The following is a 72,089-nucleotide window of genomic DNA, read 5'->3' as shown; positions in this document are numbered from 1 at the left end:
AAGCCCCGCGTGGATTGGTCTCTCGACTTTTCTCCGGATCAATCCTTCATTCACGCGAAGCGTGCTTTCCCTCAAGCGGAGCGTGCCCAAATCCAAGCCCCGCGTGGATTGGTCTCTGAACTTTTCTTCGGATCAAACCTTCCTCCATGCGGAGCGTGCTTTCATTCACGCGGAGCGTGCCTGAGCTGCTGAGTTGCTGACCTGCTGTGTGGTACTGTGTTGCTCGTGCTTAATTCTTCCTCCGATTTCCTTCGTCCGGACCCGATCCTCCAAGGAGATGCCCCGCATCACTATCACTGGGTAAATAAGCTTGCAATGTCTATGATAGAGTAAAACAACCATATATAGCTATAGAAAATTGAAAATTATTGCAGCAGTTCACAAAATAAAGAGATAAGTTTTTAGGTATTTGGAACCTAGAAGGAAGGAAAAAACAATGTGTTTAAAGGAATTTCAATATCTGTTAATCAATGTTGTTGAAAGCTATTATTTTGTTTATATAGATAAGATTTGGAAACTAGAAAGAAAGAAAGAAAGACGATGTGTGAAATGAGTCTGTTAATTATTTTTACTGAGAGTTGTTACTTTTTTAACTTTTAAGATCAAGGACTAATTAACTATTTAATTTTAATATTAGCCATCCAAATTCAACCAATGGCTTAGATTATAGGAACAAGATCTCTCATGTTTTGACTAAATATGAGAGGATCTGAATTCGTGTGAAATACATTTATTAAGTGGATTGCTATTTACCGTTCCCTTTTCCTACTTATTGCCTTCATTTGGACTTTTTTGCCATTTTTCGTAGTTTTGATAAAAAAACTATAAATTCTCTCTCCAAAATCACGAACCCGAACAACAATAATTAAAATTATAAAAATAATTGATATGTGACAACCCGAACCCCGAAAATAGATGACTATGAGTCAGAAACATTAAAATTTACATTTTTTTTTCAAAAAATCATGAACATAATGCATATTTTCCGTGACGATTTTATATTTTTCGTCACAAAAAATTAGAGAATTTTATATTTTTCGTCACAAAAAATTAAACGATTTAACATTTTCCGTCACTAAAAATATTAAATTTGTGCCTAGGCCCAATTTTGGCCTAGGCGGGTGGCTGAACCGCCACGCCAATGGTTTGGGAGGGTGAAACACCCACCCCGTCAATGGCTTGGGCGGATCCGCCCAAGCCATTGACGGCCAAGCCATTGGATGGGCGGGTGTTTCACCCTCCCAAACCATTGGCGTAGCGGGTTAGGGATCCGCCCAGACTATGGCATGAGCGGGTGAAACACCCGCCTAGGCCAAAATTGGTTTTTTTTTTAAAAAATCCAAATTTTTTATTATTAAAAGAGTAAAATTGTCCAAATGAGAGTGGTAAAAGCAAAAAAAAAAAAAACGGTAAATAGCAACATCCACAAGGAAAACAATATTCTCTTTTAATTTGTCACAGAAAAGAAAGTTCCCTCTTCTACCTTATTAAATGTTTGAAGACATTCGCTTGATATAGTTCCAACCAATGGAATATTATAGTTCCTGAACAATCCACACGAGGAAAGGAAAACATCAACATTATAAATTCAATATTATAATGTCAACAACTGTGTTAATGTATTAATATATTAAGGGTAGAATAGTAAATCAACATTGTAATTAGTAGTATAAATACTTGTACCTTAATATTATAAATAAGAGAGTTTATTATATTTTTACTTTTGTGTCTTATTCCATATGGTATCAGAGCAAAAGTTTCTTTCTCTCTCACTCTTATAATAAAATCAAACAACTTACAGGATTTATTTTGAAATTTTCCTTCATTGCACAAGGATCATTTCGGCAACTCTCCTCTTTCTCCTTTATTTTGCTAATACGACAAACGACTTCAAGCCGTTAGCGTCGTGCATCGATTGTGGATTTCTCCCTACCTCGGGAAATCGTTTTCTTCCCGAATTCCTGCAGATCGCTTTCTCTCAGTTTTCCTGCAAATCGACTTGTCCCTGTCAACAGTAGAAGATCGGGTTTCTTCCTGTCTATATTCTCGCGATTTGCTCCTTACTTCCTGCGATTTACGCTGGTTTTATCGAACTTCAGATCATTTTTTTTCTTTGCTATTAGCACTGGTCTTCTTTCAGTTCTTGTGGTTTCTGATTATCGATCATCTTCTTATTTCATCTGTTAATCGATTTGCGAGTTCTGTTCTTATTTCATCTGTTTTCGGTGATTACGGTTTGACGGCTTCTGTTTTCATCTGTTTCTGCGATTATCTGCAGTTCTTCATCTTGTTCTGGTTTTTTTTTTCTCTGGCAACGTGTTTTGGATATCTCTGTTGTTTCTTCTGTGGTTAATTACTTGAAGCTCCTTCTACTCTACATTTGTTTCAATTCCTGCAATGGCTGAACCAGGCTTTGTAGATTTTGAAGTTGATTCTGTCTCATCTGATTCTTCTCCAACTCCATCAATGCTTGCTAAATCACCAGTGAATCCACCACAGTTATTTCTACCTGAGCCAGTATCTAATGCTCCTGCTAATATGAAGTCTAAACGGCATGTAACTTTTGGTCAGGCACAAATGCTTGATGTCAACTCCAAAATGCCTCGTTTAACTCCACCGGTCAGTAGAACACCGGCGTCTCCATCTTATTCTCAGGTACACCATTCTGCTTACATGATCATTTTCCGTCTCCTACACCGATTCATAACATGAATACTGAGCATTTTCGCCATGTCAATACTCATACTCATCGTTCTTCGAATGTTCAAGACGATTATGCTTTGTCTTTACAGCTAACTACAGCTGATAATCCTGGTACTATTCTTGTTACCATGCCATTGAATGGCAATAACTATGTTACATGGCAAAGAGCTATGATATTAGCCCTATCTACTAAAGAGAAACTGAATTTTGTGCTATGTGATGAATTTACCCCACCCCAAACTTCACCTGATTATCATTAGTGGCAGAGGGCTGATTGTATGGTTATGTCATGGATTCTGAATTCTATTACTAAGGACCTAGCAGATGCTTTCGTTTTTTCTTCATCTGCAAGAGCATTGTGGAAAGAACTTGAGCAACGTTTTGGAGGTTCCAATGGTTCGCTGATTTACAAATTAAAACGTGAGATTAATGCTTTTCGTCAGGGTACTTTATCAATTGCTCTCTACTTTACTCAGCTCAAAAGACTTTGGGACGAGTTAGCTTACTTATGCCCTGTATTTGTCTGTTCTTGTGAAGCATCACATATTTGCACTTGTTTTGCTACACAAAAGGCACATGAATCTCACAATACTGATCAGCTTGTACAATTCCTTATGGGATTACGTTCTGAATATTCTCATATCAAGCATCAAATGTTGTTGATGGATCCTTTACCCAATTTGCATAAAGCTTACTCTATGTTACAAAATGTGGAAAAACAAAAAGAGGTTACCTCTGAACATGCCTCGTTGGAGATTGTTGCTCTTGCTTCTAAGACATCCATTCCTACTACTTCTACTCATACTCAGGGTCAGAAACGTGATCCTAGTACCAAAGATGATCGGTTTTGTACTCATTGTAACAAATCTGGTCATGAGAAGGAATCATGTTTTAAATTGCATGGTTATCCTGAGTGGTTTCAGGAATTCAAAAAGAAGAAGAATAAGAATACCAAGCCTCGTGCTCATTGTGCTTCGGCCGATACACCTCTTGATGGATCTGATTTTGAGAACACAGAAACTGGTGCTTCCAACTATCCTATGCCTCATGGCTTTGCTCAAATGGTTCAATCTGAAGTTCAAAGAGTGATGAAGAACAATAATTCCAAACAATATGGAGATGACCAACCATCCACTTCTCATATGCCTTTGGCCAATTTTTCTGGCTTCGCATGTACATCCTCTACATCACAATCTAACTATCCTACTGTTTTTTCTACAAACTCTTCTCCTACTACTCCATTATCTGTTTGGATAATTGATACTGGTGCTACATCTCATATGAGTAATAAGCTTAGTCTTTTTACTCACATTAATTCTACTAACACAAATAATTGGGTTCATTTACCGGATGGATCCAAAAATAAGATTACACATATTGGTTCTATTATAATTCGTCCTAAATTCATACTAAAGGACGTTTTACACATACCTACTTTCACTCATAACTTGTTGTCTGTTGGACGCTTAACACATGATTCAGATATTGTCCTTCGTTTTTTTTCCCAATTTTTGCTTATTTCAGGCCCATCATTCTGATACTGTTATTGCTGTTGGTTTTTTCCAAGGAGGCCTATATTACCTTACATCTCAATCTTTTGATCCCGCCATAATAGCTAGCTATGTTTGTAATAAAGAGTACATTGTTCCATCTATTTCATCGCCATTGCCTCTTACTAATGTTGTTACTAACAATGATTCTGTGTTTTTGTGGCATCATCGCTTAGGACATGCTTCGGCATCCAAATTAGCTCATATTTCTGTTATTTCTTATGTTTCCAACAATATATCATGTAATGTTTGTCCTATGGCAAAACAACATCGCTTATCCTTTTCTCGCACAGATATCTCTACTACTTTTCCTTTTCAATTACTTCATATGGATCTTTGGGGCCCTTATAAACTTGCCACCCTTACGGGAGCCAAGTATTTTTTATCCATTGTGGATAACTATACCCGTGCTACTTGGACCATACTGCTATGTGATAAAACTAGTGTTTTTTCTGCCATTGAATCATTCATTTTGTTAATTGAGAATCAATTTAACACAAAAATTAAACAAATTCGAACTGATCATGGCACTGAATTTCTTAATCACACTTGTCAAGTTTTTTTTCAAAATAGGGGCATTTTTCATCAAAAATCATCTGTATATACACCTCAACAAAATGGTATTGTTGAACGTAAACACAAACATTTGCTCGAAATCACACGAGCACTACTATTTCATGCATCGCTTCCTAAGGTTTTTTGGGGCGAAGCACTTCTAACTGCCACACATATTCATTAATATACTTCCAACTCCTTTATTGGATTGGAAATCACCTTATGAAAAATTACATGGCAAATCTCCCAATTACTCCTTTCTGAAAGTTTTTGGTTGTCATTGTTTCTTTTCTAATTTACATCCTTCTCGTGATAAGTTGGATCCTCGGGCGTTTCCCGGTATTTTTGTTGGTTATGCTTCTGATCATAAAGCATATAAGATTTAAAATCTTAATACCAATCAAATCATCATTTCTCGTGATGTAGTGTTTAATGAAACTCATTTTCCATACACTTCTCACGCTTCTGATTCTACACCTACGACTTCATCATCCAATCCCATATTTCCCATACCAAATATACTTCATTCCACAACACCTATTGTTTCTTCTTCCCCAACAATTCCTGTTCCACGTACTTCATCTCCTCTTCTCTCTATTGAGGCTCCTATTTCTACCTCATTTGATCATACTCAATCTCACTCATCTCCTTTGCATTCCCCTATTTCGAGTTCATCTCCCACCACTCAACCCCTTGCGGAATCCTCCTTACCTATTCCCGTAAGCACCTCCATTACCCCCATTTCAGTTTCTAACAATCATATTTCCACTCCTTCTGATCCAATTACACTTCCACCTCCTCAATGTAATTCTCGTTTTGGATGACCTCTTAAAACTCCATCTTGGCTTCAAGACTTTACTACACACTCTCCTACTTCTTCGTGTCATGTATCTTCTACCCCCATTCCCGTTTTACCCCCATTTAGTTCTTTGCATTTTGCCTTTATTTCTACTATTAATACATGCACTGAACCTACCAATTATAAACAGGCAACCTCTTCTCATCAATGGCTTCAGGCCATGGATGTTGAATTAAAAGCATTAGAAGGCAATGATACATGGGACATTACTTCTTTACCTCCTGGTAAGAAGGCTATTTCTACTCGATGGATTTTTCATATTAAACATAAACCTGATGGTTCCGTTGACCGATACAAAGCTCGTTTAGTGGCCCGTGGCTATAATCAAATCCAAGGTATCGATTATTTGGAGAGTTTTTCTCCGGTTGCTAAAGTAGTCACCGTTCGCTTCATGATTGCCATTGCGGCTGCCAAAGCTTGGCCCATTCATCAAATTGACATAAATAATGCTTATCTTCATGGTTTTGTGGATGAAGACATCTATCTCCAACCTCCGGAGGGTTATCAAAAGACTAAACCCGGTCAGGTTTGTAAACTACGTAAATCTCTTTACGGTCTTAAACAAGCGGGTCGCCAATGGAATAAAGAATTCACATCTAAAATTCTTACATTTGGCTTTACTCAAGCATCTTGTGATCATTGCTTATTCACGTATACCAAGACTGACATTTTTATCATCCTCATCATTTACGTTGATGATATACTCATTTCGGGTAATTCCGAGGATGTTATTTGTCATGTCAAAGATCATTTACACTCTCTTTTTACTATTAAAGACCTAGGCCCTGCTAAATACTTCCTAGGCATTGAACTTGCTCGTAACAAAATGGGAATTTTTCTGTCCCAACAAAAATATATTTCTGACTTGCTTTCTGATACAGGGTTAGCTTCCGCTCATTCCTCTCCTTGTCCAATGCAATCTTGTACTAATTTGGACCCTGCTCTTGGCACTCCCATTCCCGCTCCCGATCAGTATCGCAAGCTTGTTGGAAGATTACTTTATTTAAATTTCACTCGCCCCGACATTGGTTTTGCTGTTCAACAGCTTAGTCAGTTTATGCACCAACCTTGTTCTAATCACCTTGAGGCCTTGTTCTATCTTTTGCGATATCTCAAAGGCACGCTGCATTATGGTTTATTTTATGGAGTTAATTCAGATTTTTGCCTCACGGCTTATTGTGACGCTGATTGGGGTCGGTGTAAAGAAACACGAAGATCCATTGGTGGTTATTGTATTTTTTTTGGGAATGCTCTTATCTCTTGGAAGGCAAAGAAACAACCTACTGTCAGTAAATCTTCCGCTGAAGCTGAATATCGCAGTATGGCAACCACCAGTTGTGAACTCAAGTGGATCTCATATTTATTTCGTGAATTTCAAATTTCGCTTCCCTTACCTATCCAGCTACATTGTGACAGTCAAGTTGCCATTCATATTGCATCTAATCCAGTGTTTCATGAACGCACTAAACACTTAGATATCGATTGTCATCTTGTTCGTGATCATATTACTTCCGGATTTCTGTCCACTCCACATATTTCTACTAAACTCCAACTCGCTGATCTACTCACTAAACCTTTATCTGCAGCAACGCTTCATTTCTTTCTTCCCAAACCGGGTCTCGTTTCCTCACAGCCTCCAGTTTGAGGATGGGGTGTTAATGTATTAATATATTAAGGGTAGAATAGTAAATCAACATTGTAATTAGTAGTATAAATACTTGTACCTTAATATCATAAATAAGAGAGTTTATTATATTTTTACTTTTGTGTCTTATTCCATATTATAATGTCAACAACTGTCCTGAACATTAACAAAAAAGCCACAACTTTAGTCCCAGATAGATGGTGCCCATACTACCTCATAATATGATCCGAAGTGTGAGGTCACCTATAAATTCGTACATATTAGTAAGACAAATTGAAGGTTGTACATCAAAGTGTGAAATAGAATAAAAGTTGTACACCGTTGATGAAATTTACCCGAAATTTTAGACATATATCACTAAATAAAGGAATCAAAGAGAATAAAAATATGATCTTTATGTATCACCAACAACTGTAACAAAAATTACATACCTATGAATTGAAACAAACACATCATATATCTATTTAATAAATAATAACAAATCAAACCAAAGTTTCATACTCTTAACTAACATTAACTCCATTAATCAGCAACTTATTTTCATAAAACAAAAGAGTATTGCTAGTGGAATCCCTTCTTGAATGAAATGGGAAAAGTAAGCTTGTCGGAGAGTTTAGAGACTTCGACTAAACCCTTAGTAATATATCTCCAAGTCCGACAAACACGACGCAAGCCGCCACGCTTTTTCTCGGAGGCATCTATTTTTCGATTCTTCAATTCTCATTATAACCTCTCTCAACAGTTCCTGAGCAATGTTTGCCCAACAAGAGGTATCATGTCCTTGCCTGAATTTGGCGGAGCTGAGCCGACCTGCACCACCCGGTGAGACCTTGACTGTATTATCCTACTCTGAATTACTGATGTTTTTTCAATAATAACGAAGTGATCTTTTAAGTGCAATGCTATTTGAAATTCATAAAAAGAATTAAAGCAACTCCAGTGTTTGTGACTGCCTTGTTATTTTGAAGGATTTAGTAATAATCAACCATTAGAGTGGTTTTTACCAATTTTGGTTTGTTATCAAAATAAGTAACAACCATTTCTCTTTCTATTTCTACACTTAAGTCCATCTTTTTTTGCTTTTTTTATTACAAAGGCAGTTGTTTTTTTGCTTGTAAAATTACATGTTGAGTCTTTGCTTTTTAATTAATATTTTTTATCTTAGAAAAAGGTAAAGTAACAATCAACTCTAATGGAATGTTACCTTTCATTGACATTTCTGCCTAGGTGGTATAAAGTTTGTTAACACCACTATGGGTGCTTTTAGCATTTTCGGTTAGAAAAGAGAGTCTCTAAAATGTGGAAAAGAGAAGTTGAAGGCACGAGAATGAAAATAGACAAAAAAATGTAGGGTGGGAAGAAGCCGAATTGGAAGCAAGAGAGAGCACGAGAGGTGTGGTTAGATTAACCAAAGCTGTTAAAAGAGCCTGATTAACCAAAGTTACCCAAAGTTAAATATACTGAACAGATTTAAGTGTTGATCTAAAATCAAACTAGAAATTCTTGGAAAACTAAAACGATTTATATTTCGGAAAAAAAAATCCACTTTCTAAAATGACTTATAGAATGAGACCGAGTGAGTATTAATTAAGGTTCCTTACATGAAGTTCTTATAGGTTCTAATATCTCTTAACTAGGGACTTATATAACTTTTTATATATGTAAGGCAAATTTCATTTTTTGAGGTACCTTTTGAAGTAAGTTAAACCTTTATTTATATAAGGAACCATTTGAAGTAAACGTTTAAGTTGTAGTTAAGATCAAATAATATATAACTTTTATTTTTCTTTGATACGCCCTTATGTGTGAATATCACATGAGCTTGAAGAGCGTGCGACGCAGATTTCTCATACCATATGTGTTGAAATTCCACTTATAAATGAAGTTGTCATGATTTAAACCCTCAATCACTTAGTTTAAAAGGTATTGATTAGGGTTGCAACTGGGCTAGAATGAAAATGGGACTACTCGCCCCATTCTCGTCTCTGTATAGATGGGGAATTTCATCATTGTCCCTATTGATGAAATACGAAAAAATCGTTCCCGTCCTTCTAAGGTCCTCGTAGAGATCCTCATTTCTAATTACTCAAATCCTAAACAACATTTTCTTTTCTTCTAATTTCAGTTCTTCAAAATTCAAGTCACTCATTTTAGGTTACAAAATAAATAATTACAAAGTTTAATAATATTAAAAAGTATATACATATGTATATAGCCAAAAAATTTCCCAAGTGCAACCCTAATTTTGATACCATACTTAAGAAGAGGTTTTTAATTGAAAGCCCGATGGGTATAGTTTGAGCCTAACCAACCAACACATAAACATGTCTAATTACAAACAATAATTTAATTGCTTATTCATCCATTAATCTCTTCTTAATTAAGAGATTTTTTCTCATTTGAAATCAAATAAGTCCCAATATTCAGAAAGTAGAATATGTCTCTTTTCTCATTTTTCAGCTCCCTTTAATTATTCAATCTCAAAATTACCCTTATATTTATTCCAAGTTGTCTGGTTAATGGGTAAATTACACTCATGGCCATCACACTTTACTAATTGTTACAATATCATTATTAAACTTCAAAACGTACAATAAAAACCATTCAACTTTATACTTTCTAACATTATGACCACTAAATTTTAACTAACATCTCAAAATGACTGTTAACAACCTCAAAATGGAAATATTCAAGAATTAAAGTTGTTTAAAACACCATGTACCATGAAAAAACATTTTTTGTTTTCCAAACCGATATTTCAGAGCTCTCTCTCTAAAAATTTACTTTCTTTTTCCCAACCAAACAACACCCGGATGATCTCAAAATAAAAAATTTTAAGAATTAAAGTTGCTTAAAATATCATTAATTCTTGTAAATTTTTCATTTTGAGGTTGCCAAGGGTCCTTTTGAAATGTTGATTGAAGTTTAGTGGCCGTGATATTAGAAAATGCAAAGTTGAGTAGCTCTTATGCTACATTTTCAAGTTTAATGTTCATATAATAAAAACAAGTAAATTTCAGTAATTTACCCATTGGTTATATAAATATATATTAATGTATAATACACCTCTATCAATTATCCTTGGATTAAAAAAGAAATTTAAACACCATTTCTAAAATTTGCAACAAGTTCCTTTTTAAAGAAAACCATCTCTAAGAATTATCTCCTCAACTCTTGTTATTGTCGTGTAGTTTTACTGGTGTTACGTACTCTCATTGGGGAATTTGTAGTTCCACCACTCCATAATGACAAATTTCCAAAAACAGGTAAAACATAGATCGAAATAGATGGAGATAGGCGAAATGGGTGTAGGCTAAAAGTTGGATATTGGGAAAGACATAAAAATAGTGAGCCAGAAAGGATAATGCTATACTATTAGACAGCTGGTTGGAGCGTAGTCCAGTAGAGAACTTTGGGAATTGAAGTGAGAGAAAGATAGGTTTGCTTTGCAGTTGCAGATATGAAGGTGAAAAGTCTAAGCTAATCAGGTGATTCTGATTCTCGTGTAAATTGCAAAACCAGTATGGAGTAGTATATATATGGGGATTTTGTGGCCTCTTTCTCTTCCTCGTTGTATTCAATTCACCAATCACATATTACACATTTTTGTCATCATCATTCATAGGGGAATACGTTCTCTAAATTGTATTTTTCCTTTTTTGATTTGCATGTTAAACTTTCTTAGATTTTGTAGATTCCTTTTCCTTTAAATTTTTCATATAATGCATCATCTACTCAGGATGGATACATCCTACTCTTTAATTAATTATTTATCTAAAACAATTCATGTTAATAGTGAATATATAAGGATAAAAATTTCAATGACACACACTATTAATTTTTGTATTAACAATGCACATACTATATAGTGCTAATGATACTTTTATGCATAATTCGGAAGTCTCTATTAATATATCGAAGGCTAACCCACCTAATTAATCCCCCTTCTGTTGCCGATGTGGAACCTGAATATGGGCCTTGGATATGATGGTGTCGCACAAGTTTTTTCCTCGGACTACACATCGACCAGACAATTCTAAAAGTAAGGATGCTAGTGGTAAATTGTCTCGCCCAAGGATATGTGGTGGAGGACTGATACACAAGCTGAAAGTTTTCTATTAAATGAGATTAGTGATGATCAATCTCGAGAAGATGGTACAGGGGTCAAATGTGGTCAATGAGGAACAAGGTTGGGTAGCCGATCTGGTGGCCTTCCTATGTTTCCCCTGATTTGGGTAATCAAAATAGTTAGTATTGGATTTGGCCCAAAAGTTCAATTGCTAACTTGGTCTTCAGAAAGTTACTTGTGCTGGGATGGGGCCTTCAGTACACTCTGATGTCATAGCCAGTAAGACTATAAGCAAGTGTACTGAAAGTGGAATATAAAAATTTGTCCTAAAGAGAAAGAAAAGTACCTTTGTATAGGGGTCCCAAAGGATGAAGTTACCTTATTGCCCATGAACAAGGCAGTGGTTGTAGGTCAGTGTAAGTAGAGGGGGCTTTCTGGATCCATAGAGAGATGAGTCCTCTCAAGAATGCCAAACCCATTTGGACTTGGATCTTTAATTTAGAGAATCCGTAACAGATGGGCATGCAGGTGTACTCGAACCATTGCATATGAGATAATGTTTTAAATAGTTGTCATTTGATGGCAGGCGTGCTTGATATCCGCTTAAATAGAATGGAGTTAATAAACGTTGCCTTTTGATCTTGTTGGCGGTTACACAATGGTGAATGGTTTATAGGCCAACTATTTAGCGCGAAACCCTTTCATCTCCTTATAAATATTTTGGTGAATCGCCTTTTGGAGAACTTCATTTCTTTCATCTTTGTACATTTTTCTTTGAAATAAGGTTATGTCTCTTTTCTTTCTACTTTCTCTATTAATTTTGTTCTTATTTCCTTTTTTGCACTTCTAGGGCGTGCATGCAAAAGTTTTTAGGTTGTAATCAGTCTGAGATGTCTCGGCCAATTTCGAACTTGGCGTTCCTCCATCGAAGAGTATGGGTAGTCATGATATGGAGCCTGGGGCGCCAATGGCTCTAACAAGGAGTTTGAGGAACTCACAACGGTCATTAGCTACTAACGTACGCATTTTTCCATAACGGACCGATATACTGAGATATTCTTCGACAGTTCTATGTTTAGGAAGACCACTGTGACCGTTGCCTAATTGTAAGAAGAAAATATAAGGGATGTGTGGTCCACCAACATATCTGTATTTACGCTTGGGGTCATTTTGACAATCAAAAGCACCCTAATATTAACGATAGTTTGTCTCTTGTGGAGGAGGTGGCAAGCAGGCTCACTCTTAAGGATGTGGCCTTGATTTCCATTGCCTATATATCAAGTTAGGGGAGCATGCTATGGCCCAAATCCAACACTTTAGGGCTCACAGCTTTAAAACGTATCTGCATGTATTGGACTCTCATCTTACTAATAAGCCCCAATCACTCTCTCTATTTCCGATGTGAGATTCATTTCATTCCTGTCTCTATCGTCATCCCTTAGGGCTGCTCCTTGCTCAGACCTTCTACCCCGGCACCACCCACTCCGGACCGGGTCGTTACAGGCCTACCAGCTTCCGTCTGGTTCGTCCCCGAACCACACATCGTACGTGGAAAGTCGGGTTTGATACCAATTGTAACACCCTACCCAATACCATGTAGATATTGTCCGCTCTGGCCCAAATCCAACACTTTGGGCCTCACAGCTTTAAAATGCGTCTGCATGTATTGGATTCTCATCTTACTAATAAGCCCCAATCACTCCCTCTCCATTTTTGATGTGAGATTCAGTTCATTCCTGCCCCCATCGCCATCCCTTAGGGCCGCTCCTTTCTCAGGCCTTCTACTCTGGCGCCACCCACTTCGGACTGGGTCGTTATAACATGTCGCTTGGAGGCATAAGGTTCATGCTAGTGACCATATGCATCTGAATGCCTGTGTGATATACGAGGCACCTTTTCAATAAGGCTTGTGCATTCCCATGTTGCCATTCTTTAGTGAGGTCTTGCGAGAACTGTAACTTTCTGCCCCACAGCTTATGCACACTACTTGGGTGCAACTAGTCAATTTTTATCAACTCCATCGTCGGAGTGGACACAAGATGTCTATGACTACTTTTAGGCAATTCTGGCATCCTTTTTAGGATCCATAATCGTGCCATGCGTATTGGAAGATGCAGAGGGATGCCAAAGGTTTCTTGCCAACGATATAAAGAAGGTGCCCAAGTGGAAGGACAAGTTCTTTATTCTTTGCAAAGATTCTCGTTGTCCCTTTCCAACCCTCTAGAACCTCAACCCCAATAATTTCACACGTCGCCATCCTATGTGGTGCTAGCTAAAGTCTGATATGCCTATTTATGACTAACTAATAGGGTCTTGGTGGAGGCCAACGTGGGAGGTAGTTTGTAAATCTAAAGGGGAAGGAGGCCTGGGCTTTCATTGGTTTCATTCTTTCAACATTGTTATGTTAGCAAAGCAATGCTGGAGGTTACATAAAAACCCAGACTCTTTATGCTCGAAGGTGATTGCGACCAAATACTACTCGAATGACACATTCTTGACAGCCCCCATTGTAGTGAACCCGGGTTTCTTTTAGAGAGGTATATGGGAAGCAAGGAAGGTGTTTCTCAATGGACTACTATGGTAGATAGATGGATTCCGAGCTTAAACTTTAAAAGGTCATTGCTGATTGCACTCCGTCCAAACATGGTAAGTGGGCTCTGTTTAATTTTATTTTTCAGGTTTGTTTAATTGTACTTTTCATGCCTTTAACCCCTCGAAACAACAAGTATATATGGTGACATTATGGTGGGTTTGGTTTAGAAGGAATCGACTTGTTCATGAAGGAATTCTAATCCCTACCCCAGTCCTTCTCGTGAAATTTGCGACTTACATTGAGGAACAGAACCAAAAATCAATTCCTATTGTATCTCATTTTTCGACAAAGCATGCACCTGGGGAAATCAGACGTAATATAAGGTGGACAGCCCCACCTTACGAAACCGTGAAACTCAACTGTGATGCAACTTGGTGTTCTAATCCTGACTTATGTAGTGTAGGAATTATTGCTCGAGACTCGGAGGGCTTGGTACTCGCATCAACAAGAATCCTGATTGCTAGGTGTGCTACAGTGAAAGAGGTTGAAGTTCAAGCTATTGTCCAAGGGCTGGAATTCGCTCCTGATTTGTGTTTTGATTCGATCATTATTGACTCATATGTCGAAATTATTGTCAAATGTCTCATCAAAGGATTAATCCCTCAATCTTACATCTCTTTTCTATACTCTTATACTATATGATTGAGTCTTTCTTTTTCTACATGTCATTTTTGTTTTATTAGTAGAACTGGCAATAGTGTACCACATGCCCTCACTTGTTGGGCAAAAGATATAGCTTCCACTATTCTGATTATAGAGGAATGTCCAGCTTCTATTTGAAGTTTAGTTTGTCCTCATCGTATTAGTAGACCTGGGCATGGATCGGGTTGGGCCGGGCCTATCGGGCTTTTAATAAAGTCTGGCGAGCCCAAGCCCAGCCCAGCCCGTAAGAAATTTAATCGGACTCGGGCTCGGGCCTAAGATATGAATCCCAAACCCGCCCGTTCAAGCCCATCTATATATTAAAAAATATATTATAATTTATATTTATATGTTATATATTATAATTTATATAAATATGTATATGTATATATTATAATATATATATATATATATATATATATTATAAGTTATAAACAGCAAAGTCACCCAAAAAAAATATAACAGCAAACTTTTTTTGTTTAAATATATAACAGCAAACTTAAGTTTTTTTTTTTTTTTTAAAGTTATTTATATTTATGTTTATAAGAATATATTATAATTTATATTTATGTATTATAATTTATATAAATATATATTATATATAGTATATCGGGCCGGGCCGATGTAAAAGTTGTGAAGCCCAAGCCCGTCCAGTTTTTGACAGGCTTATACGGGCTTGGGCCGGGCCGAGCCTAACAACATTTTCATGTGTCCAAGCCCGGCTAAATGGGCATGGGCATGTGCCGGGTGGGTGGGCTCGCCGGCTTATGGCCAGGTCTACGTATTAGTGTATAAGCTTAATAATATTTCTATGTAATAAAAAAACAACAAATAATTAGCGATACATGAAAAAAATATTTTTATATATTTTTTAATCTATTTATATTGGAATTATCGGTAACTAAATTTAGAGAATGTTTGTTAATCTATTTTTATTTTATGTTTGTTAATCTATTTTTATTTTATATTTGTCTTTTGATTTTGAAAGGAAGAATTTTATATGTTTGTTTAGGAACTTATGTTTACTTTTCTAATCATGAAAAATACTTTTTTTATAAAATCAAAATCTCTACTTTTTAAGAAAAAAACAGATAAACCAAACCAACACTTATGCGTGAAGTTTCTTTTAAACTTCAAAATGTGTAAAAATTGGCCCAAAGTATTAACTCAAGACAAACAAACAAGAGCAAATATATCAAAAGGTAAAAATGCATGAATATCCTTTTTCTCCCACAATTCTCAAACGAAGATTTTCTATCATAGACCTAATTATAACAACACTCATCTCAAAAACAGTGAACTAGCTATTACAATTCAAGAACTCTCAAAAGGGACCTGCCTAGAGAAGAAATCAAAAAAGGGTTTATGATCAGAAGCTTCATGAACACCATTTATAGCAGTCTCAGAAGAGCTAGAAGGAGTCCCATTAATAGATTCTGAAGCAGCAGAATTATTTGAAAACACATTCACTTCTTTCTCTTCTTGCTCTAGATCCCCTGTTGGATGCAAAGGAAATAGAGGCAAAGTTTCTTGAATCCTATTCCTGCCTCTATTCCTACTCCCAACCTCTATGTTGCTATTTGGATAGTAATTATTAGGCAAAACAGCTTCATATCCTGCACTTCTGTGCCTTCTCTTGATCCCTGCACAAGGTATTAACACCTTTGGATACGGTGGATATAACCCTATTTCTCCTTGTGGTAGATAGTATGTGCCATAAACACCTGAAATTTAACAAAACTTACATGTCAAATAATATTCTCTCTAATTAAGATATATTCAGCAGAATCCTAAAAGGAAGCCACGCTGCTAGGATTCATTTGTTTTACCTACTATTTGCTATGTTTGATGTTGCACTTTGCTGTTGGAAAGAGCTATTCTTCCAATTGTAAAATACTACTTCTCAAGAGGAAAAGATAAAGAAGTCACTAATCAAACTCTAAAACTTTCATTTTTGAAATAAAAAGCAAACAGAAGTATGAAAATGAACTACTAAACACCTCTTAATTAGGAAAGGGTAGTGAAAACAGAAAGAAATAGAAACGAAAAAGGCAAAAACATTAGTAAAGAAGAGTTTCCATGCAACATGCATTATTATAAATTCTATGTGGAATTTTAGAATGGTCTTAAACTATCAACAAAAAATGATTTTTTTGATAATTTTATACTTTTTTGTTTATGTAATACTTTTATATGCATTTTTACTGGAAATATAGGAAAATTCTTTTTTTTTTTCCAATTATTGTTCTAAATACAGTAGAAAATCATATTCTGGGAGTTTCGACAATATTCACCGAGTTCATTCTAAAGAAAAAAAAAAGAATATAAGAGGAAATACTATTTAAAAGTATTTCCATATTGGATAAGCATTACCCTCTGGTGCAATTATCAGGAGAACAGAATACATCTGAAAAGTGACAAATTAAATTTGTACACTACTGTATTTTATCAGGATAACAAGCACTTAAGTAACAGTCTCTTTAACCTTTGATTTTTTTTATCTTATTTTATTTTTTTACTTACTTGCATATATTATATGGAGAATGAAATAAATGAATTGAGAAACGAACCATTTGGACAAGAAGGTGGAAGAAACATAGGCTGATTGGACTTATAGAGATAACGAGTGATGGAATCGAAAGTCTCTTGTTTCTGTTTCTGTCTCTGTCTAGCCTTATGATTTTGAAACCAGTAAAAAACATTCTTCCCTTCAATATCACCAAAAGCTTTGAGTCTAGCAGTAATTTGCTGTATCTGATCAGCACTTGGTGTTCTTACACCTTGCTTGTACATGTTTTCAAGTATGTTTATCTGATCCTTTGTCGGATTCCACCTTGGGTTCGCTTGACTAACACTTCCTGCTGCACCAGAAGAACTACCCATTTCTGGGGTTTCACTCTCCATGGAAAAGATAGAAACTTTTTGATCCGAAAGGAATTGGGGGTTTAGGGTTTATATATGAAGGGTAAGGGGAGAGAGAGAGAAAGGGGGAAAGTTAGAACCTTTGGGCTACTTTTTGCATGGGGTTTTTATATTCTGTTTTAAATGAAGTAAAAATTAAGAGAGTCAAACAAACAAAATATGGAGATACCGAGAAGAGATAGAGAGAGAGAGAGAGAAAAGGGTTTGACATGCGTATTGTTTTTGGTGCTGAAAATCTCTGAAAACATGGTGGATAGCGGCTAAGAGGAGCCTACCTAAAACATTTCGTCTTCTTCTTCATTAAGCCAAAACCCAATATTACCCTTCTAATTGTTTATATTAGATAGGGTTGCAAATACGGTGAGAATTTCCCATCTTCGTCGGAAGAATCCGATTAAGAACGATGATTGTTTTGTCTTTTACAAGTGCGGATGAAGCAGGAACATAATAGGTATTCTCATTCGTAGAACTTGTACGATGGAACGGGTGCAATAGATCGGACCAATGAAAAAAATAAGCATATCAACTTATTGAGATATGATTGGTGTAAAGAAAAGAAGTGTACAAATGTTATGTTTTTATTGGTAAGGTCCAATGAACCGGGACCATAATAGAATTTCACTCCCAATTGATTGGGGAGCGGGAATGGAAAACAACCTTTATCCCGCTCCATTTACATCCATATTTATACCCTAATAATCAATTTCCAAAATTAATTTAAGCAAGTAAAAACTTTTTTTAGTTTTTACTCAAGTTAATCTTAATTTGTTGTTATTACTAAATTCAAAATGTCAATTCATCACAAAATGATAAACTACTTATAGGTTTCATGTGAGTATAAAAAAGTTACAGATATATATAAAAAACAATTTCTTACATGTAACTTTTTAATGTATTCTGATTTAACTTACTACTTTATGAATAAATTATTATTTATAAATTTTAACATTTAGTATAATTTTATGTTATACTTTATTGATTTTTACAGTATGTACATGCAAAATAAACGGGTGTATTAGGAAAATGATAAAATACTAATACTAAATTAGTTCATTTTTATTGGTCACTTTTAATCAAAATCCAAATTACATTTATTTGTGGATTTTAGACTTTCAATACAATTTATTTTCTTTTTTCAAGTTTTCCCTTTAACTTGGGATTGAGAAAATATTCTAGAATTTAAAAATATATCAAATTCTCTTCCAAAAAAAATATATTAAATTCATCATTTAAAACCAATTAAATTTAAGTTCTATTTTTTTGAAAAAATTAAATTTAAGTTTATGCATTTAAGAATTTTGATTTTTTTTCTAAAATAATTGTAATTTAATCTTAACCAGTTAAGTTCATTCTAAATTAAAGATAATTAATTGCTTCCTTAATCTAGTAAAAACGTTAAAAGTGAAAAATAAAAAGGATGAAGAAGTAACTCATTTTTATAAAAGAAAAAATATCTTTTTTTTTTGGTAAATAAAAGAAAAAATATCTAGTACTATTTTTAGCTTATCAAAAGAATAAAGCGGTTGTGTCAAAAAAAAAAAAAAATAATAATAAAGCGGTACTCTTCCAAAAAAAAAAAAAAAAGTGGTATATCAATTTGAGGTTGATTTTTTTTTTTGGATTGTGCATATAGTTTTGTATATTTGGGTCTGTGCTTCATTCTATACATAGGATCTAAATGAGACGAGGTGGAAATTATATTTTCACTAGTTTTTGACCCGTGCGATGCACGGATTCATCTTAATATATAAATATTAACAAAAATAAAATTTAATAATTATAATTAATGATATAAAAGTGCTATATAAATTAAATATTATTATTTTATTTTCACATTTAATTTAAATAATCTTTTTATAGATAAATATAATAATATAATTAAAATTAATATATTATATTTTATACTATATTTTTTATCAGTAAAAAAGGAGGAAGTGACACATCAGCTCCATCGTTATTGTTTTATATTATATATAGATAGATAGAGAGATTTTAGGGATTAATTTAAATTATATAGAACTTTTAGATATAGATATGCAGAGAATTAAATAGATTTTAGGAATTAATTTAAATTATGTAGAACTTTTAGATATAGATATGCATAGAATTAGAAAGCTTTTAGAGATTAACTTAAATTCTGTAGAACTCTTAGATATAGTACGGATAAAATAATCTTTTTATAAATAAATATAATAATATAACTAAAGTTAATATATTATATTTTATATTATATTTTTTATAAGTAAAAAAAGAGGAAGTGACACCTGAGCTCCATCGTTACTGTTTTATATTATATATAGATATGGATTATATATAGATATGCAGAGAATTAGAGATGTTTTAGGAATTAATTTAAATTATGTAGAACTTTTAGATATAGATATGCAGAGAATTAGAGAGATTTTAAGGATTAATTTAAATTATGTAGAACTCTTAGATATAGTATGGATAAAATAATCTTTTTATAAATATATATAATAATATAACTAAAGTTAATATATTATATTTTTTATCAGTAAAAAAAGATGAAGTAACACCTCAGCTCCATCGTTACTGTTTTATATTATATATAGATAGATATGCAGAGAATTAGAGAGATTTTAGGGATTAATTTAAATTATGTAGAACTTTTAGATATAGATATGCAGAGAATTAGAGAGATTTTAGGGATTAATTTAAATTATGTAGAACTCTTAGATATAGTACGGATAAAATAATCTTTTTATAAATAAATATAATAATATAATTAAAGTTAATATATTATATTTTACATTATATTTTTTATCAGTAAAAAAGGAAAAAGTGACACATCAGCTCCATCGTTACTGTTTTATATTATATATAGATTCCCGTTATGCGACCGATAGAATTTTGGGTAATTAGCACCGGTGGTTGGACAATGTTCCCAAAGACGTTATAAAAGTTTAATTTGTTTCCGTAAAATCACTTAAGTTTGTTTTATATTCCAATAAAATTATTTTGAAGTTTTTCGATCATCTTTTTGTCGAAAGTGTTTTTGTGGCATTTCAACGTCATGTCAGTACCATCTAGCATATTAATTGATAATCGATATGCCGTGTAGATTAATTTGTGATTAAAATTTTAGTTGACAATCCTTATTTACTTGAGTTAATCTGTGGTTAAATTTTTTTTATTATATCACATGGTATTGAAACATGTGATTAGAAAGAAAGTAGAATCTCTCCCTATTGAGGAGCAATCACCGCAGAACCCAAAACCCCCAACCTCACCCTCAAGCAAAATCCCTGTTTGATCCCCTCTGCAATTCACAAACCCCTCTCCACCAATTCGTAATTTCCTGTTCAATCGCCTTATCCAATTAATAATCCACAGCCCTTTTCTCCGTTTCATCACCCATTTACCAACTTCCTAGCCGCAAAAACCTAGTTCCCCATTATCAGCTAAAATCCTCCGTCCTCCACCACCACCTTCTATACTCCTACGATTTCCCCCCACCACCAACCAGTGCAGCCAGTTTTACCTGCAATTTTCTTAAACTTCAGCCGTTTCCCCATTCGCAAGACCTCCCTGAGGACCATCGTAATCGAACCCTAAGTGTGCGCCCTCCCTACAATCCATCAACGATGGATAACATACCTGACGCCATACAACGGATAACCCTAGAAGACGAAGCTGTTGATGGTCTGATTCTTCAAATCAAAGATACCATACCACCCCCCCAGACCAACGTCCTGGAGTCTAATAGGATCTTTCGTGACAACCAAAAGCATTAAGACCCAATTCATGAAAAACGTACTAGCCGATTTGTGGAGTCCATCAAGAGGTATTTGTGTGATGGAACTGGGACCGAACTTCTACCAATTTGAATTTTTCCATCCAGTTGAAAGGGATAGGGTCCTAAAGGGTGGCCCTTGGACATTTGAACAGCAATTGCTGCTGCTAGCTCCATTAGAATCAGGTTAGGAACCGAAATCTGTCGAATTACATAGCACCGACTTCTGGATACAGGTACATGATATTCCAGTTGGCCTAATGTCGGAAAGAGTAGCAGTTCACATAGGGAATTTCGTGGGAAGCTTCATGGAATCAGATCCAAATAATTTCACAGGAGTGGGGAGAACCTATATGAGAATAAGAGTATCAGTTAACGTTTTTCAACCACTGAAGAGGAAGCTTAGAATAAGCAAAGAAGGTGGAGAATTTTCATGGGTGTGTTTCCGTTATGAGCGGCTGCCGACCTTCTGCTTCTTTTGCGGATGTATTGGACATTCGGACAAATTCTTCGAACTGTTACTAGATGTCCCCGACCCAGATAAAGCAGAAAGACCTTATTCCACATCATTGCGAGCCTTGACATGGAGAGCAGCACAACAGGTACAATCAAAATACTTACTCTCATGTCCACCAAAAATGCAGGAACTCACTCATACTACCTCAAAGACAAGGTATGGCAACTTCAGAGCTACTTCAATCCAAAAACAGAACATTCCCCCGGGTACTGATACAAGCTCAGGAGAAATCAAAATCTCGGACCCGAAGAGAAGAAGGCAAGATGGAACAAAAACGCAGACAACAAATATGGAGGAGGAACCTGTAACCTTCTTAAACCAGGAAAGTGGAAAGCATCAATCGGATCAGTCAAAGAATAACAAAGAGGTGGGTCCTGGTGTCCAGGCCCGCCCGAGGCAATGAGTTCACTAAGTTGGAACTGTCGGGGGGCGGGCAATCCTCGTACAGTTCGTATGCTGAAGGACCTGGTGTCCAAAACAAAGCCCGAGTTCGTATTCTTAAGTGAAGTCAAGTGCAATAGAGAGAAAATTGAAACTATAAGAAAGAAGATTGGTTATGAAGGGGTTTTTTACAGTTGTTAGACAAGGTGCCGAACGGCCTCGCCCGGGCGGACCGGGGGGTGGACACCTCATGGCGACATAAGCGGTGATTGGCGCCGAAAGCAACCAATCATGGAATCAAGTTGCTCGGCAGGACCGGAGCTCGGAGTATGGAAGAGTCGCCACCCACGAATGGAAAAATGAACACTGATCCCTTGCGGGAGACCGGTGAGGATTCGGGAAACTTAGGTACGAGCCGAGAAGGCTAGCTCCTTTCTGGAGAAAGGCTACTAGGCACCCCGACATCGCCCGGTTATGAACCACCGGCCTCCTACTCAGCGTGTTAGGCGATAACGGACTAATCGCATATTTCTTTAAGTTTAAAATTCATTTAAAACCTTTTCTTTCTCGCTTTGAAAACCGTTTTGAGCATGTTGTTTAAAATCCACGTTAGTAAAGAATCACCCATTTTGCATAAATTTAAAATACATAGGAGAGAGAGGGGGAGAAGGAAGAATTGGTTTATTCACAGTGTGATTTAGGCTTTTATGTCGTATATTACATCTACGCTAATCTTACTCCTAAAAACGAGTTTATTTACATGGTTCGTACCTTAATCGCCGTTGGAACGATTTAGGTACGTTTCAAAGCCCTGTTAATGATGATCACTCGAATCGCCGTTGGAACGACTTGAGCGTTTGAAAACGTTGAGCAAACAGTTTTAATCTAAAAACGTGATTAAGCATACAAGTCAATTTATTTTGTACAAAACCATTTAGTTAGGAAAGCAATTCAAAACTTCATTATTTACAACGAAACAATTTACAATGTTCGCTTAATTCGTCGTTGGAACGGATTAAGGTTTCAACACGTGATGTTTTGGAAACGGTTTAAAAATGACAAAAAAAGTTATTTACACTTTAGGAATATCTAGAAAAACTTTTAATTTAAACAAACAACTTGAAATCTCTTTTTGTCTTTTATTTTCCCCTTTTCACTCAATTAACCTTCACTTGAACATAATTACAATACTTACTAATTAAACCCAAATTCACCCAACCCAAATACTTTTTAAAACATATATATATATATATATATATAGGAAATTCAAAAAAGAGGAAATAAATATACTTATTTATATGAATATACACTATGGCAAAATAATAATAATACTTATATAAAAAAGGTAAAATAATAATGTATATATGAATTAATAAGTAAAAATGGTAGTAAGTATAATACTAGATATGATACACATTTTATTTTAACTTGAGAATATGTAAAAAGTAATGGATAAAGTTTATAAATAAGAAAACCATATTTAAACTAAAATAGTTTTTATACATAATAAATATATGGAGGATAACCCACCCAAAACAATAAAAGGAAAATATACATATATACATATAGCCTTCATAAAACCAAATTAATGAAAATCATACCCAAATATACAAAATAGGTATTCAATAGTAAGTTATTACTAGTCATATACTTTGAAAATAATTTTAATAATCCTATTACATATTTATACATATACCTATACAAGAATAAATGTAAAAAAGATGTGAAAAAGGTTGGGAAAATGGATTTTTTAAGTTCCAGCAGCTTTACCGACGGAAACTCCGTCGGTAACCCGCTTTTAGTGACAGAAAATGGCAATTTACAGAAATAGTCCAACAGTTTCCAGATTTTATCAAAAACATTAGATCTACTCTATTTTGTCATTTTAGCCTCCAAACTACCCCAAATCGGGTTATGGTTTGTAACGGAGGATTCTAAAATGACGTTTTATTGAAAATAACGGTTCAAAACATTTATAAAACAACGGATCTACGACGTTTGGATCCCGAACTACCCTTGAATCGGGTCACGGTTCGTATTGGGATCCAAAACAAAGTTTTTATTTCAAAACTAAAACAAAATACTTGTTCAAATGCAAAACAAAAAAATTAACTTAACAAATCTAAACAATAAAAGTGTAAAAAACAAATAAATAAATAGATTCAAACAATAAAAAGAGATGAATAAATAAACGGGTCTAGTTCCTCAGATTATTACCTCTCAATCGGTAATAGGAATGCCAAATCAAGTCGATTGATAGTGTTTTGAGTCGGATTTTTTTTGTGTTTTTGCTTTGTTCGGGTCTCGGGGAATTTTTCCAGGGGTTCGGGTTTTTTTCCCCCCTCTTCAAATGCATTAGGCTCCATCCTATTTATAGGCATGAAGCCTTAACAATTAAGATTGCTTTGGCGTGGAGCCTAAGGGTAGGCTCCAAGCAAAGCTAAATTAGCTTACTCTTGACTTGAAACCAAGGGTAAGCTAATTTGGCTTAATATATATCATTATTAATGTTATCATTATTATTTTTTATTATTATTTTTTTTTTTTTTTTAATAAACCCTATGTAACATTGCACTTGGCATTGGCCAAGTGCACCAAAATGCACTTGGCCGAATGCCAAGTGCAGGGGCTGGGCCTGGGCGGCCCAGTCCCTGTCACGGGCCGTCCCGTGACGTAAATACCGGCCCCGTCAGGGGCCGCGTTTATACATATATTGGAAAATAAATATAAAATACTCCTAAAATTAACCAAAACTAAAAAATGATTTTTATCAAAAATATTTTTACCAAAACCGATTTTATAAAATTAGCTTTTATAAAATTGGTCTTTTTACAAAACTCTCTTTTTATTTTTCGAGTTTTAAAACAAAACCCTTATTGACCCAAAATTTTATTAATAATAGAATTAATAAGAAAATGACACGAAATACTCCGAACTTGTCGAGACGGTTTAAGATTTCATTCGCGGAACCGATTCGCCCGTCATCTCGATTCGATTTCCGAATTCGATCAAACCGGTCTCCACGGTTCCTTTGAACAATGTTTTTTTTTTATTATTTTTATTGACTCATCATTTATTTTAATCGACTGATTCGGATCCCTTTTTATAATTTTTCTTCATCGGTCCTCCGACCCCGGTGTCTACAGTTGCCCCTACTTTCTTATTTTGACAGTGATGTGTGTGTTTTGAAAACGGTTTTTTGCTAACGCAACACATGCAATGTAAATATATTAAAGTAAAAGACACGTATAGAGTAGGAGGAAGAATACCTGATCTCCATGCCGCATGCTCCGGCTTCGTCTTCGATCTTTGCCTTGTCTGTCCCGTCTTTGCCTTTAAATCGGCCGCGGATGGACGCTCTTTCTGGGGAACCTAGTCTCTAAATTGACTGCTGGTATACTGGCTCAATAGCAACCCCGGTCTCTAGATCGACCGTAGGTAAAATGGCTTAAAAGCAACCCTGGTCCACGACCGCGGGTAAAATGGCTCAAAAGTAACCCTAGTCTCTAAATCGACCGCAGGCAAAATGGCTCAAAAGCAACCCTGGTCCACGACCGCGGGCAAAATGGCTCAAAAGCAACCCTGGTCCACAACTGCGGGTAAAATGGCTCAAAAGCAACCCTGGTCTCTAAATCGACCGCAGGAAAAATGTCTCAAAAGCGACCCTGGTCTCTAAATCGACCGCGGGCAAAAATGGCTCAAAAGCAACCCTGGTCTCTAAATCGACCGCAGGCAAAATGGCTCAAAAGCAACCCTGGTCTCTAAATCGACCGCAGGCAAAATGGCTCAAAAGCAACCGTGGTCTCTACATCGACCGCAGGCAAAATGGCTCAAAAGCAACCCTGGTCTCTAAATCGACCGCAGACAAAATGGCTCAAAAGCAACCCTGGTCTCTAAATCGACCGCAGGCAAAATGGCTCAAAAGCAACCCTGGTCTCTAAATCGACCGCAGGCAAAATGGCTCAAAAGCAGCTCTGATCTCTAGATCGACCGCAAGCAAAATGGCTCAAAAGCAACCCTGGTCTCTAAATCGACCGCAGGCAAAATGGCTCAAAAGCAGCCCTGATCTCTAGATCGACCGCAGGCAAAATGGCTCAAAAGCAACTCTGGTCTCTAAATCGACCGCAGGCAAAATGGCTCAAAAGCAACCCTGGTCTCTAACTCGACCACAGGTAAAATGGCTCTCTCTAGCAACCCTGGTCTCTAAATCGACCGCAGGTAAAATGGCTCTTTCTAGCGACCCTAGCCTCTAAATCGACCGCAGGCATGTAGTGATGCATATAGATGGGTGAATATGGCCTAGTCTATGGATGCGTGTAACCACCTATGTGTGTGTGTGCAGGTGATTGTGCGAGTGTTTGAATGTATGTAAGCGTGGCCTATGCATTTTGCTTTATGCGGATGTATGGACATGTGTGTATGCAAACTATGTATGTGTGGATGAGATGGTTGAATGGATTCCCTTTTCATAGGTTGGGGGATTTTGGTAGCTTAAGATCGAGAAATGATATTTCAGGCCATACCCCAGGTGCGCAAGGATGAGGGCAAGGATAAGTTTGAAACCGAGGGTTGTAAGGATGGGGATTTGGTGCTGATGAGCTTGTGCCAAGGGGCTCTCGCCTTTAACCAAAGATTGACGCATTCGTTTCTTCCCTAATTTTTGCTTGAGCCGCCCTTTTTAGGTTTTCAACTCAACGGGATCTCTCTGATATTCTCTATCTCTCCTTTTGCATGAACCGCCCTTAGGGGTTTTCAATTCATCTTTTCTATATCTCACTGATTTTCTCTATCTCTCCTTTTGCTTGGATCGCCTCTTTTGAGGTTTTCAATCCAACTCTTTTTTGTTCATTTTTTTTTCTTGATTGTAAATGATACCAGATAGCACAAGGGATTCATATCTACGAGCCGCTTCTATGCTGAGCATTTGGTGATGAGTTCATGCCCGATGCCTTCGTTGATGCAGAAACTTCCGGAGTGAGATGGACAGTGATCTGATTGCATGGTCGTGCCCCCGATTGAAGTAACCGTCTTGGTGTAGATTAGAAGTTGATGCGAGCGCACGCCCCTGCCAACTCGAGGTGAGATTTCATGTGCACTAAGCTAGGGATACTACCGTTCGGGAGTAGTTATGGAGGAGAGACGCTTCGGTCGAAGTTTTACTCTTGAGAGGACAACAGAGGAGCAGAGGAACAAAACTTCATGGAGCATGAGAGAGAAGAATAGTCTTTTTTTTTTATAGATTTTGGATTGGTTCATGGGTGTCGAGGCGACTTTAGTTGAGATGGGGTGTCTATTGATGCGGGCATTTTCATTGCAAATGCAACCGTCTAGCTTAGATAAAGCACTTCGCAAAGATACATTGAATTGTTTACTGCTCAGTTTATTAACCACTGTCACCAAAGCATGCCCTTTCGGGTTTTCACATTTCAGTTATTTTAACTCTCTCCTTTTATCCCCGGAATTTTCAAATAAGCGCCCCATGGGGTTTTCGCTTATTGGGGTGTCCCTTATTGTTGCATAGGCCATCCTTTGCGGATTTTCAACCTATCGGGATTTTCTTTCTTTTTTTTTAATTCTCATGAGAAAGATTCCTTGGTTCCGTAGTTCTAAACTTCGTCGCCGCCTTTGTCTTCATTCGACTGCGTATTTGATGAGAAAGATTCCTTGGTTCCTTTGAGATTGATCGTAGTTCTAAACTTCCTCACCGTCTTTGTCTTCATTCGACTACGTATTCGATGAGAAAGATTCCTTGGTTCCTTTGAGATTGACCGTAGTTCCAAACTTCGTTGCCGCCTTTGTCTTCATTCGACTGTGCATTTGTTCTTTCTTTGCTAAAGTGAGCTTTTCTCGTACATTGGATCACCCATTAGTCGGGCAATGTCAACTGCTCTTGTCGCCTTGACGCTCCTCGGCTAGTTACGTCTGCTTTTTATTTGAATAATTTTCTTCTTACTTCTGATTGGCTGACTTTGTCCCTGGGCCTTTTTAGCATCATCCTTTTTCTTTTTCCTTTTTAACTTTGAGTCATCATAGACCTAGACCCTTTCGTTGATCCTGGAATAGGGTCTTTTATCGCTGATAGGCCTGTTCCCCCTGTCTTGTTCTGAGTGGTGCATCCATGTATTTGTGTCCCCTTTGAGGGGAGAAACTTTTGTCGGTGCCTTAGTGCTAGCATGGTTCTAAGGGCTTGTTGCTTGCTCCTTATTTTCTTTTTCTTTTTCTCGTTTTGGACTTTGTTGATTGTCGCTCGGTCTTCTTTTTGGCACAAGCCGGTGAGAACCCTTCGTTTGATGGGTCTATGCCCGACTTATCATCGTAGAGCCATGGAATCATTCCTCATGATTTATTTTGTTTTTTTTTTACTCTCTCAATTTTCTCTCTCCAGTGGTTAAGTACTGAGCAATAAGTATATTTTAGAGCTTATGTCCGTGCCATGATAAGAAGCGGGAATATCTCAATTGGGTGAATGTCAAATGTAAATGCATATAATTAGGACAAAATTTGCGGAAATGAAATTTCATTGAATTCAAAAGGAGGTTCGTAACATCTTGTGGAATAGAAGATAAAATAAAAGACAAGGATAAAGATTACAAGTGCAATCCTCTCTCTCATGCTACTTCAGGAAACTTCAGGTTCTTCCACTTCATAAGTGTCCTCGATCTCGAGAACTTCTTTAGCTCATCCCACTCCATTATAGACTTCACCATTCAAGGAACCAGTCGAAGGCTTCATCTGCTGAGAAGGATCTGGATCACTTATCTTTCCAGCTTCGATGAGATCCTGGATTTCATGCTTCAACCTCATGCAAGTACTTGTTTCGTGACCATATTTCTGGTGGAAGTGGCAGTAGCCCCTGCGTTTGACTAACTCAGTGGTTTGACCTCCCGTGGCTGGTAGAGGATGAAGTATGTCGTGTATTCGTAGACCCTCCAACACTTCAAATAAGGGTTGGGTGAAAGTGGAGAACTCCCTTCCCTCCCCTCTATACTGAGCGGGTGATGGAGGGCGCACAACCCTGGTAAACTCATGTCCCCGATGGTGTGGGTCTTGTTGTGTTCATGGGACATGGTGTGAGGCTACCCTTAGTGGAGTGAATGTTTGTGGGGTAGATTGTGATGCGAACTGGAACATAGGTTTCTCTACCGCAGCTTTCGGGATCTCAGCAACCAGTGACTCACTCATGACCTCCCGGACCAACCTTTTCATCTCTATCTTGAATTCATCTAAAGTTAGGACATCGGGAAGAACTCGCTCGATTTCTGCTCTGAGATTGAAATCTCTTATCATCCCCTGGGAACCTTCAGCCCCATCATTCTTAGCAGCATCCGGATCATTAAGAGCACGTTTGAACTCGTCAGAAAAGATGTATTTGGCTAAAGCCCCTTGCACACGGCTCTCAAGATTGTGGTTTGGATTGCTGGGCTGGGCCATGAGTTGGGTTTCTAATAAGGAAAGAGAAAGGATGGGTGAGTGGAGCTTTTTAGGCATTATGAATTTTTGATGATGCGATGCACGTGTGATGCGAATGCCAAAGCTATCTACTTGTGCCTCCTATCGATGGATGTATGATTTATGCATGATTCGTGGTGTGCGCTTTATTTCTTACAACATGATTTTGAATAGAGCTAAACCCCCTTTTTTACTAGAGCTGTCGGCAGTGCTTCGGTCGTCTGTGCTAACTTACCTGTTTGGGAGTGCGGATGCCCGAAACCATTTCAACTGTTATACACACATTAGTATGAACCTTACGAGTTTACTATACAATGCTTTACAAGATGTACAATGTTGAATGATGCTCGACACGACTGACGCTTGTGAGATTGAGACGACCCTCATGATAAGTAAAATTCGCTAGGACGCTAGGTAGATGAGAGTGTACCCCGATGATATCCGTGACGTGTAGATACATTGGAGGGGTAGCGACATGAGTGGGGGGAAATGACATACTTGGTACATCGACACGACTCACGACCTAAAAAAAACAACATAAGCAACTATGCATGAGGTGCATGTGAGGGATTGTCATCATCGGTTGTGATGACATACTTCGAAGATACAAGGCGTTATACGGGCTGATGTGATGCTCATGGTATGTTCGAACTTAAACAGACCATGACGGAGACATGCGGGGCACTTGTCCATAGTTTACTTGGTATCGATACTGATAGCAGGGAACCGCCTTTCTGGGAAACACAAGTTTCCTGAAACAGGCCGACATAGAGGGTGTGTCCTAAACTAGAAACAAGCGGGACGAGACCACCACATATGGGGTGTGGGTCAATGGTTAGTTTAAACCCAAGATACAAATACGTAGACGTACCAACGGAACCTTGGCGTGCTATGCAGAAAGTGGTAACACACGGGGTGTGCCCCAAACAGGTTAAGGCATAAGGAAGACGTGAGTGACATACGTGATGTGCGCCAATTGTCAGCTTCTCTCGGAAAGCAACTATTACAATGATGGGTATTATTTAACGGGACAATGAACACGGAATACCCGATACTCGAGGTCCGAATAGGATGCATATGTCAACATACGAGGTATGTGCCAATTATTAACTCCTACTTGGCTCACTAGTATCATGACAGAGTGGTTTGAAACATGGTGCATTTAGGAAGTACGATGACGTACATGGTATGCCTTAGAGGTAGCCAAAAGTCATGATGGGAGTCACACTTGATGTGCCCCCACGATTGACTTATACACAACTCACGAACGATGTGATGGCTTGATTTTGGGATTTCGACCGTCGCGGGGGAAATCCGACATGCTGGGTACGAGACACGAATAGGGTACACATATGACACACGTATTATCTAACCAACTTTGGGCATAGATGAAGCACAAAGATGACTCGAGAGGTACCTCCTAACAACATTGGAGGTGTCAGCTAGACACGATACCGACCGCAGGGTGCAGTCTAAGGATTAAATCAAGCTAGAGACACAAATACCTCGATGAATTTGTGGACATCGGTGTGTCTGGTAGAATGAGGGGTGTCCTAATCCGATCGAGGTACCAACGAGACGGAAACGATGACTTACCTGGTATGTGTCAAAGGTCAATTTGTTTTGTAGCTCAAACCCGATGACGATATGTTTTATGAGAATCCCTAAAGATCTTACGTGGATATTTATGACGTATTTGGTCCATCACCGATATTTGAGATACCAGCAATGACACACAGGGTAGACATCGATAGTTCGACTGGAACCCATCACTATGAACAATTTGTGGCGCAAACCAAGACCTTCGAGGTAAGTGCCAAAAGTTGGACTTAGACGCGGTACCAACAACTCGATACTACTGATACGAGCGAGACCCAAATAGCGACACATAGGGCATATGTCTCAGACTCGTAAATAAGGCAATTCGGAGTTTGGGGCGCATAGACAATGGTACCAATGATGTAGGGGGAGCGTGTCGGGGGTTTGACAATACAAACAAACCATTGTTTGAGTCGTACTCAAGACATGAGTGACGACTTACGGGGCGTACGTCAAAAGTACAGGAGCCTCACGACATGAACAACCCAGTGTGTCAATATGTGAGCAGGACGCTCGAGACGGAGCCTATAGGGTACGTGCCTAAGGGTATGACTTGGACTCGATGACACGAATCACTCTATATGACAGGTACGTGCCAAACGTTCGACTCAAACCTGACGATACAAATGACTCGACATTGGAGATGTAAGCGAGATGCACGTGATGACATATATAAACTTGCCCCAGATTCGACTTGAACTCAATGACATGAATGACTCGACATTTTACATGCGAACAGGACGTACCAAATCGCGTATGGGGGGGTTTGCCACAAGCTTAACCCTGACTGGATGGTATAAACGACTCAGTCTTTGATATGTGAGTAAGGTGCGAGGGATGACATACGGAACGCGTGTCAAAGGTCGGTCCAGAATTGGATAGCCTAATGACATATTCGTGGACTACAAATATTGTCGATGACAAGGCGACATGTGGGGCACGTTTTGACAAGGCCCAACGTATGACTAAAGCGCAAGCGGTGACATACGGGATACGCACCGAAAGCTGATACGTGTTCGAAGCACTAGTGTCACATGTTTGGAATACTGACGTGTTACGATATATGATGACACACCTGGTATGTCTCATATCGATTTGCCCATTTTGAAGATGCGACAGGGTGTCTCAAGAAGGCCAAGGATGCGCGGGTTACCTTAGTACAATGACGTGTCGATATACAAGGTACGACTGAGAGTACCAATGGGGCATGAGGATAACCTACTAGCTAAGAGGTTAGTGCAATGACGCATGGATTTATTAGATGTGACGAGGTGACATATAAGGCGCCAGTCAAAGTACGGATGTGACGCGATGACTTCGTATGAAACGTGCGTCCGAGGGTCAACGTGAACCTGGGGTCCGGACAGTGGGACGATGTAAATATGAAGGGGCACCATGACGACCCCGTGGCACACCTAAAGGTACAAATGGGAGGTGCGGACAACACATGAGTTAAGGGATCGTTTTGGGGCTCAGGGTATTGCTCACAACTCTGAAATGCGGAGGTGCTATGTATGGACTACATCCCCAGATGCGAATGACGATAGGTAAGCGAGATTTGTGTGAAACAGTTGACTCGACCACAAGGTACCGAACGTAACTTTGGAGTATAGGTGCACGGTGCGCCGACATATGTGGCATGATGATGACTTACGAGATGAGAGGTTCGGATAATATAACAACGTAATTTGGAATCACATGGGCATTGTGTATAGCATGGTGACATACGTGGGTATGTCTTGAGATACGAAAGGGAGGTGACGACGACCCGTGAGATTATGGTTCTATTTGAGTTCAAGGTACTGGTCATAATCTTGAGATGTGTTGGCTAAGGCGTAGCGACATACATGGTATATCTTGGGGCATATGTATGAGACATGTGACGAACGGTTAATTCGAGTCTCGGGGGAATCGATGTTGTGACAATGCTTCCTTTTTCTTGAACTATCGATAAGTTGTCAGCGACGTGGCGACACATATAGTATGTCTCGAGTCGACCATGCAGAAAGTGAACGGAATTTGCCCCACGATTCGAATGTTATGACAAATGAGGTATGACCACCCAGCAGTTTAGATCCGGCAAAGATGCATATCTAACGAACAGTATTCCTAATCATGATAGAAGGAGGAGGAGTACGCCGTGACACCTGGACATGTCTCCGAGTAACTCAAACACGATGGCAAAGATGCATGTGATATGTCACGATGCACCGGGTATACCCTCTAACGGTATAAACAGGACGATAAAGATGCGCGCGGCATATCCCACACAAAGTATGACACGACGAGGACATAGGGAATACCTCAGGGTCTAAAGGTGCTCCTCCGGACTAATATATGAGACACATCATAACATGCGGGGCAGACCTTTTAACGGGCATGCGAGACATGGTAAAGACGCGCGAGATACATTGTGATATACGGGGTATGTCTTCTGTTAGGCACCTAGCAAGGCGAGAACTTAGGTCGTGATATACGGGCTATGGCTCTAGACTAGTGTATCCGATATGGAAGACGCATCTACGACCTATCGCAATGTACGACCTTGACAATACCCGGATGTACACGGTGCATAGCGGCGCATCGAGTACATATCTTGACTAGTGTATAGCTGACGTGATGGAGTCGTACGGGATACTTTACGATATAGAGGTGGGACGAGGTAAGGACGTATGGGATACATTATGGCCCAAATGGTATGCCTTTCGTCTAACGTATATAACACGGTGAAAAAGGCACATGATACGCCATGACATACGGGGCATGAAGCTTATGCCCCTCGCTTGGCGTAAGGGATGAGGCGAAGTTACACATGATGCGTTATGACACATATAGTACACCTTCTGATCGGTGTGTAATGACATGGTAGAGACAAAAGGAAAGGGTCACAATATACGAGGCACAACAGGGAAAAGACATATGGGATACATCACGACATAACCGGTACACCTCATGATCGGTGTCTGAATGATTAATGGAAGATGCATGGGGTGTGTTACTTCCTACGGGGTACGACAAAGTAAAGATACAAGGAATATGTCATCACATGACAGGTGGGACTCCTGATGGGTTGACGTGTGATGACACGACGCAGTAAGGACATATGGGATACGTCACGAGAGAACATTACGCCTCTTGATAGGGTAAGGACATATTGGAGGTGCCGCGACATACGGGGTATACAAAAACGAAGGCGTAGGGGATATGCCACGACATAAGGGTTGTACCTTCTGACTAGTGCCTAGGATACTAGAGAAATGTACGAGGTACGCTACCGTACGCAAAGCATGCTAAGGCGAAGACGCATAGGATGCATCACGACATTATGGACATGCCTCCTAGCTAGCATACAAACGACATAGTGAAGACGCACGAGACGTGTCAAGGACGCATAGGATGCATCCCAACATATAGGTACGACAAGGCAAAGACGTATGGGATACGTCACGACATAACTGGTATGCCTCCTGATGGACACGCGACGTTGGGGTCAACTCTTTCTCACATTCCTAATAAACACGTCCTAAGTCTACGAAACCTAAAATGGCTGCACACAATTTGGTCAGCATGCAACGCTCTATATGGTATGACTGCAATGATTCGTTAAGCATAGAATGCATTATAACTTAAATCTGACTCGACTGATGTATAACAAGATATAAATCCATACGAACAAACTAGTTAACGAAAATCGTACATAACGCGTAATTAGATCGCAATAAAAGAAAGAAAATGTTAGATAACAATCACAATCATCACATCATCTCTCTTCCATCCTTATTCCTCCACACACTCGTTGGTCCAAGTCTCTTTCCTAGGATTTTGGTATAAGCTCACATCGTGGTCCAGAGGACGCGTGATGCCGTCGATTACTGCGGAAAAATAAATCATTCATCAAACAATACAATCCGTTCTGACGTATCAACATTCCGTGACTAAGATATCGACCAAATTGGATTGTCCCTCTGAATAACTTGTCTTTTGTTATTTCGAGAGACGCATTAGTTCGGGTTTTGACTCCCTTTTGGCGTGTCTCGGGTTTAGATGTGGTACGAGTTATTCTTTTGGTTCAATCGTTTGTTATTGACAATGACTCGTTCCCCTTTATTCGCGCGGATTCGTGTCTTGATTTTTGGATTACGACGGGATCTTTTGGATCTATCGAGAGACGCAACCACGTGTTTGTTTAGTGATGATATCACTTTATTTTAAGGAACGGACTCATCGCGTAACGCGTTTGTTTCTAGCGTCAAGAATCCGCTTGCTCGTTTTAGCTACGTGAAAAGACGGCGAGTCTTATTTGAGCACGCGATAATCTTTCGGCTAATAACAACTCTTTATTTCTTCCCATCTACAGGATATATCATCCTAACATGGTTATAGAAAATCAACGTTTCGTTGAATCGCATGCTTATTCGAAGCAGGGATATTACCGTCCTTTTTTCATTTAGGCACGAGTCGAGCAAACACGCAGATTGGGCCATACTTCTTGTAGTTTTGGTAAGGGTCGAAATGATCGAGCCATTAGTCAAACTCACAGTCTCGTCCATATGGCGCAATTATGCAGTTTAGCTTAATTCGGCTTTATGATTTTAAACGGCGTACATACCGGCTCGAGGCACGTATTTAACGGCATTGGTTCATTTTCTTTAACTACCCTCGGGATGGATATATATCGTAGATACAGAATGACTTTGGTCATTTCATTTTCTTTTATTTTCTTTGGTCACTTTTGCGGATACATCCATTTCTCTTAAGAACAACACAAGGCGTAACGTAAGAGCTCGTCTTTTATTCGGAAGGGACGGGCCATGTTTGCAACACTCTTTACGTTACAACTGGGTCGTTCGGAACAGAAATGTTCTTTGTTTTCGTTTCGTCATAATTTCGCTTTATCCCAACGTATTTAAAGAATGTGAATAACGGTTATCGTTAATATAGTCTTTTGAATCGAGCTATAACTATCCTTAATATCAAACCGATTTGAACTAATACGTGCTCATGTCACCACGCATTTCCTGAACATGTGCCTTCTTCGGGACACGGAAAGGGACCAGGCGGGTCGCACAAGTTCATTCATACGAGATGACTAAGTCGTCTTTAATTCGAATCGTTTCGATGATTTGGGGTAGTTTGTATATCGGTTTAAGAGTATATATTAACGTATCGTTTCATTTTCTTTACATATTTTAGGATTAGACACGTATCATGACAATTTTGAAAACACGAACTGATTCATTTATCACATCAAAAATGGTAACGGGTAATCCTATGGCAACTTCTAAGGCTACTATATGCTGACACGGCTGATCGCGGGACCTCACAGGACCGCACAAATTCGCCCCTAATGAATGGATGGGGACCCTTTGGCGCCTTACTGTAAGGGGGAACTTACACTAGCATCTTTCGAGCGACGAATGGACTCTCGCTAGAGGTTTCGCGAAAATTACCCAAAAGGTTTGCAATAATGCGTATGAATGCATACGAAAAGAAATAATACGATCCGTCCCCGTTAATGGCTTAATACACGCCTTCCGGAATCAAATTTCTCGCTTCCCCAGTAGAGTCGCCACTTGTTAGACAAGGTGCCGAACGGCCTCGCCCGGGCGGACCGGGGGGTGGACACCTCATGGCGACGTAAGCGGTGATTGGTGCCGAAAGCAAACAATCGTGGAATCAAGCTGCTCGGCAGGACCGGAGCTCGGAGTATGGAAGAGTCGCCACACACGAATGGGAAAATGAACACCGATCCCTTGCGGGAGACCGGTGAGGGTTCGGGAAACTTAGGTACGAGCCGAGAAGGCTAGCTCCTTTCTGGAGATGGGCTACTAGGCACCCCGACATCGCCCGGTTATGAACCACCAGCCTCCTACTCAGCGTGTTAGGCGATAACGGACTAATCGCATATTTCTTTAAGTTTAAAATTCATTTGAAACCTTTTCTTTCTCGCTTTGAAAACCGTTTTGAGCATGTTGTTTAAAAGCCACGTTAGTAAAGAATCACCCATTTTGCATAAATTTAAAATACATAGGAGAGAGAGGGGGAGAAGGAAGAATTGGTTTATTCACAGTGTGATTTAGGCTTTTATGTCGTATATTACATCTACGCTAATCTTACTCCCAAAAACGAGTTTATTTACATGGTTCGTACCTTAATCGCCGTTGGAACGATTTAGGTACGTTTCAAAGCCCTGTTAATGATGATCACTCGAATCGCCGTTGGAACGACTTGAGCGTTTGAAAATGTTGAGCAAACAGTTTTAATCTAAAAACGTGATTAAGCATACAAGTCAATTTATTTTGTACAAAACCATTTAGTTAGGAAAGCAATTCAAAACTTCATTATTTACAACGAAACAATTTACAATGTTCGCTTAATTCGTCGTTGGAACGGATTAAGGTTTCAACACGTGATGTTTTGGAAACGGTTTAAAAATGACAAAAAAAGTTATTTACACTTTAGGAATATCTAGAAAAACTTTTAATTTAAACAAACAACTTGAAATCTCTTTTTGTCTTTTATTTTCCCATTTTCACTCAATTAACCTTCACTTGAACATAATTACAACACTTACTAATTAAACCCAAATTCACCCAACCCAAATACTTTTTAAAACATATATATATATAGGAAATTCAAAAAAGAGGAAATAAATATACTTATTTATATGAATATACACTATGGAAAAATAATAATAATACTTATATAAAAAAGGTAAAACAATAATGTATATATGAATTAATAAGTAAAAATGGTAGTAAGTATAATACTTGATATGATACACATTTTATTTTAACTTGAGAATATGTAAAAAGTAATGGATAAAGTTTATAAATAAGAAAACCATATTTAAACTAAAATAGTTTTTATACATAATAAATATATGGAGGATAACCCACCCAAAACAATAAAAGAAAAATATACATATATACATATAGCCTTCATAAAACCAAATTAATGAAAATCATACCCAAATATACAAAATAGGTATTCAATAGTAAGTTATTACCAGTGTTTTGAAAACCGGACCGGCCGGTCGAACCGCGAACCAGTCAAGTGTCCGGTCCGGTTTTAGCTATACATGTTCAACTCTATTAAACCGCATCAAACCGGGGTTGAACCGCGAACCGGTGTTGAACCAGTGAACCGGATTGACCCTGGTTTTTTGCCATTTTTTGAAAAACATATTGAATTAAGGGAAAAATTTAAAAATTAGGTAGAGAACAACCTCTTTAATAATTGGTGTTAATTAATTTAATTTTAATCTTAATATTGTGTTAAACTATGGGTTTGATTTTAGATGTGTGAATTTTTAATTAATGTGTTAAATTAAGGATTGGTTACCGATGTGTGAATTTTTATATTATCTGTATGAATTTTTAATTTTTAATTAATATGTTAACTTAAGAATTGTTTATTATATGTATGAAATTTTTAATTTTATGTTCAATGAAACATCATTTTATTTTTTTTATATATATTTATTTATTTTTTTATCCGGTTGAACCATTCCAGTTGAACCGGTTGAACCTATTGAACCTTGAACCAGTTGTCTCACCGGTTCAACGTCCGGTCCGGTTTTCAAAACATTGGTTATTACTAGTCATATACTTTGAAAATAATTTTAATAATCCTATTACATATTTATACATATACCTATACAAGAATAAATGTAAAAAAGATGAGAAAAAGGTTGGGAAAATGGATTTTTTAAGTTCCAGCAGCTTTACCGACGGAAACTCCGTCGGTAACCCGCTTTTAGTGACAGAAAACGGCAATTTACAGAAATAGTCCAACAGTTTCCAGATTTTATCAAAAACATTAGATCTACTCTATTTTGTCATTTTCGCCTCCAAACTACCCCAAATCGGGTTATGATTTGTAACGGAGGATTCTAAAACGACGTTTTATTGAAAATAACGATTCAAAACATTTATAAAACAACGGATCTACGACGTTTGTATCCCGAACTACCCTTGAATCGGGTCACGGTTCGTATTGGGATCCAAAACGAAGTTTTTATTTCAAAACTAAAACCAAATACTTGTTAAAATGCAAAACAAAAAAATTAACTTAACAAATCTAAATAATAAAAGTGTAAAAAACAAATAAATAAATAGATTCAAACAATAAAAAGAGATGAATAAATAAACGGGTCTAGTTCCTCGGATTATTACCTCTCAATCGGTAATAGGAATGCCAAATCAAGTCGATTGATAGTGTTTTGAGTCGGATTTTTTTTATGTTTTTGCTTTGTTCGGGTCTCGGGGAATTTTTCCAGAGGTTCGGATTTTTTCCCCCTCTTAAAATGCATTAGGCTCCATCCTATTTATAGGCATGGAGCCTTAACAATTAATATTGCTTTGGCTTGGAGCCTAAGGGTAGGCTCCAAGCAAAGCTAAATTAGCTTACTCTTGACTTGGAGCCAAGGGTAAGCTAATTTGGCTTAATATATATCATTATAATAATTATTATTATTAATGTTATCATTATTATTTTTTATTATTATTATTTTTTTTTAATAAACCCTATGTAACATTGCACTTGGCATTGGCCAAGTGCACCAAAATGCACTTGGCCGAATGCCAAGTGCAGGGGCTGGGCCTGGGCGGCCTAGTCCCTGTCACGGGCCGTCCAACGGCCCGTGACGTAAATACCGGCCCCGTCAGGGGCCGCGTTTATACCTATATTGGAAAATAAATATAAAATACTCCTAAAATTAACCAAAACTAAAAAATGATTTTTATCAAAAATATTTTTACCAAAACCGATTTTATAAAATTAGCTTTTATAAAATTGGTCTTTTTACAAAACTCTCTTTTTATTTTTCGAGTTTTAAAACAAAACCCTTATCGACCCGAAATTTTATTAATAATAGAATTAATAAGAAAATGACACGAAATACTCCGAACTTGGCGAGACGGTTTAAGATTTTATTCGCGGAACCGATTCGCCCGTCATCTCGATTCGATTTCCGAATTCGATCAAACCGGTCTCCACGGTTCCTTTGAACAATGTTTTTTTATTTATTATTTTTATTGACTCATCATTTATTTTAATCGACTGATTCGGATCCCTTTTTATAATTTTTCTTCATCGGTCCTCCGACCCCGGTGTCTACAACAGTGGAAGCAGTTAATTATGGAGGAGGTCTAGCACTCTTCTGGAAACAGAAAAATTCAGTCAAATTACTCCGCTTCTCGCGGAATTACATTGACATGGAAATAAGTCTAGCAGGTCAGGACCCATGGAGATTGACGGGTTACTATGGTTACCCGGAGAGAGCTCGTAGGAAGGATTCATGGGATCTAATTAAGCAACTATCAACTCTTTCTTCCCTTCCCTGGTTAATAATTGGAGATTTCAACGACATCAGGACTCAAAACGAAAAGTCAGGAGGTACACGACAGAGCCCTGCACTGATGAGAGGTTTTAACTCAGCTATAGAATCAAGTGGTCTATCAGATATCAGCCTAGTGGGTCACCCTTTTACATGGGAAAGAGGGCGGGAATCAGGTAGGCTAGTTGAAGAAAGGATCGACAGAGCTCTTGCCTCCTCAAATTGGCGCCTCAGGTTCCCCGAAGCTAAATTAATAAATGAAGAGGTTACTTGTTCAAATCATACAGCCCTATTTCTGTTTGTAAGACAGAATACAGTACATTTTAAGCAAGGCTTCAGGTTTAAAAACGCATGGATTCACGAGAGTGACTGCAGGGACAGAGTTGTTTCAGGATGGCAGAATGAGACTGACGCCCTCCTCACAAACAGATTAAAGGATTGCGGATCGTCATTACTTCAATGGGGCAAAGAGTTGAGGAATCAATTCAAACTGAAAGTGGAAAATTGCAAAGCTGTGATCAGCAGAACAAAAAAGAGAAACGACGCTGAATCTGTAGAGGCTTATAAGGGGGCGAAAGAAGAATTGGATACACTATTGCTGCAGAAAGAGAGTTATTGGGGTCAGCGGGCTAAACAACAATGGCTGAAAGGAGGAGACTTAAATTCTGGGTTCTTTCACAAAGCAGCAACGGCAAGAAGGAAGAAAAACGAACTACTCATGCTGAAAGGGAGCGACAGAGAATGGAAAGAATGGGGGAACGGTCTAGAAGAAATCATCACTTCATACTTTAATGGTATTTTCACTTCCGACATGTCTGACCCGGATCCTATACTATCGAACATATCATGCAAAGTAACAGAGACAAAAAATGAAGACCTACTTAGACCTTTTAGTCCAGAGGAAGTCAAAATAGCCGTCTTCTCAATGCATCCTGAAAAGAGTCCTGGCCCGGATGGGTTTAATCCTTGTTTCTACCAAAAGTTCTGGGGTGTGGTGGGTGCAAAAGTGACAGCGGCATGCCTCCAGTTGCTCAATTCTAGAGAATTATCGGAGGAAATTAATGAAACAATGCTGGTTCTGATCCCAAAGAAAGCAGGCCCAGAATATGCTTCCGATCTACGTCCTATCGCCTTGTGCAACGTGATTTACAAGATAATTTCAAAAGTCTTGGCAAATAGGCTTAAGACAGTACTACCTAGTATCATCTCAGAACAGCAGAGTGCCTTTATACTAGGAAGATTGATCACAGACAATGCAATGCTTGCTTTTGAGGTAAATCACTACCTTAATAGGAAAACCCAAGGAAAGACAGGATATGCAGCGCTGAAGTTAGACATGGCAAAATCCTACGATAGGGTAGAATGGAATTTTCTCGAGAAGATGATGCTCAAATTGGGTTTCTTTCCATCATGGGTCCAACTAATAATGCAATGTGTTACCAAGGCAAGATATAACATCATCAACGGGCCACACGAGATTGGACCTATCATTCCAAAGAGAGGTCTAAGACAAGGCGACCCCATTTCACCATACCTTTTCCTAATATGAGCAGAAGGCCTGTCAGCTGCTTTATCCGCACTAGAAACAAGGGGAAAAATTCACGGATGTTCGATAGCATCACAAGCACCGGCAATAACTCACCTATTTTTTGCTGATGATAGTTACTTGTTTTTCAGGGCTACGATAGAAGAAAGCGAAGAAATACGACAATGCCTCAAACAATATGAGGAAGCATCCGGACAGAAAATTAATCTTAATAAATCTACTCTTCACTTCAGCAAAAATGTGTCAACAGCAGTAAAGACGAGTGTTGGAGCCAACTTGGAAGTGGAAGTAGTAATTAGCCCAGGCAAGTACCTAGGCCTACCATCATTGATCGGAAGAAACAGAAGAGAGGTGTTCGAGTATATTGAAACGATGATCAGAAAAAGAATAAGTAGCTGGAAGAACAGATTTCTATCAAAAGCAGGGAAGGAAATACTTATCAAATCTGTTCTACAATCTCTCCCATCATATGTCATGAGCATGTTCCTAATTCCTATAACACTCTGTGAAGACTTTGAAAAAGTGATTAACTCCTTCTGGTGGGGCTCGGAGGGTGGGCAAGGACGGAAGATACATTGGAGATCTTGGGAGAAGTTATGCAAATCGAAACAACTAGGAGGTATGGGTTTTAAGAACTTTCACAGTTATAATATTGCATTTTTAGCAAAACAGGCATGGCGTATGCTGGTCAACCCAACCTCTCTTGTTGCAAGAATCTATAAAGCTCGATATTTCCCTCAGTCCACCATCCTAGAGGCTGAAATTAAATCGAACCCAAGCTATATATGGAGGAGTATTATGGCTGGCCTTCCCTTACTAAAGTCACAAAGTCGATTATTAATTGGGTCGGGATCAGAAGTAAACATTTGGACAGACCCCTGGCTGCCTGATGATATTAACCCTTTTATGGACAGCACTGCACCTCCAGGACGAGAAGAAGATACGATAGCATCTCTCCGAGAAAGCCTGCAAGGGACTTGGGATTATAGGAAACTACAAGAGTTATTTTCCGCAAGGGACAGAATGCTAATCACAAAAATACAACTGAGCGGGAGGGAAATTCGTGACAGGTGGACATGAAAATTGGAAAGAAATGGAATCTATTCGGTTAGAAGTGGATACAGACACCTTCAATTTCAACCAACAGAAAATGAGGAGGATGTTCTAGGCGAAGTCTGGGGGTAAAATATGGAAGATCCACGTCCCGCCTTAGGTTCGTCATCTGGTTTGGAGGGCAACAGCTCGTTGCTTACCATCTCGTTCTGAACTGGCAAAAAAACGGGTTGATACCACTACTTTGTGTCCGCGCTGTAGTCAAGAGAACGAAACCATCTTTCATGCATTGATATCGTGTCCAGAAGCACGACAGGTATGGATTCTAACATATATTGGTGATCTGAGCAGGAGAGTAAACAACTTGGCTGAATTCTGGATTTATATTAAAAACAAGCTTGGCAATAGTTCTCTAGAATTGGCTGCCATCTTGTGTTGGGCTATATGGAATGACCGGAACATCGTTCTCTGGGAAGGTAAACGACAGCCGCTGGCCATCACAGTGTGCAGCGCCAAATCTTTTTTAGCTAAGTGGCAAGAAGCCCAAAAAGTGACGGATACGAGAGAACCAACTTCGCTGCGTTCAACTTGGACCTGCCCGGAAGAGGGTCGATTAAAACTGAATATCGATGCAGCTTTGTTTACGGAAACATGGAGGGTGGGTTTTGGCTTTATAGTTCAGAACCATAGTGCTGAATGTTGAAACACCTTTCCATATAATTTTGATTTGACAAAATTGTTTAAGTGTAATTAAAAAATATTCTAAACACACTAAGTTTAAATGCTTTGATTTATTCTACTAATGTGTTTGTTCAATGTTGTTGAGCGATTTCCGCAAGTGCACGGTATACGCTTGTAGTAATAAAAGATATCGAACCCACAGGGAACGCTTTTTAACTAAAACTTTATTTTATTCGGTTTAGTCACGTGTTTAGGTTTAACAAAAGAAAATCGTTTAATTAATTGTATTGGTTTGGGTAAATTAGTATTAGATAGGAGGATTATATCGAGTTTAGAGAACAGTTCCGTTCTTGGTTGGAAACGTTTTGCTAGTATGCGAATATTAACACTTCAAAACCAATTCCTATGTGAAGTAAGTGACATTAATGTGAATATTAATCCCTGAAACTGAGATAAACAAAACTGAAATATTAAATTGAAGGAAAACCAAAGGTTGTTCCTTAAATGAAAGAAATAAACTAATGAATTAATGCACTTTTATTCACTATTATAAACAATACCATAATATATATTTACATAGAAACATTATAAAAACATAAATTACAATCAAACAATCATATATATATTAAAAACAACAGACAGAAACGCATAAAATATATCCCTAAGTAGATGACAGACGACGTGCATTGGCCCTGTTAATCTTCGTTTGAATGAAGACTTGCCTCTCTGGTGCAGAAAGGAATGTTGGACCAGAACGGAAAACTCGTTTGACAAGTCCCTCGTTCTCCAAGAACTCGTAGTCTAAAATAGGGAATGGTTCTGTATCAGTCCAAGGAACAGAAATGGTTCCCTTGGCTCCCAATATGATTCCACAAATGATGTTGGCGAACCCAATCTTCCGTTTCTTTGAACGGGAAGCAGCAACTAACCCCTCCATTAGAATCTTTGAGGAGTTCACTGAGTTGCCTTGGAAAATGTCGCCCAACACATAAAGATCAGTATCTTTCACAACATTGCTACTGACTCGACCAAAAAGGCTGTGACAGAGGAACTTATGCAGATACAGCATGGAATTAGAATTAATGGATTTGTTGAAGGCAAGACGTGGATTGAATCGCCAAAATCCTGTTAGCATCCTCCATATATCTCTAGAAGTCATATCCCTTCCAGGATGGTGTTGAGTTGTGTCTCGTGGTGGAAATCCAAACCAATTGTGAAGTTCTGGATATCCAAAAGTGAATACCTCCCCCTCACAACGAAAACTGAGACGAACACGTCTCTTGTTGACGAACCTAACGGTGGAGAAAAATTCCAGAACCCAATTTCCAATTATAGGAAATTTCATAGAAACAAATTTGGTCCAACCCAAATTAGTCAGATAGCGATCAATGTCTTCGCTTATCCCGAGTTCCTCGTTCAGAAACTCGTCCAGATACATCATGCCAAAGAACTGAGCATATCTGAATTGCATAAAGCGTTTCCCCTCGTCATGGTTATAAATGGGAAACCATGCACCATATCGATCGAAGATATCAACTTTCCCTTTTTGAGAAGAAGTGCGTTTTTGAACATTTTTCAAAGACTTAGTCATGTCTGTGAGAGAAAAGAAAATGAAGTCTGTAGGATTTGAGAATTTGAGAAAGAAATTCAGAAAGATGAAATAAAATGGAAGAAGTCTGATCCTACAGGAATATATAAATCCTATAAGTGAAAGGTTGTGTCTGTTAGAAAGAAAAAGGTGTCAAAGTGATACCTCTTTGATTCAACTGACAGAAATTTTAAAGAAGGAAGACTGTAATCCCTTACAGTTATTTCAAATTGGAAAATACAGAAAATCTCAACTGAGATTTTCGGAATCTCAACTGAGATTTTCAAATCCTGGAATATGAAAAATCTCAACTGAGATTTCTGCATATTTAATTTCGCAATAATACTTAATACTTAATGAAATTTTCAAAACATGACTAAATTAAAATTTTAATGTTAACAAAACTCATTTATGCACAAAAATAAATATATAAAAATAAATAAAAATTAAAGTAAACAAACATTAAAAATAAAAAAACTATAAATAAAACATGAAAACTAAAGAAATTAATTTTCATAAAATTTATCCACAGATTCAATTGCTTGAATTGGAGCTCCGTCGAAGTAAATTTTGCAACGATTACCATTGACCTTAAATCGTTCGCCATTAGACTTTTCTAGCTCCAATGTTCCGTAATCAAATGTTTTAACAACCAAAAATGGTCCAGCTCATCTAGATTTTAACTTACTTGGAAATAATTTTAATCTCGAATTAAAAAGTAAGACCTTATCCCCAACATTAAAGTTTTTAATTTTGATTTTTGCATCATGCCACTTTTTAATTTTTTCCTTATAAATTCTTGCATTTTCGTAGGACAAATAGCGTAATTCATCCAACTCGTTTAAGTCAAACAAACGCTTTTTCCCTGCACTTTGCAAATCATAATTAAGGGTTTTTATAGCCCAATATGCTTTATGTTCTAATTCAACCGGCAAATGACAAGCTTTACCATAGACTAATCTATAAGGTGTCATCCCGATAGGCGTTTTAAATGCAGTACGGTATGCCCATAATGCATCGTTAAGTTTATGTGCTCAGTCTCTTCTAGAAGACGAAACTGTTTTCTCAAGTATCCATTTGAGTTCTCTATTTGAAATTTCTGCTTGACCATTCGTTTGAGGATGGTACGGTGTAGAGATACGGTGGTGTACTCCGTATTTTCTCATAAGTGACTCAAAAGCTCTATTTACGAAATGGGTACCACCGTCGCTTACCATAACCCTAGGAACTCCAAATCGACAGAATATTGAATTTAAAAACTTAACAACTACTTTAGAATCATTTGTCGGGGTTGCAATTGCTTCAACCCACTTTGAAACATAATCTACGGCTACTAATATGTAATTTTTGCCAAAAGAAGGAGGAAAAGGACCCATGAAATCAATTCCCCATACGTCGAAGATTTCAACTTCCAATATGTTCGTAAGAGGCATCTCATCTTTCCTTCCTATATTCCCTGTTCTTTGACACTTATCACAGCGGATAATAAATGAACGGACATCTTTAAACAGAGTAGGCCAAAAGAATCCGCATTCAAGTATTCTAGCTGCTGTTTTGCTTACGCTATTATGACCTCCGTAAGCGCTAGCATGACATTCTAACATTATAGATTCATATTCAAACTCACTAACACATCTCCTAAATATTCCATCGCCGCATGTTTTGAACAAGAATGGATCTTCCCAAAAATATTTCTTAACTTCTGAAAAGAATTTCTTCTTTTGCTGAGAAGTCAATCCATCTGGCACAACATGTGCAGCTAAGTAATTGGCTATATCCGCATACCATGGAGCTATGACACTTTGTACTTGCATGAGATGTTCATCGGGGAAATCATCTCGAATGCCTGATGTTTCACCGATGGGACCGTTTTCATCCTCAAGTCTTGATAGATGATCGGCGACCAGGTTTTCAACTCCCTTTTTGTCTTTAATCTTAATGTCAAATTCTTGCAATAGTAAAACCCATCTAATAAGACGTGGTTTCGCATCTTTCTTAGCAAATAAATATCGTAAAGCTGCATGATCAGTATAAATGATGACTTTAGATCCTAACAAATAAGATCGGAATTTATCACATGCAAAAACTACTGCTAACATTTCTTTTTCAGTTGTGGTGTAATTTAGTTGTGCACCGGACAAAGTGTGACTCGCATAATATATAACATGAAGTTTCTTATCCTTCCTTTGACCTAATACACATCCTACAGCTAAGTCACTCGCATCACACATAATTTCGAAAGGTAGATTCCAATCGGGTTTTGATATTATAGGTGTACTGACTAAAGCCGTTTTCAAAGTATTAAAAGCTTGTAAACAATCATTATTAAAATCAAAAGTTGAATCCTTCATAAGCAAATTAGTAAGTGGTTTGGAGATTACAGAAAAGTTCTTTATAAACCATATGTAAAAACCTGCATGACCCAAAAATGATCTTACTCCCTTAACAATGGTTGGTGGGGGTAATTTTTCTATAACTGAAGTCTTTGCTCTGTCCACCTCTAAACCTTTTTCAGAAATCTTATGACCTAAAACAATTTCTTCGTCTACCATGAAATGACATTTTTTTCCAATTTAATACTAAATTCGTTTCCTCACATCTAGACAATACTTTATCTAAGTTTTGTAAACACGCATCGAAAGAATCTCCATAAACTGAAAAATCATCCATGAAAACTTCCATTATGTCTTCAATGAAGTCATTAAATATTGCTGTCATACAACGTTGAAAAGTTGCTGGTGCATTACATAGACCAAAAGGCATTCTTCTATATGCAAATGTTCCGTAAGGACATGTGAAGGTTGTTTTATCTTGGTCATCCGGGTAAATGTAAATTTGAAAGAATCCGGAGTAACCGTCTAGGAAACAGTAAAATGCATGCTCGGCTATCCTTTCGATCATTTGATCAATGAAAGGTAGAGGAAAATGATCTTTCCTAGTAGCTTTATTTAGGTTCCTATAGTCTATACAAACCCTCCAACCGGTGGTGGTTCGTGTAGGTATCATTTCACCTTCATCATTTCTTACAACAGTTATGCCTCCCTTTTTAGGTACACAATGGATTGGACTAACCCACTCACTATCCGAGATCGGATAAATGATTCCATTGTCTAAAAGTTTAGTAATCTCATTTTTGACTACTTCTTTCATGTTCGGATTTAAGCGTCTTTGCCTATCCGCTTTAGGTGGCTTGTCCTCTTCTAAGTGAATTCTATGCATTACTATACTAGGATTAATTCCTTTTAAGTCTGAAATTTGCCAACCCATACTTCCTATCCTATTTCTAACAACTTCTTTCAATTTTTCTTCTTGATCGCTTGTTAATTTGTTAGAAATAATTATAGGTAGAGAATCGCCTTCGCCTAAGAAAGCGTACCTCAAATGACTGGGTAACTCTTTAAGTTCTAATTTAGGGGGTGTTACAATTGAAGGCGGAACTGGTCCATCTTCTCTAATCAAAGGCTCTGGGTCCTTATCATCTAATTCCTCATCTATTATAGGTTCAATTATTTCTTCACCTTGAATTACATCATTGACACATTCCTCGACTAAATCAAGTTTCATACAAGCGAATTCCTCCATAGGGTATTTCATCGCTTTGTTCATGTTAAACTCGACCTTATCTTCTCCTATCCTTAAAACTACCTTCCCTTCCGACACATCTACTAGAGCGCGTCCCGTGTTCATAAACGGTCTACCGAAAATTAAAGGGCAATTTACATCATATGCAAAGTCTAATATAACAAAATCGGTAGGAAAAATAAATTTATCGACTTTGACTAAAACATCTTCGATTATACCATACGGCCTTTTAGTGGTTTGATCCGCTAATTGCAAAACCATATTAGTACGTTTGATATCTTCTTCTAAACCTAGTTTTATAAAAATAGACAATGGCATTAAGTTTATACTTGCTCCTAAATCACAAAGACAACTTGGGAATTCAATATCTCCCAACTTACACGGAATAGTAAAACATCCGGGATCCTTGAGTTTAGTGGGCAAATTACTTGATACTATTGAACTACAGTCTTCAGTTAACGAAATGGATGAAATTCCTTCCCAACTGATTTTCTTTGAAATCAAATCCTTTAAAAACTTACCATAGTTAGGAATTTGTGTGATTGCATCCATAAATGTCAAATTGATGTGCAAAGTTTTAAGTTTATCCAAAAACTTTAGAAGTTATTTATCATAGTCCTTATTTCGAACTTTATGTGGAAAAGGTGGCTTGGGTACAAAAGTTTTGGTACCTGCGTCAGATGGTGAATTATTTGTGATTAAGATATCTTCTTTGGACTTTGGTAAATCAGTTCCCAGTAATGTTACATCTTTGGGCATTTCAGGCCCTTGATAATTTTTTCCTGAACGAAGAGTAATAGCCTTCACCTGCTCTTTCGGATTTTTTTCCGTATGGCTAGGAAGACTTCCCTCTTTTCGGGATGGAATTGATTTAGCAAGTTGACCAATTTGGATCTCCAAATTATGGATGCTAGATGAGTGGTTTTTAATAAGCTGATCGAATTTATTTTCGATCCGTTTAAAACCATCGTCGTGATTACTTATTTTTCCACAGATAGCATCTATAAACTTGTCGATTTTAGAAGATAAAGTGCTAATCGTATCTCTTGACTGATTTTGATAATTAATGGTACGATTTTGATTAGCACTGGCATTATTGTTACTGTTATCTTTCCAGTTAAAGTTAGGATGATTCCTCCATCCAGCATTATAGGTATTAGAATAAGGATTATTAGTTTGGTTTTGCCCTTGGACAAAATTTACCTGTTCGATCTCACTCATATTTTCGTAGTCCACATCCGTTTGGATTGGATTACCATTGATATCGCGTGGTGCCATAAACTTGTCAATTTTGTGCGATAAAGCAGAAAATTGGGCTTGTAGCATCGCGACTGGATCAAGTTCAACTATACCTTTAACTGATGGTGTGGTTGAGGATGATGGTTTTGCCACCGGCATATGTCCACGTTCCGCGGGCCACATACTGTTGTTGATTATCATTTCCTCCAAAAGTTCTCTCGCTTGGGCTGATGTTTTCTTCATAAATAGCCCTCCCGACATAGCATCTAATGAACCCCTAGTTGTAGGATTTAGTCCATTGTAAAATGTTTGCATTAAAAGTTCAGCGGGTAATTGGTGGTGTGGGCATAAACGTTGAAGTTCTTTAAAACATTCCCAAGTTTCATAAAGAGTCTCATTGTCATTTTGAGAAAAAGATGTTAACTCTTTTATGACTCTTGCGGTTTTTGCTAAAGGAAAATATTTAGATAAAAATGCTTGGGCTAATTGTTCCCAAGTGGCAAAAGTTGCGGCTGGCATAGAAGTTAACCATTCTTTGGCTCTATCCTTCAAAGTGAAAGGAAAGAGGCGAAGTTTGATTGCTTCTGCAGTCACATCTGGAATTTTAAAAGTATCATAAATTTCAAGGAAATTTGTTAAGTGGGTGTTAGGATTTTCGTTAGGTAACCCGTAAAATGTTACATTATTTTGCAACATATTAAGCAAAGCTGGCTTAATTTCAAATTGGTTTGCGGTGATTCTGGGTCTAACGATACTATTGGTCACACCGGCCACACCTGGCCTAGCGTAATCCATAAGTGTTGGTGGGTCTGCCATTTTTTCTAGCTCGGTATATGTTTTTACTGGGGTCTTATTTTTGTTTTTCTTATTTTTCTTGTTCTTCCTAATGGTTTTCTCAATTTCTGGGTCTATAGGGTCTGGTGCAATGCCTGAACTTCGAAAACTGCGCATGAACCTGAAATCTTGCACGAACCGAAACTACCTACAAAACAGAATTTTGAAAAATAAATTAGTAAATGAAAACTATTAAATTATAAAAGTTAAAATAAGTATGTTTAAACCTAGATTCGAAATAAAACACGAAAAATTTAAAATTTTGTCAAAAATTTTGGCGTTCCCCGGCAACGGCGCCAAAAACTTGTTGAGCGATTTCCGCAAGTGCACGGTATACGCTTGTAGTAATAAAAGATATCGAACCCACAGGGAACGCTTTTTAACTAAAACTTTATTTTATTCGGTTTAGTCACGTGTTTAGGTTTAACAAAAGAAAATCGTTTAATTAATTGTATTGGTTTGGGTAAATTAGGATTAGATAGGAGGATTATATCGAGTTTAGAGAACAGTTCCGTCTTTGTGGTTTTGATTACAAGACAGATATTTCCGCAATTGGAATAAAATAGAACTTATTTTTATAAAGCAAAGAAAACAACTTTAACTTTGTAAGATTATGGACATGTAACAATATAGCGATTTATTCAATTAAATGGCTTCGAACCATAGAAAGCCCCCTGATGTTGAGGTGATTCCTACCTTAATCAAACTAGTATTTTATGTCTGATAAGTCGCGATCAGCGATCATGTCATCCATAAAAACTAAATCTGTCAAGTGTTCAACAAAGTTCTTATATGAATAAGATGGAATAGAACGTTTTAATAAAAACACCAATTTATCATTTTGAAAATCATTTTGTCAGAACAATATCAAAATAACAACAGTAAGAATGTATTGAATAAATAAGTATATCATTAACGAAATGTGAATTTTCACAAGTTAACAGAGAAGTAGAAACTTGGATAGCATTGTAACGAAAACTTTGAGATCCGGGTCGTCAATCTTTCTCTCAAACTCCGTAGGTTCGTCAAACCTCATGCGCTTCCGCCGTTAATTCTTCTCGCTGGATCTTCGGAATAGAGACTGATCTCGTCTACTACCAGAATGAAAAACTAAACTAATACTGTTTATAACTAATCTAATAACAATTCGTGTACAACACGATTGTTTATACAGAAATGAAATCTAAACTTTCTGATTCTTTTCTGAATCAGAAACTCGACATAACAACTTTCTTCTCTAATTTCTCTAACTTTTTCCAACCTCGATTTCTGAAATGGATCACTTATTTATAGTTGTTGAAGGATTGTAAATGACGGGTCGTGTCTGCTGGTGAAGGGTTGCTTTTATCCGAACGAACAGACGTATTTTTCCGATTTAAACATGTGTTTTGTGTGCAGAAGGGTTCGCTGTCGCGACTGAGATTCTGAAAATCTCAGTCGCGACAGGGGGTATAGGGACGAGTTTGAAGACTTCATTTTTCTCCCGAGCTGACCTCCGTAAGTCGCGACTGAGATTCTTAAAATCTCAGTCGCGACAGAGAGATGTTTCCCTGTCTCTCGACTACTTTTCGTCCTCCTCGAGCGTTCTTCTGACTGATATGCATTCTTGGTACGTTTTTAAGGTTTTTCCTCCATTTTAGCTCCGTTTTCGCTCCTATTTGGATTTAACTAAATAATTAAGTACCTTGCATCAAATAAGTAAATAAAGACGTAAAAGTATTCCAAATGAATATAATTAGCATGATTTCAATGTAAATTTAACGTATTTATATATGATATTTTAGGTATATTTTGGGCTTAACAAATGTTGAGTTAAATTGTTTATAAGACACAAAGATTAAAAGGCCCAAAGCCCAATACGAAAGTCAAAAGCCCAAGTCAAACAGTTTAAGGCAACTCGGCCCGCGTATGTCAAAACGCTGTCGTTATGTACAAAATGCAACTCAGCGGGAGAAGGATCTAGAAGACCTTCGTGGAACAACTTCGGGACGAAGCTGCTGAGTTGATTCGACAAAGAGTACAAGACAGCAGTTGAGCAAGAACAACTTCCAGACAAAGTGTTTCCATTTTGGGTAAAGTTCAGAAGACACAGAATGCTGTCTAGTTGACCTTACCATAAATGGAGAGACATTCTGCCGAGCTGACCAAAAGCTGACCGAGGACAGAAGATACTCAAATCTGATTGGCCGAGAGCTCTGAGCAAGACTGGGTGACAATGACAGGAAGCCGTTTCCCTCCAACGGTTATTTCGAAATTCGAAATGACCGATGCCTCAGACGTCTCTATAAATAGAGCCCTTCAGTTGCTTCATTCGACACAGAACTTGATCAAGCCATTACGCTGACCAAAATTCTACGCAAAGTTCTGCAAGAAAAAGCAAAGCAATCTTACACTAAATTTCATATCTTTTGTGTAAAAGTCTAGAGTGATTATTCAATCATCTAAGGTGTCTTAGCAATCGTTGTTTAGGACAAACACTTATCATTTCTAGAATTAGAAAGGAGAGGCTGAGTACTCGGTTATAGTACTCAGCGAGAGATTAGGATTGAGTAGAGGTATAGAGGAAGGTACTCTTGTTATACTCAGTTTCTAAGATTGTAAAAGGTTTGATGCTCTACCGTTAAAGAGCTCAGTAGAGAATTCGAAATCTCAGAACGTGTTCCGGGGATAGGATGTAGGCTTGGAGGCCGAACCTGGATAAATCTACTGAGTAATATCCTTCTAACCTTAAACTCCTTAATATATATATATTGCTTGCTTAATCAAAACTGACCAAGTAAAGAGGTCAAGCTGAGTTGTGTGTATTGAGTGTCTGAGTTCAGGAATAGACTCAAAGTGCTATCTCCTGACTCAACGAAAGAAGCTGACTTAGTCACCAGTTGACTAAGCTAGTGTCTTATTTACTCAGCACGCTGTGTAATCCTTTTTCAAAGAGAAAGAAGTCAGCCTTAACGTATTAAAATTTTAAATAGTTCCTATCCCCCCCTTGGAACTAACTTGTTACGTTATAAGGGACCAACAAGTGGTATCGGAGCCTAAAATCTCACTGTTAAAGGTTTAACTACCTTGAGCTGATCCCCACTATGGCTGAAAATAGCACTCGGTTTCTCCCAGGAAACCAGACAACTCAGATCTTACCTGAGGGGTTGTCCATTACTCGGCCTCCCCTATTCTTCGGGTCTAACTATACCTTCTGGAAGAATAGGATGAAAAACTTTATTCAGGCAACAAACATGAGTGCATGGCTTTCAATAGTCCAAGGCCCGTTTGTTCCTGTTGAAGTTGTGGCTGGCCAAACAGTTGTCAAAGCTGAGGCCAAATGGACAGAGGATGATCTCAAGAAGCTACAAAATCACGCTTCGGCTATAAATATGCTTCACTGTGCGCTTGATACTGCAGAATATAATAAGATATCAGGTCGTGAGTCGACGCAAGAGATCTGGAAGAAGCTGGAAGTCACCTACGAAGGAACCAACAAAGTGAAGGAGTCCAAGGTGAACCAGCAGATGAGATTATACGAGCTGTTCGAAATGAACGATGATGAAGGTATATCCAACATGAATGCAAGGTTTACAAACATCATCAATGAGCTCAAGAGACTTGGTAAGATCTTCACCGAGGAAGAACAAGTCAAGAAGATTCTTAGAAGTCTTCCTAAAAACTGGCAAGCAAAGAAGACAGCTATTGAGGAAGCTCAAGACTTAACCACCTATAAATATGATGAACTCATCGGCTCACTGCTGACCCATGAGATCTCGATGAAGAATTTCGAGGTGAAGGAAAAGTCTGAAGACAAGAAGCAAAAATCTCTTGTCATGAAAGCTGACTCCACTGATGGGAGCTCAACAGATGATGAGGAGATGGCTATGTTCACCAGGAAGATGAAAAGGCTGTTCAAAAAGAATGACAAATATTCTAAGACTCCTTACAGAAAGTTTGATAAGTATAAAGCTGAGTCCAGCGACAGCAAATACAAGAAGGACAACTCAAAGCCCATTACATGCTTTGAATGTCATCAAACTGGCCATATTAAGTCAAGCTGCCCCACGCTGAGGAAAGAAAAGAAGAACGGCAAAAAGGCAATGGTGGCAACATGGAGCGACAGTGATGAGTCTTCATCATCAGAAGCTGATGCCACTGAGTCAGCAAAGATCTGTTTTATGGCTGACGAACTTGCTGAGCCGTGCATTTCTGAGCATGCTGACCCCTCCATTGCATCTGACGATGAGGAGCAATCAAATGAGGTAATATCACTTCCCCAGCTCAGAAACGAAATGGGTAATGCCCTGGGTGACCTCTATACACTTGTCAAAAAGTGTAATAAGAAAATTAGAGCACTCAACAGGCGCTGTGATGAGGTTGAAGAGGTCAAGCTAAGTGACCTCAGATTCCTCCTTCAGGACAACTCAACTTTGCATGATAACATGGAGATCATACATAAGTCTGTCTCTGAAGTCCAATCAGATTCAAAGAAACTGAGAAAGGACGTCACAAATATCCAGAACCAACTAAAGGTTCAAAACAAAAGAAATATTCCTCTGAATGCTCAGTACCGAAGTACTGGTCAGCAGAGATGGAATCCCCAGCGGAATGTCCAGTGTGACTTCTGTGGGAAGAAAGGACACACCACAAAGGTGTGCTGGCACGCTCAGCACTGGGGTGCTGACCAGTCAGTGAAAAATCCTAAACGGAAAGTCAGCTGTGACTTCTGTGGAAAGAATGGCCATACCATCCAAGTATGCCGCCATAAAATAAAATATGATGTTTTACCTGTTGAACCTAACAAGCAAGGACCCAAAAAGAATTGGGTACCTAAAAGTAACTAGTTACATTGCAGGTAAGCCTGAGATGTGCCGAGAAGTCAAAGATGTGGTATATTGACAGCGCATGCTCAAGGCATATGACTGGTGATGAAACTCAATTCATCACATTCGAGCGTAAACGAGGAGGAAGTGTAAGTTTTGGAGACAACAAAAAGGGTAAGATAGTAGGGCCAGGAACCATTGGAGGTAATCCTACTATTGAGTCAGTCTCCCTAGTCAGCGGACTCAAATATAACTTACTCAGCGTAGCTCAGCTATGTGATAATGGGAGAAAAGTTATATTTGATGACACTGGATGTAAAATATTCGAGGGTAAAACTAATGAGTTAATTTTAACTGCCCCTCGCATTGATAATGTCTTCATGCTGAGCTTGGAGAAAAAGTTTTCAAAAACTGTATGCTTAGTTTCAAAGGAAGAAAATTCCTGGCCAGGAGACTTGGTCATGTAAGCATGGACCTCCTAGCCAAATTAGCAAGAAAGCAATTGGTTGAGGGACTGCCATAACTTAAATTTGAAAAAGATCAACTATGCCACGCTTGCCAAGCTGGAAAACAAACCAAACAATCTTTTCATAGTAAAAATGTTGTCTCAACTAAGCGTCCGTTAGAGTTACTACACTTGGATCTCTTCGGTCCAGTCCAGCCGCTGAGTCTGGGTGGAAGAAGATTTTCCTTGGTCATTGTAGATGACTTCGCTCGGTACACTTGGGTCATCTTGCTGAGTAGCAAGGATGAGACCTTTGAGACATTTTCAAATTTGGTTAGAAAACTTGAAAATGACAGAGACCTAAAATTGGCTCACATCCGAAGTGATAATGGTGGAGAATTCAAAAACCAACCGTTTGTTGAATTCTGTGAAGCCAGCGGCATTGACCATAATTTTTCTGCTCCTAGGACGCCTCAACAAAATGGGGTTGTTGAAAGGAAGAACAGAACCTTGGTTGAAATAGCCAGGACAATGCTGAGTGAGCATAGGCTTCCAAAGTACTTTTGGGGAGAAGTTGTTAACACATCGTGCTATATTCTTAATAGGGCTCTTGTTAGACCTATACTAAAGAAAACCCCCTACGAGCTTTGGAAAGGACGAAAGCCCAACATTGGATACTTTCGTGCCTTTGGCTGTAAATGTTTTATTTTAAACACCAAAGATAGCCTAGCTAAATTTGACTCAAAAGCTGATGAAGCTATCTTTTTAGGCTACTCAACAAACAACAAAGCATACAGAGTTTTCAATAAACGAACTCAAGTTTTAGAAGAGTCAGTACATATTGAGTTCGATGAAACTAACCCTGCAGCAAGATATCTACCGCTGACCGAGGATGATCCACACTCAGCACCCGCTGATCAAGATATAGCCGCTGAGTCATTCCCTCAAGGGCTGACCAAAGGTAAAAGTGAACCAAACATTATTTTCACTGACCAATCTTCACCTGCAGAGATTGTTGAAACACAGACAGTACAAGACATAAATCTACCAAAAGAGATAAGGATACCAAGAGGACACTCAAAGAGTGCTATTCTTGATGCCGCTGAGAATACCCTAATGACAAGAAACCAACTCAGGAGGTACCTCAGCAATGTAGCCTTCGTCTCAGTTCAGGAACCTAAGAACTTCGCTGATGCTAAGGAAGATGAATTCTGGATGAGCGCAATGCAAGAGGAACATGACCAATTCAGAAGAAACGATGTATGGGAGCTAGTGCCACATCCAAGGAGTCAGAAGACCATTGGAACAAGATGGGTCTTCCGCAACAAGCTGGATGAGCAAGGAAACATAGTCAGGAACAAAGCAAGGCTTGTAGCTCAGGGCTACAGTCAGCAAGAAGGTATTGGCTACGGTGAGACCTTTGCCCCAGTGGCAAGGCTAGAGGCTATTAGGATTTTATGCGCTTATGCAAGCTATATGAACTTTAAACTGTTTCAAATGGATGTTAAGAGTGCATTCCTTAATGGAGTTATAAACGAGGAAGTTTATGTTAATCAACCTCCAGGATTTGAGGATGCTAAATTCCCAAACCACGTTTATAAACTCAAAAAGGCTCTGTACGGCCTCAAGCAAGCACCACGTGCTTGGTATGAGAGGCTGACCAGTTTCCTGCTGACTAGAAACTATGTCAGGGGCAAAGCTGATACAACCTTATTCATTAAGAGAAAGGGTAAAGATACCCTGCTGGCTCAAATATACGTTGATGATATTATTTTCGGTGCTACTAATGAGTCAATGTGCAAGGAATTTAGCAAGCAAATGCAGACTGAGTTTGAAATGTCGATGATGGGAGAACTCAACTTCTTCCTTGGACTTCAAATCAAACAAGGGAAAAATGGCATCTTCATCAGTCAAGCTAAATATGCCAAGGAGATATTGAAGAAATATGATCTTGAAAATTACAAGCCAATATCCACTCCTATGGGCACTGATACTGTCCTCTGCGCTGACGAGAATGGTAAGTCGGTAGACAACAAATTATATCGAGGTATGATAGGCTCTCTACTTTACTTAACAGCAAGTAGACCGGACATTCAGTTCTCAGTATGCTACTGTGCTAGATATCAATCTAACCCTAAGGAATCACATTACATAGCTGTAAAAAGAATCCTTAGATATTTGCAAAGCTCAGTGAACGCAGGTTTATGGTATCCCAACACTCATGGCTTTACACTCGTTGGATACACTGACGCTGACTATGGTCGAGACAAGCTAGAACGGAAAAGCACCTCTGGAGGATGTCATTTCTTAGGAAGCTGTCTTGTTTCCTGGTTCAGCAAGAAGCAGGCATCAGTAGCCTTGTCTACCACTGAAGCTGAGTACATTGCTGCTGGACACTGTGTTGCTCAAGTCCTATGGATTAAGCAACAGCTTGAAGACTATGGTGTTCAAACAAAGACAATTGAGGTCAAATGCGACAACAAAAGTGCAATTGATCTATCAAAGAACCCAATTCAACACAGCAGGATGAAGCATGTCAGTATAAGACATCACTTCATTAGAGACCATGTACTCAAGGGTGAGATAAAGCTGACCTACGTCCCAACGGATGAGCAGCTTGTGGATATCTTCACAAAGCCACTAGCTCGTGAACATTTCAGCATACTGAGAGAAGCCATTGGTATGTTTAATCCTCTTCAGTAAATTCCTGTTCTAAATGTAAATTTATGCTGAGTGAATTACTACCCTGAATGATTTATGCAAATGCATGCTGAGTGATTGTTATGCTGAGCACTTAACGCAAAATATATATCAATACTGAGTAAATGTGCACACCGAGTAGTAATTTCAAACTGAGAAATCATTCTTTTATAATATAAAACGCTTAGTATTCTAAACGCTGAGTGTTAGATCCGTTGCATTAAATGCAAAAGCACGCGAATAGCCACCTAGGATGACGTATGCGCCGAATGTGTCATAAAAGCCAGGATCTTTGTCGGTTGACAATCCCAAGGCAAAACTGACACATGGATTCGATAAGATCCACTTTTCACCGCTATAAATAATGGGCAAATCCCCATTGTTATCTCTTTACATTTACCGAATTCTCTGGCAAAGCATTCTCTCTCTAAAAACTCTCAAAGCTTCCCAATCTTGTTCTGAAACTATGACTAGAGTTTCCGTTAACATCTCCGGTGCCGATCACCCTAAGACCAGTTCCGATGAACCCTCCAGGCAAACTACTTCGCCTAAAACCACAAAGGTCACTACGCCGAGCAAAGGCAAAGCTGGCCAAGCTACCTCCTCTAAGGGAAAGCCGACCAAGGTCAGAACCTACACCAAAGTCTTCGCAGACGTTAGGGAATGCAAAGTAGACTTCTCACGATGGGTCTCAGAAGCCTTCGTAAAAACTGAGCAACCCTTCTGCGAATGGATATCGAAGAATGGCTGGACCGAGCTGTTCTCCATTAGAGATCACACCTACCCTGACCTAGTAAGGGAGTTCTACCACAACCTCCGAGTTACTAATGATAACCAGGACTATCTGGTAACTGTGGTAAAGGAAAAGACCATTTTTATAAACCCTACCTATCTTGCTAACTTGCTGAAGTTAAAGAATGAGGGAACAAAACTGAGGAGGTCTGGGGATCACGAAGGAACTGGGTACAATACCACCTTCTGCAAGCCCGCTGGCCACTCTGGAGAAATCTCCAGCACCTCAATGGGTCAGCACCAAAAGATGACCCACTATCTGCTGACCTACTACATTTATCCCAAGATCAACTGCACCACCTCAGCAACGAATTTTGAGCAATGCTTCATATGGCATATGCTTACATACAAGCCGATTAATATGCCAGTATTCTTGATCGCTAGTTTCTTAAGGAGCACTGGAACTCTCAGGCTGGGCTCGCTCATCACCAGAATCCTCTTAGATCATCAAATTGATCTATCTGAGGAAACTAAGGCTAGAGGATCTGAGATAACCGTTGCTTCGCTGAGGGCTTTAAAGTACAATCAGCCAATTAAGAAAGGGAAAATTACTGATGAGGAGACAACTGTCCCAAAGAAGGGCAAAAGGACAAAGGCTCCAGCTGCCCGAAAGAGAAAAGCTATTGGGACTCCTTCAAAGAAGGCTGAGCCTCAGGCCAAGAAGCCTAAGTCAGCTGAGAAGAGAAGCAGGCAAGATGAGCCTGAAATAGAGGAAAGAATAGATGCTGATGAGCAACCTCAAAAGAAGCAGAAGTCTTCTACGCTGACCCCCATTAATGCTATCCCCACTGACATCATCGTTCCTGGTGATTCTCACTACACTCAGTGTCAAGGAACTGAAGCTGAGCATCAAGATGATGATGTGGAACTAGATGACCACTTCATCACTCAGGTGGAAGAAGAACTAGATAACGATGATCAGGATGATCAGGAAGCAGAAGAAGAAGAAGAAAGCGGTCAGGATGACGCTGAGGACGCTGAGGAGACAGCTAGTGAAGAAGAAGCTACTGACCCAACTAATACTGAGCTGGGTACAGATAAAGAACAAGAACAAGCTGTCCAGCTTACTGCTGATCAAGAAGAAACTTCTCCCTCTCACTCAGGAGAGTCTATCCAAGCTGACACTCCTCCTCGCAGAAGAAGATTAGTTAAGGCAAGTCAGAAGTCTGTCATTGACCTTCCTATTCAAAAACCAACTGTCCCTGACCTTGTTATCTAGAAGCCGACCAAGGATCCCTCTACACTCAAGCTGAAATTTTTCAGAAAACAAACATCTTCTACTCCATCGGCTTCTCTTGAAAAGCAAGCCTCTGTTTCTTCACCAAAGGAACACGCCGACTTGAATGCTTCCGCTAACTCTACAAGCCAAATGGAGCAAATTCTCGTCAATGCTGTTACTACAAGCATTGTGCTGACTCAGGACATTCCTGCTCCAGTCAGCACTGACAGCATTCGGATTACTTCTTCTCCAATCAACACTTCTGCCGATCAATCAGCTCTACCCGAGACTCAAGTGCAGATTGAAAACACACTTCCAGTCACTGACCATGTTATTCCTCTGACTCCTCTTCCAACCGGTCATACTGAGGAAACTAGGCAAGTTAATAAAGGCTCTCTCAGCTACTTGCATGCCACCGAGTCTGGTAAAAGAATCATCGACTCGGTGTAAACATTAATTAAAGACCTTCATCAAACCACTCCACCTGTTGCTGGGTCTTCTACTGTTGAGACAACTCAGCTCTCCCACGTAACTCAGATTCTCAATGAAGTTAAGGGATTCAAGGATTTGCTGAGTGTCATAGTCTCCATTCAAGCACAGCAACCTAAGCAGGATTCCATCACAAAGCTGGCTGAGCTCCAGCTGACAATAGTTCAACACCTCAACACTCTTCAAGGTTAAGTTCAGACCTTGTCAGCTGCGAACACGCGATATGCAACTTCTGATGAAGTCAAAATGCTCTTTGCTCAGCTTCACACTGAGCAAATCAAGACCAACGAGCAAATGGTCTCCTATTCTCAATGCTCAGTGGAGCAAATTGGAGAGGCTGTTCGATTGTTGAACTTGAACAAACAAGAGATGGACACTGACGCCATGAAGCAAAATGAGATATTGTCTGTCACCAAACATGTAACATCCCTAAACCCTAACATATACATCTTCCCACATTCATATATGTTTTCATGATTGAATACATACATTTTAGATTCATCTCATTGGCATCGGAAGTTTCGTATGCATAATGCGATTATCATGCGATTAGTAGACAATTAGTGTGTCATTAAGATGTAACGATTGGTTAATTGAGTTAGGACTTAAATGAATGAATGAACATGTCCTTAATTGATTAAATTAGACTTGTGGAGGGCTGGAAATGAGTTTTGTGAACAAGCACCTCACTTAAGCATGATGTCACCCAAGATTGAGACAAAATGCACCTCTTCATTTCAAATGGATGTACACAACTCATTCTTTATGCTTTCCAGCCACAATTTCGACCAAAGCTTCAGCAAACTTTCCCTTTTCATACCCTAACATCCTCCAAAGAAAACTCTTCCAATTTCTTCCATTGTCAAGCCAAACAAGTTAAGTTAGGAAGCATACTAGGTGATAGACACAACTTGAAGGTTAGTATGTTGTTTTAGCTTGTTTTATATGAGTTTGAGATTATGAAATACCTAGGTATGATGATAGGAGTTGTTGTGGATGAGTTATTATTGAGTTTGTTGAGTTTTGGTGTTGTTTGAAGTGGTTATAGGCTGTCCAAATGAAAGATATGTATCAAGTGCCCTAAACAGAAATCTAGGGTACTGCTTTCCGTCATTTTGGAGTCTTGTGATGTACTTTTGTTTTGTAAATCCTCTATGCAGAATAATGACTTAAACGTGTATTGTAAATGCTTTCTCTTATGTATAATCTGTAAAGTTTATATGAGATTGAAGTTCATATGATTGAGTATTGAAAGCATGTCTATAACTGATATTGTGTGAGATATCATGTGATCCAAGTGAGGGGGTTACAAAACAAACCTTCAACCATGTACGTCACAGCAACATTCAGCGTCAATACTACGACTCAGCCTTACTGAAGACATTTCATCAAGTCGTTGCTGGTCTGTCAGATGCAATTATCTGGATAGGTAAAACTCAAGCTTTCATAGTAAGCATGATTAGCGCTGCTGAACTCAATATACCCAAAGAGGTCTCAGATGATGGAGTTGCTATCTTTGACGGCGTCAATGAAAGCACCGATAGACTTAAGGAGCTGTCCATGGAACTGACCAGAGCCGTCTTAACCGACGCCTTTAGGATTCCTCCTCCCGATGCTGACAAAATGGGGGAGAAAGAACAAGCTAGAACACAGCATGAGCTTAGTCAGTCTAAGCAAAAGAAAAAGAAATAGATGTAGGCTAGCTCAGTATATGCTATGTGTGTAGTCTCTATGTTTTTCTTTATGTCTTTTATTGTATACGCTGACTACCTCTATTAATATCAATACTTGCATCTTTTTATCCAAAACCTGAGTTATGAGTTATTATATACGATGCTGAGTATTAAGTTACTATGTATCTTCAATTGACTATGTATCGTACCCAATGCTGATAACATGTTTGACATTGACTTGTATGTTTCTAAAACATTGTCTTATAAGACTCATTGAACAACAAATTACTCAGCGCCCTCTGAATGTTAAAACTTCCGCTTAAACACTGAGTAAAATAGAATATGTTCCATGAGCTGACTTATATCTGAAAACTGACCTTAGACTTACTTGATTAAACCTTTATATGTTTAGAGTAAAACTAAGTCAGTAGCTCAACCCTGACGGGGGAGTTTGCTAAGTTATATTAGGTCAACTATCATGGGGGAGCTCAATACTGAGTTCTTCACTGAATAGTTTTGCCAACATCAAAATGGGGGAGTTTGTTGAAACACCTTTTCCACATAATTTTGATTTGACAAAATTGTTTAAGTGTAATTAAAAAATATTCTAAACACACTAAGTTTAAATGCTTTGATTTATTCTACTAATGTGTTTGTTCAATGTTGAGTTAAATTGTTTATAAGACACAAAGATTAAAAGGCCCAAAGCCCAATACGGAAGTCAAAAGCCCAAGTCAAACAGTTTAAGGCAACTCGGCCCGCGTATGTCAAAACGCTGTCGTTATGTACAAAACGCAGCTCAGTGGAAGAGGGATCTAGAAGACCTTCGTGGAACAACTTCGGGACGAAGCTGCTGAGTTGATTCGACAAAGAGTACAAGACATCAGTTGAGCAAGAACAACTTCCAGACAAAGTGTTTCCACTTTGGGTAAAGTTCAGAAGACACAGAATGCTGTCTAGTTGACCTTACCATAAATGGAGAGACATTCTGCCGAGCTGACCAAAAGCTGACCGAGGACAGAAGATACTCAAATCTGATTGGCCGAGAGCTCTGAGCAAGACTGGGTGACAACGACAGGAAGCCGTTTCCCTCCAACGGTTATTTCGAAATTCGAAATGACCGATGCCTCAGACGTCTCTATAAATAGAGCTCTTCAGTTGCTTCATTCGACACAGAACTTGATCATGCCATTACGCTGACCAAAATTCTACGCAAAGTTCTGCAAGAAAAAGCAAAGCAATCTTACACTAAATTTCATATCTTTTGTGTAAAAGTCTAGAGTGATTATTCAATCATCTGAGGTGTCTTAGCAATCGTTGTTTAGGACAAACACTTATCATTTCTAGAATTAGAAAGGAGAGGCTGATTACTCGGTTATAGTACTCAGCGAGAGATTAGGATTGAGTAGAGGTATAGAGGAAGGTACTCTTGTTATACTCAGTTTCTAAGATTGTAAAAGGTTTGATGCTCTACCATTAAAGAGCTCAGTAGAGAATTCGAAATCTCGGAACGTGTTCCGGGGACAGGACGTAGGCTTGGAGGCCGAACCTGGATAAATCTGCTGAGTAATATCCTTCTAACCTTAAACTCCTTAATATATATATTGCTTGCTTAATCAAAACTGACCAAGTAAAGAGGTCAAGCTGAGTTGTGTGTGTTGAGTGTCTGAGTTCAGGAATAGACTCAAAGGGCTATCTCCTGACTCAACGAAAGAAGCTGACTTAGTCGCCAGTTGACTAAGCTAGTGTCTTATTTACTCAACGCACTGTGTAATCCTTTTTCAAAGAGAAAGAAGTCAGCCTTAACGTATTAAAATTTTAAATAGTTCCTATCCCCCCCTTGGAACTAACTTGTTACGTTATAAGGGACCAACACTGAATTCATAGCAGCCGAAAATGGTTTATTAGGCTTCTGTCAAGATCCTCTGTTAGCAGAAAGTATGAGCTGTCGGGAAGCTCTTAGCTGGTTAAAAAAGGAAAATATGGTCGGTGTTCACATGGAAACAGATTCTTAGCTCCTGGCTTTGGAATAAACGGAACCACCGAGTTAGTTTCCCCATTTGGCATCATTGTTGACGACTGTAAAGCCATGATTAAAGGGCTTAACGTGTTATCTTTTTCATTTATTAGGAGGTCAGCGAATACGATAGCTCATTTGTTAGCTAGAGCTTCGGATTCCGCGACTGACATCAGGATATGGGAACATACCCCTCCGGATTTTATTTGTAGTGCGTTATTATCTGATATGGAATAAAATTTCTTCTTTGCTGTAAAAAAAACATGTGATTAGATGTCACATGAGCAATTTCGGCGAAAAAATGATCGAAAAACGTCCAAAGTAACTTTATTGGGACAAAACAAATTTAAATGATCTTATCGAGATAAATTAAACTTTTATGACCTATTGGGGATACTGCTCAAACTTTTATGACCACTGGTGTTAATTATTCATAGAATTTTCCATTTTTGTTTCATTATGTTTTTTTAATATATATAAAACAAATTATTCTATTTTTTTTTCTCTATCTTATTCTTATGATATTTGGCATAGAATATAAAAAAATCGATCTAATCTAATAACTTTTAAAAAATTATAATATATAATAAAAAATAAATGTTAAATGAGAAATTAATCGGGGAATCCATGTGGATCCCATGAAAATATATTGGAAACATTCATGGGGATTCCCACAAGTGAGAATATCTATCACAGTTCTCGCCACATCCCTACTTGCGGAGAACAACACAATCCCCTTTCTCACTTCGATTCTAATCGAGGATTCTATCTTGTCGGGATGGATCCCTAACGAGAATGGATAATCCACACCATGTTTACATCCTTAGCAATACTAACGACAACAGTGAAGATTTAGAAAGCTTGTAAAATGGCTTAATACATCAGTTGCCCTTTGAACTTGTCCAAAATTTAATTGGCCCCTTAAACTTACATGGTGTCTTATCAGCCCCTAAACTTGCTTAAAATGTCATGATTAAATCTCTAAATTTATAAAAACGCTATAAAGATGTACAAAATACAAAGTTAATTTGTTTTAAAGACTTAGAGGGTGTTTGGCTGCTACTTTTTGACCTCTTGTTTGTCTTTTCACTTTGAAAATGAGAATTTTAGGTGTTTGGTTAGACACTCCCTATTTACCTTTTGTAGTTGAAAAGTAGCATTTTATAAAAGTAGAGAATTTCTGCTTTTTGAAAAAATATTCTTTTGAAACAACAAACAACAGGTAAAACAAACAGGTCATTAGAATCACGAATTAGATCTTTATTTTTTAAGTTTTTTTAATTTTTTTTACAAATTTAAACAAATTGCAATGTATATTACTTTAAATAAGTTTAGAGGGCAAATAGATATTTGTAAGCAAGTTCAGGGGTTAATAAATCAGTTTAAACAAATTCAGATGACCAAAAGGGTTATTTTAAGCAAATTGAAGAGACTAACGTGACATCATATAAGTTCGGAAGTGGAATCAAGATTTTTGGAAAAGTTACAGGGATTTTATGTATTAAGCCCTTGTAAAATTGATACACATATATTAATTGGGTTAATACACATATTTGCTCCCGTATTATTATGAAAAAACAGATATACCCTTATATCAAATAAATTCACAAAACTATATCTAAATTTTTCACAAACTTGCAATTATATCATAATCTAACAGACTCACTCATTTAGTATAAACGGGGTGATTCCCATGAACATCACTTTTTGAAAATCTCAAAACCAAACCTAGATAAAAGGAAAAACTAAGATTCAAAGAAGAGATTAGAAAAGTAGAGGACGTCTCTTCAATTTTCTTATTTTTCCCTTTTTGTTTTTTTTTCTAGTTGAAGTGGTTTCCTTTTTTTTTTTTGTTTTTGTTTTGGGTTCAATCTTCAATCTCTGCCGATGCAGACGAAGGAGATGAGCTGGATTTTAATGGGTTCTCATCATTTGTTTGTTTTTATTTCAGTCTTCTAATTGGATTTGAATTTGTGTTTTGCGGGTAGAACTCTTTTATTCAAGTAACAAAATGGTATTGTTTGGCATCAAACTTAAAGTTCAAATCCATCCACTTGTAAATTTTACCCATCCTGGAGCTGATTCCCCCAATTTTCCATCTGATTTTGGAATCAAAACCAGAAATCCCAATTTTCAAGATCTGGAAACCATTCGTATATATGAGTGAGTTGGAGCTGTCAAAACCATTCATATATTTGACGACTATGTTTTGGAGAACAACTGTTCGGCGTCTTCCCCTTCCCGAAAGAGTTTCCCCAGCTTCTGTCACACTTGCGAGAAGAATCTTGAACAGAATAATGACATTTTCATTTACAGGTTTGAGAAATTTGCTCTTCAAAGGTTAATTTTCGATTTGATGTTGCAAGTTTATGGTGTTAGATGGGATAGAAAGTTGAGAATTTGATGCTACAATCAAAGGAACATTTGAGAAGGAGCAATTGAAAACCCAGATATCCTTGTATTCTTCTCAAAAGGTGATGTTCACGGGGATGACACCGTTTATGTTAAATAAGGAAATCTGTTAGATTAAGGTATAATTGCAGGTTTGTGAAAAATTTAGGGATATTTTTATGAATTTATTTGATATAAGAGTATATTTGTTTTTCCGTGATAAAATAGGGATAAATATATTTATTAACCCTATATTAATTCGTCTAGGGAGGGCTATATATATTTGATAAAGGCATAATCGTATACTATAGAAGAAGAAAAAAAGAGAGAGAGAAAGAAAGAAAGGGGGTTAAAAAAGACATTAAAGAAGAGCATCGCGTTGGGAATTGAAGTGAGAGAAAAAAGGAGGAAGGCGAAATGTGTAGGTTTAGAGCATCTTTAGTGGTGGAAACAACTCTTTGTTTCCACCTAAGACAAAACACAAATAAAGTATACATGCCATTAGAAAACATTACTTCTTTTAAATTTTGTGGAGTCAAAACTAAATTATGTGAGGTCAAAAATAAATTTTAATTAATGAAACTGGACCAAATGAGATATTTTCATCAAAAAGCAACAATTGCTTTATACATTACTACAGGCACCAGACACACCCTTCCTGCGCGTGTAGTACAAAATAGTTTGTCAAAGCTTGCGCGCTCTTCACTGCCATTTTTTTACTAATTTATTTGTGAAGGCTTGTACAGTGAAAAGTTTGTTCACAAAATAAATAACAAACTAATTTTGGTTGTATACATAATAGTGGTTGGTTACTCCTTATTTTCAAAAGTGACAAACAAAAATGAGCCACTAGAGGTGCTCTTAGACAGTAGTAGTTCTTTGTTTTTTTTCTCAAACCAATCAATTTTTAGTTGCCATCATCATCATCTATCATAATTCATCAAGGGAATATCTTCTCAATTTTACATTCTCTTTATTTTGGGATTCAATTTTACATCAAGGGATTATTTTTCATTGAAATTCAAATTCTTATCATGTTTGGTAAGATGTAATGGGCTTTGTAATGGAATGACCATTACATTCAAGGCTCATTACCATGTTTGGTTGCATGTTGCAAATTTGTTGTAATGGAATGAGAAAACCATTAGTTAAATTTTGTTCAACAACTCTTGTAATTCCCATTACATAGAAAAATGATTTCAATTCTCATTACATCCAAAGCATGTAATTCTAATTCTTATTTTTAAACTTCAATCTAACCTCTCATTTATCAAATCTCACTTCTTATCATTATTAAAAACACAAAAAGAGAAAAACATGGAAAATTGAAAACGAAAAAAAACCGCAAAAAATGAAAAAATAACAAGAAACTAGAAAAAAAAACAAAAAACGGTGAAAATATTGAAATGGAAACTAAAAAACGAAAAACTATTCATTAATTTATTGATTTCAGTTAATATAATTTTATATTTGATTTCGATTCAAATTTTTTTCCATTTTTCGTGTTTTATGCTTTTTCACGTTTTTCTCATTTTTCATGTTTTCATATTGTTCGTTTATTTTAATTATGTAAATAAAATTTTATAATTACATTTAATTAGGAAAACATAAGTATTGTAATGGTCATCACATTCTATCATTTTGTTTTTATTTGTCAACCAAACATTGTAATAGAATCATCATTCCATTACATTACATTACAAATTTGATTACATTACATTGCATTACGACATATCAAACGAACTCTTAGTGGCTCCTCAAATCACTAAGAGCGTCATCACCTCTTAGTGCCTCCTTATTTCATTTTTTATTAATACTTTATTATTGGAGAGTCTCTCTCATTTCACTATTGGTTAATATAACAATACTTAATAGCCTTAATGATAAAAATAATAAATAGAGAGTGAATATAAAGAGTATTGTTGGAGATGATATATATTAGTTCCTCTTAAACACTAAAAATCAATTATTTATATTATTTTTAAAGAGTGAACTAAGAGTCTTTTGGAGATTTTCTTCTATTAACATTTTGTTAAAATCATTAAGCCTATAAATATAAATGCTATTGATATTTCCTTATCATACTTTAAATGAATTAATGAATTTCACAAACAAACAACTACTTATATATAATTAATGCACTTAAATAGATTTTACCACCCGTACTTAATGTAAGTAGTTCTTTTCAAGAAAACAAAAAATTGTTACAAACATGACATTCTAAGTTGCAAGCCAAATTAGTGTTTGCAAATGATTGATTTGGAAATAAATGTGAAATTTAACCCTAACATTTTAGAGAAATTGTAGATTTAATTCTAACATATAAAATAGTGTACATTTAACAATAAAGTTTTTAAGAAAGAATAATTTTAGTCTTACGTTACCGAAAATTTGAAAATATTGGTTTGATTGTTATTTAACTGTCACAGTTGATGCGTAGCATTTCCTCAAGGGTTCGAGTCGCGAAAAAAGGATTCGGTGAATTGGGCGAGACACGAGGTGAGATCAGACGCATGGGGCAAATGGCTGAAATGGGCCAGATTTGCCCCCACACGGCGCGTGACATGTCACACACATCGTGTGGGGCTGCTCCTGCTCAAAGCTTTTAAAAAGGAGTTGAGTGAGTGGCTCCATCTTTGGCGACGATATGTTTCTTTTCTGCTACGGTAAATTCATTTTTAGGAACGAATATTAGTTTTTAGCAATGACGGATCAACTTTTCAACCCAAGAAGAGGAGAGTCAAAGCTAGGGGACAAGAGGACAAAGACTGCCATAATTACTTATATCTTTTAATTACAATTATGTCATTTTATCCTTATTATTTGTCCTTTTGTTTCGATTTCCTAAATATCATATTAGCCTTTCATTCCTACTCTACCCTTCTATCACACTTTATTAATTGTAACTCTAGTTAGGCTTTTTAGTCTTTTGCATTTCATTTTGATGAGCTATATAAGCTCCTTATTTTAAGGATATGTAACTTTTATAGTACAAATTACCATCTTCTTCATTGAACCTTTTGTTAAGGTTCATAGCTTTCAACAATGGGGAATGTCTATTTCCTACGATTTTAGTCCGTAAAATCCATAATTAGCTCCTTCTAGTTTAGCTAGAGAAGAACTATCTTTGGGGATTTAAGATTAAAATCCACAACTCGTGACCGATCTGTATCAACAATAGACCTTTCAAATAAGTTTGTCGATAATTTAAAACAATTTCTTATACTTTTTGTTAGTTATTTATAACTATATTAGTGATAATATTTTAGACAATTTGACAAAAAAAAAATTGTGATTAACTTATCCATGGAAAAATTAGTTGTTAGTATTTTAGCATATTTTTTTTTTATAATTGTGTTAGTAATATACTAAATACTAATAAAAAATTTGTACAGAAATTTAACATTTTAACATTTTTAAAATTTTATATCATTTATCTATAATGATATTAATATTTTGTTTTAAATAATTTAAAATGGTAATTAATTGACGAACATACCTTTATAACTGCTTGACAATAGTGTTTGGAAGTTGTTAAAGTCATAATCTATTGTCTCTGTTGACATGTCTGCAAGAGTTCTTCCTTCCCGTTCTTGTATACTATTTTTTCTATATAATCTTGCAATTTTAAAATATTGACTACACTTTGTCGGATATCTTTTCAACCAAATTTTAGCTCTCCTCAAAATTCTTTTTCTCTTACTTTCTAAAATCTTTGATAAATCCATAAATTTGAAATAAGCATGTTTTTCTTTATAAAATTTGTTGCGTTTATATAGTAATTTGAAGGTTTAAATATTGTGTTAATTATTACAACGAAAAATTAAATGTGTTATAAATTCTTTTCGGTTTATATTGGTTTTAATGATATTTATTATAATTAAATGAATAAAATTTGAATGGATCCTTACATATATTTTTGTCGTTATATAATTTTTTTAAGTTTGGGATATTTTGTAAGTTATTTTATTATATCTATTTTAACCTCTTTGGGGTTGGGTTAAAGTCAATGTGGACGGCTTTGCTTTTGGTACTCCTGGTGAGGCGGGAGCGGGCGATATCTTTCATAACTATCGCTGTCACGTCCGTGACTAAATTTCTAGAATTTATATTAATATATATTATAATTATTGGATGTGTGAAGTTAATTTGGTACTATAGAAAAAGTTTGGAGTTAATTTGAGGATTTTAGGTGTAAATTAAAAGTTTAGAATAATTTTTAAAAGATTATATAAAAATGGAGGATCAAACGGGATTTTATCCAAATTTGGATATATGTTAAAACGGATTCAGAGATGATGCTCATCATCTTTATTTTCTTTTTCTTTTTTCTTTTTCATTCTCTGCCTCTTCGTGTTCTTTGCCGTTCCTGAACCGTTTTTCCACCGTTTTTTTTTGATTTACGGAGATTCGACCATCCAAATCATTTGAAATTTAAAACATATCATCCTTATGTA

The 72,089-nt window shown here is 37.5% G+C and overlaps 1 protein-coding gene and 1 non-coding gene across 2 annotated transcripts; one reads left to right on the top strand and one right to left on the bottom strand.

The window, feature by feature from the left end:
* Positions 1-15,809: 15,809 nt before the first annotated feature.
* On the bottom strand, positions 15,810-17,837 carry LOC136222474 (WUSCHEL-related homeobox 2). The gene is made up of 2 exons (XM_066010252.1): positions 17,187-17,837; positions 15,810-16,340 (listed from the first exon to the last, which is right to left on the bottom strand). Exons 1-2 carry the CDS (start codon positions 17,518-17,520, stop codon positions 15,931-15,933), a joined length of 744 nt encoding a protein of 247 aa, XP_065866324.1. The 5' UTR covers positions 17,521-17,837; the 3' UTR covers positions 15,810-15,930.
* A 32,761-nt stretch (positions 17,838-50,598) lies between these two features.
* LOC136225220 (small nucleolar RNA R71) lies at positions 50,599-50,705 on the top strand. The gene has a single exon (XR_010686946.1). It is a non-coding gene; the product is annotated as a small nucleolar RNA R71 (small nucleolar RNA).
* Positions 50,706-72,089: the final 21,384 nt, after the last annotated feature.

The sequence above is a fragment of the Euphorbia lathyris genome, chromosome 3 (genome assembly GCF_963576675.1).
Source record: "Euphorbia lathyris chromosome 3, ddEupLath1.1, whole genome shotgun sequence".
Taxonomy (NCBI): domain Eukaryota; kingdom Viridiplantae; phylum Streptophyta; class Magnoliopsida; order Malpighiales; family Euphorbiaceae; genus Euphorbia; species Euphorbia lathyris.
The sequence above is the reverse complement of the archived record's forward strand: the minus strand, read 5'-3'. Positions and strand labels throughout refer to the sequence as shown.

What these genes read in the sequence shown, in the direction of transcription:
- LOC136222474 (XM_066010252.1), bottom strand. Translation starts at nt 17,520, where the DNA reads ATGGAGAGTGAAACCCCAGAAATGGGTAGTTCTTCTGGTGCAGCAGGA. An exon ending in TCCACCTTCTTGTCCAAATG is followed by an intron (nt 16,341 to 17,186) that starts GTTCGTTTCTCA and finishes GTTAAATTTCAG; the next exon opens with GTGTTTATGGCACATACTAT.